General features: G+C 44.9%; 2 protein-coding genes across 5 annotated transcripts; one reads left to right on the forward strand and one right to left on the reverse strand.

Annotated features, from left to right (window-relative positions):
* Positions 1-2974: 2974 nt before the first annotated feature.
* Positions 2975-19983, forward strand: POLD2 (DNA polymerase delta 2, accessory subunit). 3 transcript variants are annotated; one of them, XM_088443344.1, is made up of 11 exons: positions 2975-3108; positions 3455-3683; positions 5156-5277; positions 8440-8563; positions 9123-9237; positions 11335-11533; positions 11867-11947; positions 12057-12214; positions 12288-12415; positions 18689-18790; positions 19058-19983. In XM_088443344.1, the coding sequence occupies exons 1-11, from the start codon at positions 3016-3018 to the stop codon at positions 19198-19200; spliced, it is 1494 nt and encodes a 497-aa protein (XP_088299470.1). In that variant the 5' UTR covers positions 2975-3015; the 3' UTR covers positions 19201-19983. The 3 variants fall into 3 exon arrangements, with proteins under 3 accessions (XP_088299470.1, XP_088299471.1, XP_088299472.1); XM_088443345.1 differs by having other exon boundaries at positions 3078-3151; XM_088443346.1 differs by lacking the exon at positions 2975-3108 and adding an exon at positions 3113-3185.
* A 97-nt stretch (positions 19984-20080) lies between these two features.
* AEBP1 (AE binding protein 1) lies at positions 20081-59506 on the reverse strand. Of its 2 annotated transcripts, none has more exons than XM_088443343.1 (22): positions 59199-59506; positions 56394-56719; positions 53337-54005; positions 47368-47433; positions 46642-46707; positions 46098-46184; positions 36734-36808; positions 34431-34508; positions 32054-32125; positions 31494-31559; positions 31216-31325; positions 30431-30570; positions 30259-30343; positions 29748-29892; positions 29217-29305; positions 28980-29103; positions 27988-28184; positions 27634-27813; positions 27126-27510; positions 21658-21797; positions 21284-21383; positions 20081-21050 (listed from the first exon to the last, which is right to left on the reverse strand). In XM_088443343.1, the coding sequence occupies exons 2-22, from the start codon at positions 56671-56673 to the stop codon at positions 20482-20484; spliced, it is 3723 nt and encodes a 1240-aa protein (XP_088299469.1). In that variant the 5' UTR covers positions 56674-56719; positions 59199-59506; the 3' UTR covers positions 20081-20481. The 2 variants fall into 2 exon arrangements, with proteins under 2 accessions (XP_088299469.1, XP_088299467.1); XM_088443341.1 differs by having other exon boundaries at positions 59174-59506.
* Positions 59507-72089: the final 12583 nt, after the last annotated feature.

Consider the following 72089-nt stretch of genomic DNA (forward strand, 5'->3'; position numbering starts at 1 on the left):
GTGGCACTACGGACAAGACGGGTCACGTGAGAATCCACCTGTGGAGGGGATTCACACTTAGCAAAATAATTATCCGCGAACGGATAAGCCACCGCCAGGCGTCTCTGCGGCTGGTATCTTTTGCCAGGTTGTTTCCACGCCTCCTCTAAATGGTCCACCAACTGACCCGAAAGAGGAAAGACTGTGGCATCGCCCTTCACATCTTTGAAAAAGGCATACTTAGATTTAGCCGCTGGGGGAACTTCGTCCTCAATCACCAAGGCTGTGCGGACCGCCCGAATAAGTCCAGGAATATATACTTTGGACTTAGCATCAGCGTCCTTAGTATGGAAAGGTTCCTGATCGTAAGGATCCAGAATCTCCCCATCATCAGACGTCCCTTCGTCATCCTCATAAGGAGCGGACAGAGACGCCACCGGCCTTTTATGAGGCCGCATCACAGACTCCCCTTGCAATACATCCGACAAGTGCTGTAAAGAACTCGTCAGGGAGTTAACCCACGCTGGCTCCTGAGAACCCGGGAGCGGGGAAATAGGGAGACTGTGGGGTACCACCAATTGTCGTGGGAACCCCTGCATGGGTGACGACACCACAGACTGCTGGGACAAACCCATCGGAGTAAACGCGGGCTGCGGAGCTAACTGGCCCACTAAAGCTGTTAACGCCTGAGCGAAACAAGCCCAGGGCGGCTCCTGTACCGGTGCTGTAACCGTAATAGGCCGCGCCATGGACAACACTGCCGGCAAAGGCCCTCCGCGCTACCCTCCCCCTCCGCTAACGGTACTTTGCACGTGGTACACTGTAGCCGGAGGGGAAAATCACTTTCAGACATGATGGCACCACGTATGTGACCTCTCTCACCAATTAAGTATTAAATAGGCGAGAGACCACCCTGCAGCACCGCACCGCAAGGGCTTTAGCAGAAAGAACAGGGACAGTAATAAAGCTGACAGTTTAGTGAAGAATAGTTACAGGCAGCGCTAGCACAGTCACATACAATGCAGAGAAAAAACAATTCCTGCACTAACAGCGCTGATCACTCAACTACACAGACACAGGGCCTGGTAGGACACAGCGCTGCATACACAGACCTGAGCCACAGCGGAGGAGAGGTATGCGGGGGGACCCAGACCACGATGCTTCCTTCCAGACTTCCAGCAGCGTTCACCATGCGTTGCAGAGAAGATGGCCGCCGAGGAGCAGAGAGAAGCTGGCCTGGGGGAGGAGCGCTGACACAGGACCAGTCAGCACAGTGCAGAGAGGGCTGTGTGCAGCGGGGGAGGCGCCGGCTGTGAGACAGGGAAGGCGCGCTCCCCTGGCATGCATTTAACCCCTGGGACGCCGCAGCGCTACCGCTCTGCTGCGGTCCGCTGTCCCAGGGGGTAGTGGAAGCGCAGGTTGGTCGCCTGGCTCCACGCTGCAGCCAGTCCCCAGGGAGCCCCCTGCCTGGGGACTTAGGACCATGTGATCAGCGGGGACCCACCGCGGGACCCCGCTGCTTACCTCTGTCCCCCTTGAATCCGGCCATGGTCCGGAGCATCTGGGGTCACCGCTAGCTGTGACCCCAGACGCCCACCAGCATCCCCGGATCAGTACCGGCGTTCTGGTACCGGCGGGGTGTAGGGAAGACAGCATGGACGTCAGGACTGACTGTCCATGCTGTTCATCCAGATGTGCAGCCACAGCTGCATGAAGAAAAAGCTTCAGGGGCTCTTCTAGCCCCCACTCCAACAGGTGCACCCGACTCCGGCCGGGCACCAAACTAAACTGAGGTGCCTTGGCCTGGGGGCGGGGTATAGGAGGGGGACCTAGTGCATCCTGGGAGGCTGAAAGCTTAACTCTTTGGTGCCCTGCGACTGACGTCACACCTATACCCAAGGTATCCTGTGGATACCCTATGGACCCTGAAGTAGAAAAGCCTTTATCGGCGATACTGTATTGCCGATAACGTCATTTCCGCATTTCTCACTTATCCCCATATTCAATTTTCCCGACTTTTCGCTGGTGCGGAAAGACAGTGGTTTGAACTCAGCGATAAAGTATCACCTATGAATAGGTGTCAAAGAAAAGTGCAGAATTGGGGTTTTGGGGTACAAACTTCTAAAAACCACCCTACACTCCTTGGACAGTCCCCAAAAGGTAATGTGTCACAAATTTTTTTAAAAAGTTACACTGGGCACCTCAAAAATAGTACTCTCAGTTTGGGGGGGGGTGACAAAAATAATTTAGGGGACAAACTTTAAAACTAGCTAAATAGACTCAGGGGGGGGCCCCAAGTATGCCCCATGTATTTTTTTGTTTGCAGGTGGATTTTTCACTTTTTTAAACTTTTCACATTAGTAAGTTTAAAATATGCTAGTACCCATTTTCATGTACCCCAAATTTGATGGGACTACTTTTTTTTTTTTTTTTTTTTAAAGTTGCTAAATGCCCTTCTTCACCACTTTCCCAAAGTCGCTAAATAGCACCTATTGCGACCATTTAAAGACCCCAAATATATAGCTTTTCCAATTTGCCAAGCAGTTGTCTCAGCACAGGGACATTGATAAATAGCGGCGATAAGGAATATCAGTGTTAGATCTAGGGTCATTTATCTCATTTTTAAATTGTAATAAACAGGACCCTACATCCCATGTCTGCTTCCAGTATTATCATTATTATTATTATTACTATTATTATTAATAATAATAATTTGCACATTTACATTTTGAATGAATATCTTCAATAGTGTAAAAATATGTTTTGCCCAACAAAACACAGTTTGCACTTCTGTCTCAGGTAAATACAACAGAGCAGCCTCAGTTCCAAAACATACATTTTTAACCAGATTGTTGCGGTAATAAAGATATGGAATGAAAGCAGGTTAGCTCAGAAGCAAAGAATGATCCTTATTTCAGATAGTCACCCATGTGAAGAAAAAGATCAGTTACTTCTTGCAGACTGCACGTTCCCAGCCCATGTTCTACAGTTCTTTCTATTACATGATTAGTTTCACCGCGTAATGACCTTCCCAACATGGCTGCTTCCCCAGCACGTCGCTTGGTGATTACGTCACGCAGAGACGCCGAAAGAGCTGTGGCGGCGGCGGGAGCTGGCTGCTGGAGTAGGGTGAGAATGAAATGTCGGGATCTTAATAAGAAGAAAGCGGGCGGTAGTTATAACTTTCTACGTGATATTAATGCAGTGTCAGTATATGCTATATATATATATTTTATATATATATATATATATATATATATATATATATATGATCTTGGCAATGTGTGACTCACCAGGTGCTGTGGAACTATAAGTCCCAGCATGTTCTACCAATAACTAGCATGGTATCCTGCTAGTTCCACATTAGCTGGAGAAGCCAACGTCATAGGCCCCCTCCTCTGGCCACAGGTCACCCACCCCCTTTAGCACTGTCTCATGTCTGTATTTTTGCTTTATCTATCACCTTATTTTCTAGGCTGGCATCATGTTCTCAGACTTAGCTGTTGGCCAGGGGCCTGGCCTCCTGACGCCCCCCTCTGAGGTCCCCACCACCTTCTCCAGAGTATCCAGTGCCCGCTATGCCAACTGCTCCAAGAACTTTTCCCTGGGAGAACGCAACTTCACTCGCCAGTATGCCCACATCTATGCCACCCGGCTGCTGCAGATGAGGCCACTCCTAGCAGAGCGCGCAAAGAAGAAATGGGGTAATAATGCTGTGGGCAGGTTATGGCAGGAGAATGGGCCCGACCTAAAATCAGCCCAAATTATGTATATAGTATATGTAGTGAGATGTGGGATCAGAACATCATTATTGTTGTCAGGGTGACGTATAGATGTGAGGCCATCTGCCCCATGATTGTGACCTTATGTGTATACAAAACATAATATTTTTTCTATAGTCAAGCATTTTGCATTGGATTTAATAATTACTAGAGCCTGATTGTGACTGACTATAGTTTGATCCTCTGAATACTTCATGATCACTTAAAAAACAAAACCCTAGTGTGAGCCAGGTGTGCCAATACCGTGGTTTTCATGTGGCACCCGTCTCATTTTACCTCCTTGGGTATTTTGGTCTATAAATATTCCACTGTATCCTACATTGATATTATGTGTTCATGGAAATATTGAAAAATAATGGGATATTTCCCTTTTAAATAAGTATTCAGCTGAAAATGGAGTTTCCATAAGCAAGCCTAATCATAATGATCACTCTATGAGAAGCAGGACCTTCTTGTGGTTGGAGAGGTTCAGATTCTAGACAAGATGTCACTAGTTGCTGCCGCGGTGTGTCCCCTGATGGAGGCACCTGATTGGACATATGCTGTGGCATTTCCCCAGGGGATGCTTGTAATGCGTAAATTCTCTGGGCTATTTTACATTTTATCTTGTGGTGCCACCTCTCCTGCCATTTAGGTACTGTAAGATGGCAGCTCATGGTACAGTTCATAGTAAAATAATGAGGAGCCGTAATTGTTATCTAAATTAATTTCTTCTGTTCTCTAACAAAAATGGCTCCCTGTAATGGCAGGACAGTTCTGTTAATATACAGAATTATGCAACAGGTGCTCATTTAACACTTTGAAAGTTGATCTCACATTGACTTTAATCAACTAGACTGGCCTCTGATTGCGGCTGCATACTTGTTTATTTTATCTCCTTTAATGTGGACCTGATTTAAGTCAAGGGAAAAATCATTATTTCCTATATGTACATCTATGTCTTAATTGTGTGAACATTTGGGAAGTAAGGATATAAATAACACTTTGATTAGTTGTTAATCAGGTCTGAGCAAAAATTCACTACTGGTTAATGTGTACAGTCATTGGCCAATTTTGCTTATGGTTCCAAAAAGGATCCAACTGTTCATCCTGAGGATCCTCAGCTCTATCACTGATACAAAAAAAAGTTTTAAAATGAAAAATAAGATTATAAAAAAAAAACCACAAAAAAACCAGGTTCCTCAGAAACTAAGAAAACATGATTTTGTGTATTTTCGGAAAAACAGCCACAACAGATTAAAATAATTCAATAATGTCAACAGTGACCTATGCAGGGGGTAGGCTACTTTATTATTATTTTTAATCATTTTTTTTACACCGCTCAATTTAACTCCCAATAATCACTGGCATTAATTAGGCAAGGGTTGGAGTTACCTGCTGTTTATTATTGGCAGGTGAAGACATCGCTGTGCGGAAATTATGTGAGCTTCAGGGCGCGGAGAGGTGCTGTGTGGTGGGAACTCTGTTTAAGTCCATGGAGCTGCAGCCTTCCATTTTGCGTGAGATAAGTGAAGAGGTAATTTCCTTGTGTTCCCTGATGATACAGCTCTTATATTTAGGTCACTTGTTTGTACAATTACTGCCCTCATTGTATCGCTGAATATCCTATTGCAAACTGCAGATTCATAGGTGGTTGTTGAATATCGACTGTTACTATAAAGTTGTACTAAGGTGAAAGAATAGTGTTCCAGTAATAGGTAAATGCCACTTTCTTATATTATCCATACACATGTAGTCTTCATTCTAGCACCCTGCACCTGTCACAACTCCTGCAGTACCTCTATCCTGCCTGGGGTGTCGCTCTCTTCTCTGGTGCTTATAGCACACTCAGCTGATGCAACAAATTGCTAAAATACAGCCGTTTGTGTGCTAGAAGCACCAGAACAGAGAGCGACATCCCAGGCAGGAAAGAGGACCTGCACGGGTTGTAACAGGTGCAGGGTGCTAGAGTGAACACTACACGTCCAATAACAACAACACATATGTAAATGCCTATATAAAAAGCAATTAACAGGTTCTGCAATCAGGGTGCTACTCTTCTCTATGAATTATTGCAATGGTGCAGAAAAAGTGCTAAATATATACAAAGCAACAACCTACATGCAAATTGCTTTAATACAGCTGTCAACATAGTTATCATATTAGGGAGGGTACTATCCACTTTAGGATAACTGTTCCCAGTTACTAATAAGGGTGCACCCAGCATATACACACATTTATTTTTATGTTGGTATTCATTGATTCACTGTTTATATATGCTATATGATGATTGTATGTTTGTCTGTTGCCAATAAGGGGTTCATTGGGAGTGTCTAATACCCCTTTTACACTGGAGCTAAAACCCGGGTTTTTGAAGGGTTAACCCGGGCAGCTCCCTGGTGTAAAAGGGGAGAGAGTTGGATCGCCGGGTCGAGTGACCCGGCAATCCAACCCAGGTAACCAGCAGGGTTTAAAACGGGCGTAGCCCGTGAAACCCTGCTGTGAGAACAGCGCACTCCGGGTCACGATGACCTGGAGTGTGCTGCTAGCCGGCCGATTGGTCCGGCTTCAGTGGTGCTTGGAGATGACGTCATCTCCAAGCGACCACTTTCACTCCGCAAAAGCCGGGTCTATGCAGACCCGACTGCGGTGTGAGCGGCGCTGACTCAGGAATATCCCGAGTCGGCGCCGGCAAAATTCCGGATCTGATCCGGATAGGAACTTTGTTCCAATTCCGGGTCAGACCCGGAATTTAGGTGGAAAAGGGGTATAACACATATTGGCTATACTGCATTTTTTGCAAATATCAACCTGTTATGTTATACATGGAACCATTATACTTACACCGACCTACTGTTAAGTAATAGCACCGCTGATGATTGGTGATTATATTTGTGATGATTGGTGTGAATAGTATGCCCACTTTTCAACTATATCGATTGGAATAATATTAAGTTGGCATACACATAGTGATATTTTTTTGTAGGAGCATACCTTATTGTTCAACTAAGTGTTACACAGCGGATCGAGTGGGAGGTTTTACTCATTAAGGAATTATTTTCTTGAATAATTACGATTCATTAGAGAGTGTTGTCTATAACCAGCAGATTAATTGCAGTATTATACTGCTTGATGATTTGATTTAGTTAATATTTTGCATTTGTGCAGCAGTAATTTATTTTAGTTGTAGTTTATACTAACTCCTTTTATTTTATTAGTATTATATATATAAAGTTAAGTTTTAACTATATTTTCTCCCTATAAGTGTGCCCCCACACAGAGTCCTTTTTCTTCTTTTTCTTTACCATCATGGTTACCTGTGAGCCTTGTGGTTCGGGCTCTCGCTGGTGCCTAGTGAATCTCCCGAGCACTGGTCCAGCTGCCCTCTTCCACTGTTTTTGCCCCTTCAGCTAGCGACGAGCGAAACTACTGCAACATTTTGGGTGAATTATTATGGTCTTTTATTTATTAGATGCCGCTAAGTGTCCAGAGCACTGTATCAGGCATAGACATAAAAGTATAGCAGAATTACAAAGTAAATATATAAAGTACAAGATATTACTATGTAAGCCTGTGCTAGGTGAGTAATAGGATTGTACAAGACAACAAAATGACAAACAGATGTGTCCTTACACATTATTGCAGTCACGCCAAGTCCCACGAGACTCTGCTAGCGCCAGGCATAATTTTTGCGTCTTTTTATTCTTCTTTTTTGGGTGGCGACTAAGTTGCAATACCCTGCGACTAGGATGCACCAGCAGACTGCTGGTTAATTTGATATGCGAGACTTGTAGTCCTGTGTGCGACTAAAGAGTCTGAATCTGTATAGGAAGTGCTACAATGTAGCGGCCGCAGCTATTTGCATTCCAAGTTCCGTGCTGCATTTACAGACTCAGGTGCACACAGATATACAAGTGTCGCATATCAAATGAATCAGAACAGTCTGCTGGTGCGTCCTAGTTGCAGCGCATTGTGACAGACTCATTTTCAGGGGGAAAAAAGTAGCGTATTGAGGCTAGATGTATGAGGACACATCTGTACATGACCATTATAAATAGTATATAAATGAATGAATGTGCTCGCCATCAAATCGCACGGCAGACAGAAGGATACGGCATAAGATGTTGGAGACTTTGACATAACCGTTATGCAGAATAACATGAAAGGATGCACCTTGACCACAACGCATAGAGAACCAATTCAGCATAAGACATTACAGGGAGAGGAAGACTGAGAGAGGGCAGATGTCAGATATAGGATGCTGCCCCTTGGAACTTGCATTTTAAATCACTAGGTAATGAGAGACAGCAGGAGGCTGTGGGACAATAGAGGGGGCAAAGCTTTGGGGAGGGGTGGATGTCTGGAGTCCACTGTGTGAATGCAGTTTTGTGTGGAACAGGATAGAACGGCAACAGTCAGTTAGTTAGCTACAGCTACTGCATATTATTTTCTGATTGTCATGTAGTTCCACAGTGCTCCAGCAGGTGTCAGCCAAAATATTGTAAAGTATTTTGGGAGAACATGGTGGGGACATATCATGGTGTTCTTCATTGCTGCTTCTAGCAGCACTAGTGTATTCCTCCGGAGGTATATGGCAGTAATTGTGTACAGGAAAGATGTAAGTCACCCTCATGTAATAACTTTGCTGAAGACCAGTCATTGTGTTTGATGTCAGTGTCTTTTTCTCCTACCTATCTAGCACAATCTCCTACCCCAGCCACCGAGGCAAAAATATATCAGTGACTCTGATGAGCTTATACTGGAGGATGAGCTGCAGAGGATTAAGCTAGAGGGGTCTATAGATGTGCAGAAGTGTGTAACAGGTGAGTGTGGCCAGTACGTGATGCTGAGGTGGATCACTACAACAAAGCAGGACAAAATAGTACAACCCCAACTCTGTCCCAATTTTGGCAATCATTCCTGATTTGCTGACCTCAAAAGGAGTGTAGCTTCATCCAATAGTGGGCATTTCTGGGAGGGTCAGGGTGGCGTTTGAGTGATTGTGAGGGGGGAGAGGTTTTGTGTTTCTTTTTGTGGTGTTTTTTGTATTTTTCCTTCTCACCGCCCCCTGTCTGCATCTCTCTACCTATACCGCTGCCTCTTTCTCTCTGTACTGATGTCCGGGTGTCAGGGTACACGCCTCCTCCCGTAACACAATCCTCCTGCCACAGTGTGATCACCAGCTAGCACACACATTGTATATTAGTGCTGGGCTCAACCATGATGACTTATTTTGTGTCCTCAAGGGAAAAGAGGAAAAATGTTATATATAAAAAACAAAAATGGTGTATTTGTGTTATATGAAAGTGACTTGTGTTCCTCTCTTGTGGTGTAATGTTAGAAGCCCGTCACACACTCACATTCCTCTCTGTGCCCTCCTAGGTGCTGTTATAGCCGTCCTTGGCTCCGAGGAAGACGCTGGGAAGTTCATGGTGGAAGATTTCTGCCTGGCTTCTCTTCCTGAACAATCACCTCTTCCAGATTTGCTTGAGGACAGGTGAGTCCCCCTTTTTATCATGTGAAGACTTTACCCAGCGTGATCCACATGACTGTCTAGCAGCCTGTTCTCGTCTTCTGCTGACAGATGCATTTATTCTCATGAAATGTACTTTTAAGTCATAAAAGAAAAATGTGTTTTCCTTGTAACTAGACCACGTGAAACCACAATAGTTCCGCAGCCAGCTCCAGGCACTTGGAATGTGTTGTATAAAAACACTGAGCTCCGGCTTCCTCCTTATTTCTGTATTTCTTAGCCGCGATGATCTCGCCGGCTCGAGTCATCGCGGCAGTGGACGCACTTTACGGCAGCCCGAATGCGCAGAATTTTGTTCGCAGCCTCATAGAGCTGCGAGCAAAATTTCGCGAATTTGGGCTCAGAACGGGCCACGAAGGGTGCGAGATGCCGGTCCGTTGCCGGCGTTTTAACGCCGTTGCAACGGCAACTCGCACCCTTTGCGGCTAATTGGATCAGCCCCATAGGTTGTGTCCATCATTGGATTACAGTGCAAACATAACCTTTTCCTCTGTCTATTGTAATTAACATTGTACTAGAGAAGGTAAACACAAAGCACTCGGATCTTTAGTGTTGTAATATTTGGACCGCTTAACCCTACAAAGAAGAATTTCAGTTGTGAAGATCAAATAGATTGAGGCCTTAATAAGCAATCCTGTAGCAAATATTATCAGTGACTATATGAACCGAAGCAAAATCTGCTTCTTAGAACTCCAAGTGCTTTGATCTATGTTATGTTCTCCTAAGTAGGCCATGCATCATAGACTCTCAGTTCTTAGTATTTGGTGATAGTGGTTTTGTCATAAGTTGTGTTTTTTTTTTAGTTTCTAATAAGATACAGACGAGCTCCGGCATTAACTCACTGAAGACTCCAACTAAAAGATCGTTTCAACAAATAAATAGTCACAGAGTTAATAAAATACAATCGCAACAAAAAAACATTCAGGCTGAAGCAAATTGGCTGGTTTTAGTTCTTGTGAATTATATCTATTGATCACATGCGAGCAGGCATTGTGTGGGGTGAACTGACAAAATTCTATCTGGGGTATATTTACTAAAGTGAGAGTTTTTAGAAGTGGAGATGTTTCCCATAGCAACCAATCAGATTCTACTTAACATTTAGCTAGCACCTTCTAGAATATAATAGCTAGAATCTGATTGGTTGCTATGGGCAACATCTTCACTTCTAAACACTCTCACTTTAGTAAATATATCCCTCTGTTCACTATGATTTCGACCTCAATGAGACATGAGGCACAAAGTGCCTCTGTAAAGTCACCAGCCCCTAATAGATTGATAGGCCGCTGTCTCATGAATATAGCTATCTACACTGCACAGGTGACTTTATTAGCAAATAGAGAGTGATTTTGTTGAACTCTCTCTCGGGGATAAATGAGGGCATTGGTGTCTGGAAAGATTTGGGTTTCTGTCTTATTTCATGGGACAGCGGCCTTGTGAGGATCTCAGTTTGGGTTAGCACAGGGGAAAGCTGTCAGATGAGCAGCCAGGTAATTGATCACACATGAAGAGTGCTCCCTGATCTGCTGTCAGGAGAAGGATCTCTGTGCTGTGATCATTCAGGCTACGTACAGCAAGAGCATTCTACCTTATACTCTGCACACACTGGATGCAGCTAGAACAGCTGTCACTAGAGAGACCAGTGATCGGATCTCATACTTGATGCTTGTTTCTTGGATCTTCGTCTGCTTAGAAATCCTTTATTTTTACATGAAGACCTTTAAAGCCATTGAGGCTCATAGACCACCCAGCATCCTCCAGTACTGTCTGCAAGCTTTTTCTTAATTGATCTCTAGTTACATAGAGATCAATTCTATTCTATGGGTGAAAAATTAAATTGTTTGTAATCGCTGTGAGTTGCCGACGATCTCACCAATTCCCTGGCAACTCATGTCCACCATCATCACCCATAGAAGTGCGAGGTTCCACTGCCGTAATTCTTTGTGATTCGTGTATTTGCACAGGTTGAATTGCCCTGTGTGAGTCTTACTGTCATGTCTCTCTTCTGCATCATGCTCAGTCTTCAGTCGCTAACCCAACACTGTTTTGCCTGGTTTGCTATAGGTATGTGCTGCTGACGTCCGGTTTGGGCCTAGGAGGAGGCAACGCAGACAGTTTGCTGGGCCTGCAGCTGCTTCTAGACTTGGTGACGGGGCAGGCTGGGGCAGAACAGGAACAAGGCTGCGCAGCTCGGATATCTCGCGTCATACTAGCTGGGAACCTGCTCAGCGAGAACACACAGAGCAGAGACTCTTTAAATAAGGTACCAAATGGCATGGATTGCTGCAGGGACCGGTAGAGTTTATTTTCATATATAATTTTGCTACCTTATCGGGAACTGTAGAGTCATCTAACAGATGCAGCAAAATGTTCATCAAAGGGTTTAGACTTCCTCATTCAGTCACATAACTAAACTCCCATCAGTTGAGAGACATGGAAGCAGTGACTATTCTTGTCTGAAGCGGCGTCGAGCTATTGGATGTGGGTTGATCCCGTGTCTCCTGCTTCACACTGATGGGGTTACATGATGATCCGCTTGGGGCATAATACGGCGAGATGGCACAATCTGATTTATTAATCTTGCTATCCTGTTCAGGCTAAATACCTCAGTAAGAAGACTCAGGCTGCCAGTGTGGAGGCTGTGAAGATGCTCGATGAGATCCTCCTCCAGCTCAGTGTAAGTGTCCTATGGCCGAGTGATGAGCACAACAGCCCAGGTCCCTAGTGGAGATAGAGCAGCACTATGATAGAGTTTTTGGCGTGCTGTAACCCTTTCCTGTCCACAGGCCTCTGTGTTTGTGGATGTCATGCCCGGCGCCTTTGACCCGACAAATTACATCCTGCCTCAGCAGCCCCTGCACCGCTGCATGTTCCCTCAGTCCGCACCCTACGCCACCCTTCAGCTGGTGACAAACCCGTATGAAGCAGAGATAGATGGCATCAGGTACCCACCTTACCACTACTTGCTCTAATAATAAACTAGTTCAGCAAGGTTTAACTCTCCGCTCTCTCCACAGGTTTCTGGGCACGGCTGGTCAAAACATCAGTGATATATATAAGTACAGCACAATGCAGGATTACCTGGAGATACTGGAATGGACGCTGCAAGTGGGACACTTGTGTCCTACTGCTCCAGATACCTTGGGTAAGCTTTGCTTTGCACACAGGAGCAAAGTCCACTTACAACGATGGAACTAAATGTTTTAAACTGACAAATGAATTGATAATTAGATGCAACCTCTAAAGATCATAGTGTTGCTCGTTATACGTGTTCTATCCTTAGCTCTAAGTTTCCGCACTCTCCAATGAGTTTGATACGTTTTCTGTAATGCATTGAGACAAAACTAGTTATTGTAGCTGTTTATATGGGACTCGTGCAGAGAACGTAATCAGCCCATGTACTGCCCATGTACTGTCACGCTTAATTATTGGACTTTAAATATTTAAATTTTGCCTCATTGAAGTTAAATGAATAATTCTAAGCAAAGTGTTAATTATTATACTTGTTCTATAATTGCAGAACAAGTTCTAGGGACCATGCCCACCCATGAGCTTGTGCACTACATTCTTACAACCAGTAGGTGGTGCTGTCTGTGGACAGAGTATAGCGGGCAGCTTTGCGTCTCCAGCAGTTACAATTATCTAGAGTTTGCACACAACCTTATTTTAACACTGATATAGTACTAACATATTCCACAGCGCTTTACAATACTATACCCACTATTGTGCTGGTGAGCCGCTCTGTACCAATCCCATAGACAGCGGCATTAGCATAAAGGCACAGTCGCAGCTACATTAGGGTCCACCTCTGAATCGGGCCCTATGACTGTTTGGATGAAAGTTTTTGTAGTGTGAGGTGTGTGTATTGTGGAAATCTTAGGTGTATGTGGTAGGATTGCTATACAGATTGGATATGGGTGATAAAGGCCTGTTCTGAGTGACTCCTAGACAGCGGGCTTTCAGGGAAGGGCTTATTATTGTGTTGTCAACAGAAATAGATAGTAGGTGGGTGACTTCTGTTTGCTGGTGGGAATGTTATTAATTCAGTTTTTGAAAGATTGAGTTTGAGGTGGCGAGATGGCATCCGGGATGTAATGGCAGAAGTATTCAGTAAGTACGGGTGGTGAGAGATCTGTACAGGATAGGTAACTTTGGGTATCATCTGCTTAGAGATGATTCTGATCGCCAAAGGAGCATATTCGTTTTCCAAGGGAAGTGGTAGAAGTAGAGAAGAGCCGAGCACCTAGTACTGAGCCTTGTGGAACTCCTACTGATAGATGATTTAAGAGAGATGAAAACATTGACAGAACAATTTAATATTTAAGATGAGAACTGGAATGGTACTGAGGACCTAGGGAATGCAGCGTTTGTATGAGTAGAGGGTGGTCCACAGTGTCAAGTGCAGCAGAGAGGTCCAGCACAATTAGAAGGGAGCCATGGCCTTTAGACTTGGCAGTGATCAAACCACTGACCACCTTATGTCAGTGCAGTCTCAGAGTGTTGGTATCGTAAGACTGACTGAAGAGGTGAGCTTTCTCTGGGAAACTTATAGAGACTGTAATCTGAGAGTAAAGGTGCGTACACACTAGACGATATTTTGCACAATTTGAGAGATTCTGACACATCGGAACGGCAAATCCTGCAGTGTCTGCTAAGGATGCGAGTACCCGCTTGTCGTGTTTTCAGATCTTATCTACATGCAGTAAAATCTGGCAATCTCGTACACGATCTGAGGCATATCGTTCAGTGTTTAGGCACGAACGATGTCATTCTGACCCGAACGATGCCGACGTCACTTGACAGGCATTTCCCTATTCACACGGATGCATGCACAGATCAGTGAGATCCGTGCATGCATCTGTGTATTAAAAAATGCATGTCAAATGTAACATAAATAAAAAACAACGTGGCCCCCCTCCCTAAAGTACAACCCGCCCCGGACTTTTCAGAGCTGGTCCTGGTTGTAAAAATACAGGGTGACAAAAGACGTAGGGGTCCCCTGTATTTTGCACAACCATGACTGGGCTCAGCAAGCCGGTCCTGGTTTTGGAAATACTGGTGACAAAAAGAGTAGGGGTCCCATGTATTTTCCATAACTAGCACCGGACTCTTTCTAGTGGAGTGGTAGTGCTATAGCCAGGGGAACACTTTCCCTGGGTCCCCTAGCCAAAGCATTACGCCAGACCGCTAGTCAGCCCAAGCCTGGGGAGGTGGGGAACCCCCCAATAAAGGGGTTCCCCTCTCCATGGCATCCCACGCCTGGACTGATAGCCTGGGGCTATCCCCGGCACCCCTAGGCCTGGGGGTCCCCACCTCCCCAGGGATCCGCAGCCTGGGGATGGAAAATACTACTCTTTGTCCCCTGTATATCCAAAATCAGGACTGGTTCACTGAGCCCAGTGCTAATTGTGCAAGATACAGGGGACCCCTACGTATTTTGTCCCTTGTATTTTGACAACCAGGACTGGCACTGAAAAGTCAGCCGCTGGTTGTGCTTCAGGGGGGCCACGTAGTTTTTTTTATTTATTTCTTTATTTTACACTTGACATGCATTTTTTTTTTTTTTTAATTAAATCTATTTATAAGATAATTTTTTCCATAACAAGAGCGAAATACAATAAAAGACCAGAAATAAACCCCCCACCCCTCTCATTAAATCCCCCCCCCCAAATAAAACATAAAAATATATTACAGCCAATGCCAAATAAAAACAACAGTATCAAAAATAGTCAATTGACGTGCATTTTTTAATACACAGATGCATATACGGATCTCACTGATCTGTGTATGCATCTGTGTCTCATAGTACAGCCCATTATGTAAATTTGGTCTGAAATCTTCAAGATGATCGTGAGGTGTTCGGCAAGCAAACGATCGATTTGCAAATATATCGATTTGCAAAACGTTAACGACGCACGATATACCGTTAGATCGTCGGTCGGATTGTACAGTTTTATGCACCATATCGTGTCCTGGAGTGCCGGGAATAGTTCAAGGGAAATCACTGACGACATTGCATCGTTTGCGAGCTGTATATTGTGTAGGCTCCTTATGTTTGTGTCTGAATTTTTTTTTAACTACATGAATTATAATGATGGAAAGATACCAGTACAGCGAGAGATTACAGATGGTTATGAGCATGGGAGACCGTGATAAGCTGATATGTAAGGCGCTAGGGGCAAGTGGGGAAGAAGAAGAGTGGTAGAAGAATAGCCTAAATAATAAAGAATAGCCTAAATAATAAAGAATAGCCTTGTCATTTGTAGAAGCAGAAGGTAAGTGATGATTTAAAATGTCTTTTGTGGCTACAGTTTAAGGATATTACAGTAAGGGAATGTATTGTGATTAGAGGGGACTGGAGTACAGCAGGACAGTATGGAGAAAGGGGTGTGATTGCAGGACCTGATAGGGATTACCAAATGAGTGACAAGGGACAAAGGCCCTCATTCAGAGCCACTCGCTAGCGGCAGTACGCTCATTCCGAGCGATGTTCGCACATCTGCGCATGCGCGAACCAGTCAGTGCGGCCGAAATTCATGTGCTCGCAATATAGCGAATGCCTGCTATTTTGAGTGACAGAATGAGGCGTATGTGGGTGGTAACAGGGGAAGGTGCTTGAAAACGGGGAGTGGAGATCAGAACGCAGGCGTGCTTAAAGGTCAAAACGGGCGTTTTATGGGTGTGCATAATTAATACAGCAGCGTCATTGACCACGTCACTGGGTTATTTTATAGCCAGAACTGCTCGCAAGATTGTGGTAGCAAAAACCAACCACAAGAATAGCGAGCAGTTCATACGCTGGTCGATGTACTCGATTAATCTAATAAATAGCGGACATGACGTATGGTGCGAGCGGCCAGGGGGCGTTTTTAACAAATAAACGAGCGTATGTTTTGCTCGCTCGTTCAGACTTAGAGGTGTGAACAGACTGCAATTTGCGAACGGATCATTTGAATAGCCACCCCTTGTTTTTGAACGAACGACCGCAAATAGCGAACGGCTCTGAATCAGGCCCAAAGACCATAAAGAACTGACAGATGTGGATCTTTTGGATGTTGCTGCTTGTCCTCAGATGGTTTCCACTCTTATAGTTATACTGTGTTGTGGGACTGTGATTTTCCGTCACTGTGTAATGAAATCGCAGACACACCTGCCCCACAGCAAGCAGATCATTCCCCCCTAGACAGACTGTATATATTTAGCTATATACATATATATATATACTAAGATATATTTATGCTCCCACACAAAACAAGCCACATGTGTGCAGATTGATCAGCTCATCAAAGGTGTACACGTGCTGTGACCAAAGCGACGATCACTTTGGTATTATTGTTCAAGACCTTAACAGAGGTAATAATAATAGTTACAAATTGTGTATACATGTAATGTAGGCCCAGATTTCAGGGAGATGTGGTTCCAGCAGGGGTAGCAGAAGTTGGTGCTAGTTGCAATCATGGCTCCATACCTGGGGTGATACAGGGGAGGAGGCGGATTCTCAGTACATCCTATAGCTGTGTTGTACATGCCTATCTGCCTTGCTCATGCATTTTAGCCACATCTCATAGAAATAGTCATTACTTTCTCTGTCCCTATCTTTAAAACAAAGCTGCTTTCTGGGTACAAATGTATCCAAAGCAGAGCATCATGGGCAATGAAAACAGACACGTCTGCCTGGTGTATGTATACATGGCTGAGAAGCATGAGATATAAGACCGATATTGCAGAGTGATTGATAAACGTTGCAGGAAAACGTGTACACACCCATTAATTAGTCACCTGAGAGGGGTGTAAAACCCCTTTAATTTTGCATCTTAGATTTAATGGCCCCTCCATATATGTGTACATTGTGTGTACAATGACCTAGTAATTACTTATAAATAATATTTGATATAACCATCAAAGTGGGGGTGCGGTCATAATCCCGACCGCGGGCATTGCCAGCACCGGAATCCTGACACCTGTCAGAAACTAGCGCCGGCATCTTGACCGCTGGAATCCCGAAGGTAAGTAATGGGATTAGTGGGAGGGTTAGGTTTAAGGTGTGGGGAGGGAGAGGGTTAGGATACCGAACGACAAGTGTCGGTAGCCTTAACCTTGTTTGGGATGCTGACGTTGGGATTCTGACTGCCGGCATTCCGTACCCAACCATTCAAAGACTATCAGCTTTCCTCACATTAACTCCCTAAGTCCCTGCCCACCCTCCTCATTTCCTCCCAGTTATACCCTGACTCTATGTACTCTATGTCTATGTACTAAGCAGTGTTAGGAGACAGAGTGAAAGGAGATAAGGTGCCAGACAATCAGCTCCCAACTGTCAGTTTTCAAACACAGCCTGTGATATGGCAGTTAGTAGCGGATTGGCTGGCACCTTATCACTTTCTTAGCACTTTTCACTCTGTCTCCTAACACTGCTTAGTAAATAGACCCCTTAGTCTCTAAGCTGTCACATGCAGGACCTTCCACCCTCCATTTTTTTTTTCCCCGGTCTCCATCAAGCAGCTTCCAATTCTATCCTGCTAAACTTCAAATTCTGCAGGAGGCTTCTAAGTGAGGAGACGTGGCCTCGGCACTCCCAAATAACGAGAGTGACGCCACCAAGTGTTTCCGGGAACGCAGACCACCCCACAAACGCCTTTGCCTGTCTATCAGGCAGAGGCATAGGTGGTACTGCGTGCAATCTTGTGCATGCGCAGGTTACTGATTTATCGGGATCTGCGTTAGTATCATCCTCTGCTGAATCAGCCTCCTAGTCATCATCTCTGATCCTTTCTTTCCATCCCAGGACACTGGGTCATTGAGTCATAATAGGGGTATATTTACTAAAGGTTGATTTTAGTCTATTTTTTTCTATTTCAAATCTATGAAAATTGATCAACATCAATGTTGTGTTTCTGGGGCTAAATCGCATATTTACTAACTCTTAAAAAAACAAGTAAAAAATTGTCCGTTAGTAAATGTGTAATTTAACCCCAGATACACAACATCGAAGTTGATCAATTTTAAATTGATCAACTTCGATCTTTAGAAATTATACCCCATAGTCTTTTTACCGGTAACTCACTTTGATATCTTATTTTTTTCATTTATCCCCTTGTACAGTCTGTGTGTGCATTAATGTTTCCCTGTAAAGCGCCACGTACACTTGGTGGCTATATATATATATATATATATATATATATATATATATATATATATATATATAGTATTAGTCTCAGTGAGGGGTATACACCCCCTATGTGTATCGACTCGGAACGCTTATTTCCAATATACAGATTGTGATGACGCTATTAAAGTCTTCCATTAGTTTGTTTCTTTGTAAGGTCCTAAACTAAAGGATTGCATACACTTACGTGCAGTGTGTCCCTGTGATGTGTTGAGGATTATTTATGGAATAGCCATTATGTAATCTTTGCAGGCTGTTACCCGTACTACCAATCTGACCCTTTCATCCTGGATACCTGCCCGCATGTCTACTTCTGTGGAAGTGCCCCCAAGTTCAGTTGCAAAGAAGTCACAGGTAAGTGATTTGTGTTTGTTCTGCTGCAAATGTTATGGCAATCTGCATTTCTGTAGTGTCCTACTGTACAGGGGATTGTAGTGACAGCTATGACACAGTAAAGGTTGCAGTATGATTTATTTACCACTCCTCTCTGTTCTGCATTTTAAGATGTATCAGGTGTGGAACATTTTGTTTACCGTCTGCTCACTGGAACGTTACTGAATGTGTTTTGCGTTAATGAGTATGTCCTGCAGAGCGTGCTAACGCGATCTGTGTTCACAATAGGAGCCAAGGGCCAACGCGTTCTACTCCTGACTGTGCCAGACTTCAGCAGCACACAGACAGCCTGTCTGGTAAACCTGCATACCCTGCAGTGCCAACCCATCAGCTTCGCCGGATTCAGTGCAGATGATGAGCCAAGTGACTGACCCAGGACCCTCATCTCCTAAGGAGGCCGAGATTAGCGAAAATCGTCTGTGATCACCAGCATCATATACAGTGATGAGATGCAGAAGAGACAGAGTGCACTCTGCAAGTCCCCACTAATTAGTGTTTAACGGAGATCACTGTCCAAACACCATTTGTTTTTGTTAACAAGACACACAAAGTACCGTGATGGTAATCATTAGCTCTGTTCTCTGTAGGATAGACTAAAGCAGTGTCTTGCTATAGGTAACTTTGCCCACATGTGCATGATGTCTCACAGGTATTTGTATATCAGTCATTTCATTTCATTGGCTGGTGAAACAGAGAACATGCTTGGATTAGTCCTATATATCTTACGTTTTACTGTACATCCCTTTTCCATTGGGGCACAGGGGGTTCCCTGATATATACACACACACACACACACACACACACTCACATGCGTGTCCACGCGTTTTATAATAAAAGCAAAATTGTACAGTTCTCTTACTTTTTATGGCCAATCACTATGTATTAATGGTGATCTGACAGCTGAATTTGAACCGGTCACATCAACGGGAACTCCAGGAGAAAACCTAAATGTATTTGTTATGGAGCCTTAAAGGAAATCTGTGATCTGAAGACATTGCAGATTCAGTGACATAAGCTTTGACGTTACATGATAGGTGCACTGTAGCATAGAGCACGTCTCTAGGTGAATTACTTGTTTACTTTCTATGCTTATTTTGTATTTTTTTTATATATATGAAATGGAGCGAGATAATAAAAGGTTCTCACCCAGCTCAGATATGCTTTGGATTATTGTTACCAACTAGTAATAATGATAATAACGTCTCATCTGTCTGTGAGAGTCTATAGAGTATTACTGAGCACAGGCGCCAGAGGGATTTCTAGAAACTTTATTGGTAACTGATGAAACTTTACATACTTGGAGAGCAAAGCACTAAGAGGCTAGTGCCAGAATGGCCTGCAGTGTGTTCAAGCCTGAGCTAACACCAGTATATTTTCATATGCAATATTTCATTCCCGTGCCAGAGTGGTTATTATATGCCCTGATGTATAGAAACTCCAGCAGTACAAGGGTAAAACAAAGGCGTTAATATGGAAACATCAGGACTTTATTGAACGCCTGCTTTGCTTTATTACGGTGGACCTTGCCTCCTGGCTTATAGATGACGATCAGACTATATATACATGTAGAGTTGACCCCTCTGGGGCAGAGTCTTTAACACTTTTACGATGCTCACACATCAATTTGTAACCCATCTCCAATGAGTTCCCTCTCAGAAGTCCCCAAAGTTTACGGTGTAAGTCTCTGCAGTGGTGAACGGGGCTGGCGCAGTAGTGCCGTCCTCTTCCCAGATCTCTGTCTCCACTTCCGTGACGATTTCTGTGTAGGTCTCAGTCTCTGTGTCCCACAGAGATTCTGAGGGAGTGGGGGGCTCCAGCCTGTGGGGAAGCATGGTGGTGGGGGTATGGATGGGAATTACAGTGGTATCGGTGGGAACTGCAGTGGCATCAGTGGGAACGACAGGACTGGTTGTAGGCGGTAGGGTGGTGGTAAGATTGCGCTGGCGGTTCAGCAACATACGACGTCGCTGCATGCGTTGCCTTGCGGCAGGAGAGAGCTTGCGGCCACCAGGTGGGACCAGGCGGAGAGGACCTTTCCCTTTCATTGCTAAAATTTCCTTGATTCTTTTCCAGTTGGAATGGGCCAAAACAAAGTTGCAGTAGGTTGCCCCCATGTCAAATCCAACGCTGCATGACTTGGTGCTCTGAGTATAGCCATCGGCCCGTGCGGTCACTCGATATTCCCCAGGGTTCAGGATACGCCAGTAGTCGCCACCGCTGGCTGTCGGGAGAAGAGAGATTTCAGAGGATGTCACCTTATTAAACACTAGCGTTGTACACTGAATCCTTTTCGTAATTGTCACAAATAAGAGCTAGCAACATGGAAGTGACAAAAACAATAGTTCTAAGTACTTACAGGCCTATCAACATGAGAGTACTCCCGATAATGGTCACCTATTTGGGATATTTCACAATGATGTTTTATTTCTTGACCCATTTGTGTGTATCACTGACCTGTTGTGACATCGTGGTTTATTTCACCTATAGTGATGGTTGCATTTGGTATAGGTTCTCCTTGGCGATCTGTCACAATGCCTTTAATCCCGCGGTGTACCTGTCAGAGAAATAGACCAATGGTATACACTAGGAGGCGCTAGAACACAGTATGTCACATATACCTGGGGGGGTACTGTAGATAATAATAGTAAGCAAGGTGTTCTATCCATATTAAGTCATATATAGCTTTAGGCATCTACATTTTTCAGAGGTTCGTGGTATAGAACCCATTTTCTGCTGTAATACTAACATTTTTCTAAAAAAAACTACAGATGGTTTAAAGAGCTTTGTGACATCTGGTAAATGGCTTTTACTGGCAAGAAGTCACTGACCTGCTCCATGAAGGTTAGCAGAGACTCCTTGTTGTTCTCCCACTCCTCAGCCAGCTCACTCTCGTGTGGGAACTTGTCACAGCCCAGGTATATGGAGAGCTCCAGGCAGTTACTGTGCAGGTAACTGAAATCATTCATACCTGGCAAGGAGAACCCGACAATATTATTCCATGTCTTTTACATAAACTGCTATATGCATACTAGACAATGCAGGCTCTGGCAAGACAAGGCTTCTGGTGTAAACACAGTGTATATGTGTGTGTATATATATATATATATATACACACACACACACATATACGGGATGCGGTCAATATCCCGACTGTCAGAATCCCGCAGTTAAGAAGTGAGGTTGAGGGGAGAGTTAGGTTTAGGGTGCAGGAAAAGGGAGGTTAGCATCTCACTGACACTGGTTACATAGCCCCCAGTATGTAAGGTCCTGCTGGCTATATAGTCCCCAGTATGTAAGGTCCTGCTGGTTACACAGCCCCCAGTATGTAAGGTCCTGCTGGTTATATAGTCCCCAATATGTAAGGTCCTGCTGGTTACATAGCCCCCAATATGTAAGGTCCTGCTGGTACATAGCCCCCCATATGTAAGGTTCTGCTGGTTACATAGCCCCCAGTATGTAAGGTCCTGCTGGTTACATAGCCCCCAGTATGTAAGGTCCTGCTGGTTACATAGCCCTCAATATGTAAGGTCCTGCTGGTACATAGCCCCCAATATGTAAGGTCCTGCTGGTTACATAGCCCCCAATATGTAAGGTAAAGCTGGTCACATAGTACCCAATATGTAAGGTCCTGCTGGTACATAGCCCCCAATATGCAAGGTCCTGCTGGTACATAGCCCCCAGTATGTAAGGTAAAGCTGGTCACATAGCCCCCACTCTAGCGTCTCACTGACACTTTGTTCTGCACTGTTTTCAATTTGATGGTCACAAATGCAGGTACTCGGTGGCTTTGAATAGCTGCTATTTAGTAAATAATGCCCCTAATCACTATGCTGTGCTGCCCTTATTGTGAGATCATTTGGTATCTGAGTAACATGAAGCAGAGGTCCGTCTTCAGTCTCCCCTGTTTTTATCACTTAGCCTGGATGTAACAGGGCCTGATGCAGAGATGGAGGCTAATGCTGCCGACGCGGCTGTGCAACTATATGCAAATGTCGCAGCCGCGGGGATTTGTTTCAAGGCGCCCACCAGCGGTTTTGCAAATCCAAAACGACTGCATACAAAGATGAAAATCGGCCGTAAAGCAGTCGATTATCGAAGTTCTGAATAATCCACTGGTCGCACAGAATGGCTGCAGGAACTGACACGGCGGAGCCATTGTGACTCTGCATGGGATCACAGTACCAGACAGAGACGCCGCAAAAATGATCGCGTCACGCCTGCGTTTGATTCGCCACCTCTCCATTGCTGCCCACAATCTGTCCCTGCCTGTCAATAATCCTCTGTGAGAGAGTCAATGAAAATGAAAGTTGATGCGTGCGCAGTCTGACTCAGCCTCATGCGCAGATTACCGATAATCGCTCCGCTGCATAAGACAAACTGCGAAAGGCTAAAAAAAAATAATAAGAGGACACATATACATAAGTACAAAATAAAATGTATTTTGGTTTGTTGGCTTTAAAATTGTTACAGATCTCATATTGGGTACAGATGTTTACTATCTGTTTAGTCTGGAGACCTAAAGATAAATGTTTGGGGTAATGGGGTTGTACTAGTTAGGTAAAAGAAATGAGTAATTATGAGCAAAATTGTGAAGGTAAGAAATGGACACCTACAGGAAGAACCTCCCAGCTCCAAGGGATCGAAATGTGGATGCAGAATGTGACCACCAGGTGAGATCCCAAGGAGGTATAGGGGGAATGAATGCAGAGTATAAATGACATGTATAAATCTGCACTCCCGTTACAAGTGCCAGTTTTCTCTAAAAGAAAACCAAGATGAAACTGAACCATCTGGGAGCGAGAGTCAAAACACAATCCTAGACCACTGGAGGCCACTGGATAGCCAAGACAGTCTGTTCCACCCATTACAGAATTTTGCAGACTTCTCTCATGGCAAGGGAGTTCTTAATGCCTCCCTGGTGGCTGAGCTATGCCACTGCAGAGGCATTGCCAGTCTGGATCCTTATAGCCCTCCCTTATGCAATTACCTGCGAAATGCAGGCACGGGCGCAATTCCATCGAATTTGCCAGTTTTTTAAACTGCCAATTATTTCAATGATTGCCACTTTAAAAATATAGGTTAACTTGCCGGAATAGGTCCGATCTGTTTTTTCGAGGCGATTACAAAAGGCCAATGGTGTTGTCTAGCTACAGCTTTTAATACTGCTAACAAACTTGAACAGCAATTGGGAGTTTGGCCAATGACACCAAAGTGGTACTGAAGTGTGATCACCTCCCAGTCCTGAAGCCTGGCATTTGTTTTCACAATTGTTACCCCAAATGATTTATAAGATGACCCTTGTTGAGGCTTTTCCCCCTCTTCCATCAGAGGAGTGATTGACACACCTTGGGTGACCGTCAGATGATGGTGAGACTTATTCTATTTTGAAATTAGCTTGATCTGAAACTCCTTCTAATGGAACTGTGCATTGGAAGGTAGAAACCATTGTATCTAGTAGTACTTTTAAGCAGAAGTTAACAGACACTTGTCAGCCCACACAGACTTTACAGGTCCCTGAAGAAAGAAATGTGTCCTCTGGCAAGAACGCCCTCTACTGATGGTACTGAACACAAGATCCAGTAAGCCCAACCGCTGTAAAGATTAGATTTGTCATAGATGATGATCCAACTGTGACATTCTACGTTCTGGGCCATCTCCAGACTGGTAGATCACAGCAAAGTCACAGAGCCTGGCTTTATCAGAAGATTGTCTAGGGGACAGTCATCCCCTTGGATCTCGGAAGGGCAACCAGCACTGCCATAATCTTTATGAACACTCTTGGAGCTGTAGCCAGGCTGAAAAGCAGAGACTGAACTTAAAACTTTAAAAGGTACTAATGTTTCACCTCTACTGGAATGTGCAAGTACGCATCCTTGATATTCATGGATACTTGATGCTTAAGCACTTCAGACTGGAATGATCCACCAAGCTACTGGACCAAGGAAAGCAATTTCTTCTTTTCTTACAGCACTAGACAACTTCCTCGGAGGAGAGGACAGAATGGTTTCCCGTATAGCAGGACGGTTGTCATTACTACAGAAAAGTCAGCGATAAAAACTATCTGGGTGGGACATCAGGAGTTCTGAGTTGCATCCCTGATCTATCGCATTTTTCAACCAGTCATCTTAGGTGGAAAAGTCCTGGAAGAGAAGCAGACAGGCTCCCACCACACGAGAACCTGGATGTGCACAGACGCTGTGTACCAGACCGGGTACTCCGGTTTCCTCCCACACTCTAAAAATATACTGGTAGGTTGATTGGCTCCCAACAGTATTGAATGTAAGCTCCACTGGGGCAGGGACTGATGTGAATGGCAAAACATTCTCTGTAAAGCGCTGCGGAATATATGTGCGTTATATAAATAACTGATAATAAATAATGTGCAGATCCTTCAAGTCAACTATTGTCTAAAGGCTGGGCAGTTGGACTTTTAGCTGACCAACCTGGTTTTTAACTCTAGTCCTTCTTGTTGGACAAAGGACTGTTATCTAGATGTTTGGCTACTTGCTTTCCCTGTGGATCGAAATGAGACCCTGCATGGCTTCACCAGGTCACCTGGCCAGATGGCTTTTTCCCCAGTGGAGTTGCTACAAGGTCCAAGGACCTTTCACCTAGTTCACTGGAGTGAATTCTATTCATTACCTGAAGATTCTGAACCTTACCTGTTGGAGTTATACAGTTAGCTGAGATAATGTCAACTACAGTATTGACTAGGGGCCTGATTCAGCAAGGACTGCAATTGCAAAGCAGCACGAAGGCAGCTTTGCAATTGGATCCTTGCAATCATACAAATGCAGGAGGTGTATGACACCCGCTGCTGCATTTGCCATCCCAGCACTGCGACGGAGGTCGCAGGCTGGGATCACCATCGCAACCATCGCGGTCCAAAGCCGGACGGTAACCTTTTACATGCAACGGCTTTAAGCTGTTTTTAATGTTGTGGTTGTTTTTTTAATGCAGTAGGCATGCGCAGCAGCAGATCGAGTTGCAGACTGTGCTTGACTGCCATGCAGGGACGGCACGGACACGGCAGCCGTCCTTCTCGGTGGATTTTCCTCGCTATAATACGGCTGCCGTGCCCAATTATTACCTCTCTGTCAGAGATGTATAGAAGAGGAGGACTGGAGATTCCATAATGGCTTTCAGCTTTGCAGGACTTTCCACTGGGAATGAGATCCTGCCAGTGAGGAGGAGCTGGCTGTGAAGTGATTACCCCACCTGAAAGGCCCAGCACAGACTTGACTACTGTCCCTAAGGCGTGCCCAAAGAGCCAAGACTATACCTAGCTGGAGAGTTTACTATTACTAGTCATTGTACCCACCGCCATTGTGCAGACCCCAGAAAGGAGCCGATTTCGGAAGCACTGGTGCTGCAGCACAGGATCACTAGTTACCACATGCAGCGGTAGTGACCGGCCATATCTCATAGGAAGCGCAAGGGTGTGGCCAGAGGAAGACAAGACCCTCACTTCATGCATCTCACAGCCACTGGCACTATGGAAGTTAAATGTTATAAAGTGCAGAAAAATACAAATGAATGAAAAATACAGCATAGAGAGAAGCCTCCCCACATCTGGGGCACCTTCAAAAATTGATTTTCTTCTGGCAGTGGTACAGAGGGGGGTTTAATCCCTAGTGTAGAAATGTAAAGTGCCTGTACGCCTGCTGAGCATCTATTACGCAAAATCCTCATTCCCCCCCCCCCCCCCCCTCCTCTCATTGCATGGAGGAGAAAATATATTTATTTTTAAAATATTAACAAAAGAGAAACCCAATCTGCCACAATGAAATGTGGTCTGGCCATGCCCCGATTATAATGTTACGTTAATGGCCGTATGGTCTTGGATAATATTCTAGCTCCATTTGGGACCAAGTTTGTTGCTTCATTTCACTTTAGCCAAGCAAGTAATAAGCACCAACCCCACTAGTAGAGGTAAATATAAGATTAGTTTTTTATGCTGACAAACTTCTGTCCATGTCTCCCCTGAATAGAGAAATATAGTACAAAGAAGTCCTATATGGGTATATTCCTCTTTACATTTCTAGAACAATTTCCCTTGCTACTAATCCTTTTGACAGCTATTGGCAGATTGTTTGAAAAGACGGGGAGGGGGAGATTAAACACTGCTGTAGCAGCCGACATATTTACATTAGTTCACTGCAAATCATGTCCATCAATGGCTGTGAAAACATTTCCTATTGGTTGACCCATTTCTAGTGTTGATTTTTGTGACCCTTTAGGGACCAGATGCCATTGTCTGTCTATAGCAGCTGCAACATAATTTCCCAATACTTACTGCCAGACTCGGGCCTCCATTTTGCTCCATTAACTATTCCCATGCCCTTGGTGTAGTCATCTGCATGACAACTTCCACGGATTGTCTCTCCCATAGTTAAATGGGCAGAGGCATAGGAGATAGCAAGCCACCGGAAAATGGCATGATCAGCGGTTTTGGAAACACCTTCATCATCCTCTCCTGGAACTTCAATGACGTCCTCTTCTTCCTCTTCCTCCTCCTGGTAAAACGGATGACGAAACTGAGGTGGTTGTTCTTCTTCTTTTGCAGCCCGTGCCATATCATATGGATAGGAGACCAGTTTTTCCCCGCCTTGCAAGTTGGCTCCCAACACGAAAGGGATTTTATCCATCCAGGCCATAATAGCTCTAGTCTCTATCGCCACCTAAACAAGAAATAAGATTGTCTTTCCTCCATGCTATTTTCTCTATTCTGGTTATAAACAAATTTACCATAACATGACTGGCAGGTCATTCTGTATACCTCTTATCAGCCCCACAAGACTTACCGTTGCATCTTCTGCCAGGAAGCCATCTGGAATAGGTAGATTATTGTTGGGCACACGATGAGGTACAAACTTCTTGTCCTCTGCAGCCCAAAATCCTGTGTTGAGGTCTGGAAAGTTGGTGAAAATATCATAGCCCTCTTCTGTCCAGTGGCCTAGGGCCCAGTTACCCAATTCTGAGCCCTGGAATAGATTAGAAATATTAGAGCTGAAGAAATGTACCTGAAGGTCTTAACTGCTCTCTGCCCCATTTGTCTTTTTTATTTGCCAATTCCTGTTTTAGTAACCTCCATGCAGACCATTTGAAAGCATTTTCTTGGAAGAGATTTTTATAAAACGCATATGCTGTGTTCTCACCAGTGGACTTGCAATCTCGTAGCCATCAGGGTTCAATGAGGGTACGAGGTGAATCCTAGTTTCATGGACGAGGGTTGTAATTCGTGGATTGCCATCTCGAAATTCTCTACACATAAACTGCATGAGGAAAAGCAGCAACTCTCGTCCTAGAACCTCATTGCCATGAAGCCCAGCCGTGTACCGAAACTCCGGCTCTCCTGTGGAGAGAGACAAAAAAGCGATCCGAAGGGGTTATGGAGAGAGAGAACGTATGGGAAGAACTAATTAGTTTATTTCTCTGGCTTTCAAAAATTGGTTCATAAATTGAAAATGTCTTGTGTCCACAGAACAAAAACTACAGATATATCCTCTCATACACCTCTCCTCAAGTTTGCCACTTTTTCCTCAAGTTTGCCTCTTAGTACTATAGTGTGCTAGGATTAGTTTTTTTTTGTCCCAAATTGGTATAAAATAACGGTGCATATCACGTCTATCAGATCTGTCTTTTTGTCTTTGTTTACCATAGATTAATTTTTCCTCCATTTTGCTACTTTTTGCTCAGTTTTGCATCTTAGTTTGCTTATAGGCTACTAGGTACTTCGGATTAGTGTTTTGGTGCAGCTAAGTCACAAAGTACGTGGTGCGCTAAACAAGGCTATCTGACGTGATATGAGGATAGTATGTGATTTGAGTACATGGACACATCTGTACATTTGATGAATAAAAGGTTCATATGAGACTGTCTGGGCCTGTAGTAATGCCAACTTATAAGCTGCTTCCCATAATGTGTAGGCTTTATTTATGTGTTTCAGGGCTCTTTGATATAACGTTATGGGGCGCCAAGGGCGACAGTGAGAACCCTCCCACCCCCCACAAAAGAATAATGTTGCCCACCGCTGAGACTACCACTTTACTTCTACGTTTTCTCTGCATTACAATTTCTGACTCTTCATTGCTCAGATAATCCTGTTGAGCATCCTATTACACCGTGACTGGCAGAGCAGCCTCCTCACCTATCTCGTGCTCCCCTGGGTTATCGGAGATCTCCATGGCGTATATCTTCAGTCCTTTAGCTGTTTTCCCCACGTTATAGATCCGAGTGATGGTTGGACATTCATCGTTCACAACCTTCATGAGCTGCAGGGAAAATGTGGCCAGCGACATAATGGAAGAAAAACAAATATTTACAGGTGAGGGGAAGTATTAATGTTAGGGCCACTGACTTCACAATCACACGGAGAGCAGCTCACCTGTCTCATGTCTTTGTAGTTGTGATGCCGGAAATCCAGATTATCTGTAGAGGTTAAGACTTCGTTCTGGCTGTAATAACTGACCACATCTAGAAGGAGACATCGCAGACTGGTGACTGTTAACATTGTGGAGGTTTCTGCACTACCTTTGTACATTTATCATGCAGGTCAGATTCACACCACAAATTGTACTGTTATATATATTAGCAAGCTGCTACAGTAGCATTTGTTCAGTGCTCAGCTTCTGGCTTTACATATAGGGATATGCTGTTTGTGTATCACACCACTGCGTGATAAAATAGTTATGCCTTCCATCAGAGGCGGCGGCCTCTATAATCCAGGATCTTATCAAGGCACTTTCTGGGTCACCCTTTACTCATTGCACAATGAATGTAATCTACAAATGTGGAAACGTGCAAATGTCATTTTGTGACACCATATAGGTCATATGTAGCTTGTATGCAGGACACACACACGGTTTTTATTTTGCTTGGGTTGTATGCATGTTCATTGTATGGTGAGTTTTCTTACTAGAGACTGGACATCCTAAGACTTCCATGCGCAAGCAAAGGCTCCCATTCCAGGTCTGCGGATATATGCGGATAAATCTGGCTACCACAGGTTCTGGGAAATCTGTCTGTACCGGCGTGTCCTTATCCACGTTACCAAAGAACATCTGCAAAGAGGGAGGAGGCAACTTTCTTATTAAATCTTCAAAGCTAAGCTAAGATCAGTCATGTACGTTTACTGTAGGGAGCTGTGGAGGCAGCCAGTTTGTGTCTTACCAGTCGGCAAGGAGCTAGTGCTATCACCGAGGCAATTTCTGTCCTTGGTTCCCAGGTTTTGCAGAATGAACCAATACAAAACCAACTTACTATGAACTAGTGACATTACTGAGCATGCCTACTGGACTATACAGTAATTATCACAATGACCATACACACCAGGTAGTAGACACCTATTACCTATCAAATGATTACATATACAATATATGTGGCACAGTCTTATGATAAAATTCAATATGCAAAATGCACATACTAACCATCTCCTCGTACCCATTGCTGTACAATACCCAGTTCTGACTGTCGTTACTGAAGCCCACATAGAATGTGGTGACAAAGTCATCACTATGGGAAAGAAGGAAATGATACATAAAGTTCTGTCCATATAGAGTCTATTCTGTAAATGTATATAGTGCAGAAGGATGTACTTACTGCATGACAGAGTCCCGTCCTTGGGTTATAACTCCAGTGAACAGAGTGCTTCTCCGTGTGTCCACTTCTAACCACTGTGTCTGGCTTTCATCCTCCGCACACCAGGCGCCATCAAAGAAATCGTCTTCATTAGAACCAGCCTAGTGGTGGGACAGGGAACTGCAGTGTAAATTGCTATGGACATGATTATCTCTGGATCGGCTGAAGAAATACTGGTTGCTAAGCCAGCACTACTGGATACCTGACCACTGTACAGTTTGATGACTTGTTCTATTGCTAGAACATTGTCTTTTATTAACGTTAAATAATAATTTCATTAACAAAATGTTAAATGTTAATTTAGATAGATATTTCTTATTTATACAGGAAGTTATCTCCCATCTCCAACCTCTCCGCACCCAGCCTCCTTCAGGTAGGAAGAGGAACAAGATAGCCAGCCTACTTAGGTCAAACTGGTGGGTTCTTGATCAGTCAACTGTTCTACAGGTATACTAAGAAGAATACTGTATTTCATCACTGAATTACAGCTTTTCTTTTGGTAGTGAAATTATAATTAAATATGTTAACCAAGTCCTAAGTAGATTCCATATGTCTTTATTTAAATTGTAACAAGTGTAAAGTTTATGTTTTACATAAACATATTTTGCTATTTTACTCATGAAAAAGAATGATGACTGATTCTTTGATGGAAGAGCGGGTGAGCTTGTACTAACAGTGGCAGAAGCTTGTTAGGAGATACCACTATATCAGTTATGACCTCAGATGGAGCCGTGCCCACACCGTACCTGCATATTGAGCCGGCCTCTCTGAGCGTGGAGACCATGGCGGAGCATGGAGGAGGCCAGCATCTGGTCATCATCTATCCGATGGGACTCCACACCAATGGGCGGGCACTCTGTGAGGAAGGAAAGACAGTTATGGCTTGGACTTCCAGAAGACATCTGACTGTGTATCTGATAACCATGTGCTTCATATTTAACTCATGGAGATGATGTTTCTCTCATCCAGAGATCCCTAACTGAGCAATATTTTAAGATAGTGAAGTGACGGAGGTTCTACTCACTCTTCCTCTCTTTTGGGGGCTCTACCACTTCCTCTGAATCCCATGTGTCAGGTGGCTTCTTCTTGTCTGCATAGGACATAGAGCATAATGTAAGCCAGTGGTTCTCTAACTTGGTCTTTAGGACTCCACACAGGTCACTTTTTCCAGGTCACCCAGCAGGTGCACAGGTGTAGTCATTACTCACTGACACATTTTAAAAGACCCACAGGTGGAGATAATAATTTCACTTGTGATTCTGTGAGGAGACCTGGAAAACATGCACTGAGGACCGAATTTGAGAACCTGTGATGCAAAATAATATAAGATGGTACAATACTACATAGGGTATGCCCATACAGACAGGGCTTGTGCTACTTTACACCAAGCTGATTTGCAGATTTGGAACTTTAGGATACTGGGAGCTGCTCACTTTTTGGCATCATTGTAAAAAGCTGCCAATCAGATTCTAGCTATCTTTTTACAGAATGTGCTAGATAAATGAAAGCTAGGATCCGATTGGATGTTATGGGCCACTTGTCCTCTTTATAAGGTTTGATAAATCTCCCCCTTAGTCTTCTCACCTTTACGATTTTTCTCCTCCTCCTCCTCCCTCTCTCGTTCCTCTTTGCTGCTAGTTGGCTTCTGTGGTTTCTCTGTGTACAGAAAAAGAATCATTGGAGATGTCGCTAATTTTATATATATATATAGATATATATATATATCTATATATATATATCAAATTAGTAATTTTTCATAGGTGTAAGCAAGGTGCAAGGCTGGGTCCTCAGCTGCTGGGCCCAGGGTGGTGTTGCTTCAGAATTTGCGCAGAGGTGGACAAATGAGGACATTTATAATAGCCTCTAGGATACATTTTGCAAAACATATTTATTTTAACTGTTGTGTATATAGTTGTCAAACAATCAAGCACTATGTAGACCCCGGAACGCAGGCGCAGTGAGATCACCACTTGTGAAATGTTTAAAGTAGCATTTAACACTGATCGATCTCACGATGCCTGCGTTCCGGGTCCTCATACTGCTTTTCTACCTTCTGATTGTCACCAAGAAGTATGTGTCCCTTGTAGGGTAAGTATAAAGACAGAATATGATATTCGGTCCCCTGTTATGATGAATGAGAGACATAGAATAAGAAAATGTGATAACTGCTAAATTTGGATTCCAATTGTTAAAATGTAGCGGTTGTACAGTATCCTTCTATGGAGATGTGGTAAAAATGCTATATAACCTGTAACCATACAAAAGTAGCTAAGTTGAGATATATATTTAAGTAGTCCAACATATTGGATACATACATGTGTATATATACAGCAAACACTGCATACACATCTTTTTGTGGAATAATCTACAAATCAGAAAATTCTGCAACAGGAGTCAATAGAAATGTTTATGAAAAATAGCATAATAAAAGCTTGTTTGACATATAAAAAATAAGTACGAGGGGGACACGCAGGATTTCTGTTACAGAGTTTGTGCAGAGCTATCTGACTACTACCTAGGCCTCCTGCAGTGTGAATTGTAATGTAACTAGGGTACAGCAGTAGCTGAGACACCCCCTCAATTCTCTTTTCTTGTGTCTGTGGCAGGTATTCTGGGAACACTTATTTTATCATGTGTGTCCCTTTTCTTTGACCCTTGTGTTTATTTGTTTATTGATTTTTTTCTTTGGTCTCTTCCTTTTGTAGAAACTGGAACACATTCCTTAAATAAAGGCTTTAATAAACAATAAATAGGGTCTTTAAACGGTACGCGGGCACCTGTGCTCACCTACCAGGTATTTATGGGGAAGACCAACAGCTTCCCTGCGTTCCTGAAGTCTCAGAGATCACAGCTGTTAGTGGGCAGCTCTAAACCTATTGACCAAGTTCAGTGACCAGCTAGGTTGTCAGTCTTTGGAGGAAACTGGTAGTGTGGGAAAGTCCTATCATGGCTAGGGAAGTTACCAATCAACGTTCTTAATGCACCCATGTGCCCATTCTCACACAAATATCGGGCAATGCATGTCGTTGGGCATGGAGAAGCCTTATAACTGACTTGTGCAATATCGCTGGCTGCCGGGCTTTGCAATTGGGCCACGCAGTTTGGAAATAATAAGTTGTACTGAGTCTATTGTACTGATTCCTACTCAGGGCCCCACTTTGTCTAAAACTAGTCCTATCAAGTGAGGGGAGTGGGATCCTAAGGAAGTGTAATGCAAACATAGGGACAAATTTATCAATTAATTTTATCATAAGCAAGAAGTTTTAAAACTTGTTACGTATAATAATGGTGCTCCCAGGGTCGTAACTAGGATAGTGCAACCAGTGCCATAGCGCAGGGCACCGCAGGGCCCAGACTAGAGTCAAGCTCAACAGGGTCTTCTTTCCCCGCTGATTCCGCCAAGCCCATTCCCTTGGCTGTGGTTTCGCTAGATAGTAGGTAGGGACAGTGGGAATCTTAGTTTGGGCCTGTCAATTTTTCTGTTTATTATCATTCCCACTTGTAGCTTCCTCTTCTTTTATCCCTGGCATCTCCTGGCCCGCCCCTATCTCCTCCCTGGACCTTCCCCATGTGGCCACGGTCCTTTTTCAGGTACACTATCTTATGTCCCTATTAAAAAAATGGGGGGATGCTCTCTCTGGCACAGGGCACCAAAAAGTCTAGTTACGGCTCTGGGTGTTCCAGCCAATCAGCTTCTGTCATCTGTTTGAGTTATGACAGTTGGGAGCTGACTGGCTGGAGCACCATTTATCATGTGCAACGAGTTTTATCATTCTTTGCATATAATAAAACTCGTTGATAAATTGGCCCCTTAGTGGTTCTCTTATGATGTCAGATCTGAGAGTGAATTGAGGTTGGGGGAACTGGAAAAACTGTTTATACTGCTAAAACATCTATATGAGTATTAATAAATGGTATCCGTGTCCCTATATAAATACAAATGTATGTATTAGATAGTTACTTGATGAATATTTCTCTTCGTCTGTCCACTTCTCTTCCTCCTTCGTGTCCGGGGGTTTGGGGAGCGTCCTGTAGTCATCTGCACAGATAAACAGAAGCTGCATGTTTCTCATAGGCTTTGGTTTGTTGGAGGTCCACGTTTAGTAAGGGGTATGGCCTGAGCATTTCTCACGGTTACTCTGTAATCAGGCACTGCTTTATGTATTCTGGCCACATGTACTGTGTGTTTGTAGCACTTCCCAAGCCTAAATACAACTCTGAACACCCCTGGGCTCACTCACTCACACTACTCACACAATGCTTTTGTCTCTTAACTTATATCCAGGGCAAAACAATGTCGTAAACTAAATAATAGCCTAAACGTCTCTACATGAACCAGGAGAAGTCAGCTGAAGGTGATTACACAGATGAAAGGACCTTAATGCTGTTACAGCTTGCAGGGACTTCCTGTGTACTCTAAATCATATCACCTTAAAATGACTTCTTATTTTTCCTGATTATTGTACCTTATTTATTTCTTCTACAAATCTCACATTAAATTGTCTATATTCTTCGCCGTAACTAAGCTGTACTTGGCAGATTTAGGTTTAACACATTTGTAATTTCTAACTATTTTTAGAAGAAGTTATGTCAGCGATTCTCTTCTCCAGCTAGCTCAGCTACACTCCCTTTTATCCTGCAAGTTATAAAACTTCAGCAACGCCTTATATAATATATTTGTAGTAGCGTGACTGCCACCCCACCTAGCCAAAGACTAGCGGGAACCTCCCTGCAGCCGTTTTTCCTGGGTCTCCTATTACAGAACCAGCCAAAAACTGCAGTTTGGTGGGGCCTGAGGGAGACCAATCACATGCTGCAACAAAGTGGTTGTGACTTCTGATTGGTCATCCCGCTCACACCCCTCTCTGCATAATTTCAAAGTGAATTACAGAACCAGCAGAACCCAGAGAAGTAACAGATGCAGACAGCAGCGTCAGGGATCCAGGATTTGATTCAAATCTTTTACCAAGGTGGTAATGTCATTATAAGCACAGCACTTCTTCTACTAATACAAATATTGCCAACAAATACAACATACGACGGTGGAAATCTATAAAAGACAGGAATATACATTTTATCTTAAACTGTCCGTAGGATTGTGTTTTTTTGTACTACCTATTCTCTAATGTTATATCACAATTGTTTCCCAACATTATTTTTATGTCAATAAGTAAAACATGAGTATCATTTAGTTTATACATCAATAAAATGTCACTTTTATAGGATGCACGTACTGTGAACGTCTGGAAGTTATTTCTTCAATCTGAATCAACTATCAATACTTGAAGCAGAGGTGTCCAAACTTGGTCCTCAAGGCACCCTAACAGTTCAGGTTTTAAGGATAACCATGTTTGGGCACAGGTGACTTAATTAGTACCCCAGTCAATTTGATTTAATCATCTGTGCTCAACCATAGATATCCTTAAAACCTGGACCGTTAGGTTGCTTTGAGAACTGATTTTGGGAACCACTGACTTAAAGTACAGATGTGGCCACGTGCATCTATCCTCCGTGCACAGAAGGTCACATTACAGATAACACGAGAGCGCCGTGTGACTCGGTAGCGCCAAGCATCTTTACATGTGACTTTTTCTCTTAAAACGCGTCTTATTCACAAATGCAAATAAGATGCACTAGCAGGTTCTGCTGATTAAAGTGATATGTGACATGCCTATATTCTGTGTGCGACTGTGGTTATATGTGCATGCAGAATGCTACGTTACAGTGTCAGAGGCTGTGACACTGTAACGTAGCATTTTGCATGCAGATACAGCTGCAGCCACAGACAGAATATAGGTATGCCGTATATAATTTTAATCAGCATAAGCTCTTGCATCGAATAAGACGCATTTAAGGTAAAAAGTTGCATGAAAAGATGCTTGGCGCTACCGGTCCACGCCAAGGTGCGACTAGAAGGGCTGTTTAATGCGCATGAAGGGACCACCGGGGGAATGCAGGGTGTGGGCAATTACCAGAGGGGGTGAGACCAGCCCCCAGAGAGCTTGGACATACATTAGAGATCATGTAACTGACCCTCAAATAGAGTAACAATGTAAAATTCAAGTGCACAGTCTGGAACCTGACATTAGAGCAAGTGGTGGGGCCCTCAGGCAGTGGGGCCCACTGGGGATTTCCCCTGTACCCCTGTGGGCCAGTCCAACTCTGTTTATATATAAATAATCACGCCATCAAATTACTTTTTTTAAAAAAAATTCAGGCCCCCCTCTCCCTCTCATTTATAGAATATCACCATACGGTACTTACAGTCATCATAATCAAATCCTGGTATAGGTCCCGGATACTCGGGAGCCGGAGGGGGCGTTATAACATCTGGCTTCTCTAAAGAGACAAAAGCAGAGAGGTTCAAGGAAATATTCATTGTTATGTTCTATTACATCTATATTATATATGTTCTCCAGATGTTAATAGGATATAAATTACTCTTCTTCATTCTTCTGTTGCCTTTAGTCTTGCAAAAAAAACAAAATGAAATCAGTATTTTTGTAGAATGAAATATAATTGTTTTGTTGCAAAATTCTTGCAATAACGTAAAAACATGAAAAATAATTGTGGCTGTGTCCAAGTTCTGGAGAATAGGAACAATGGGGGTGTATGAGCGCAGACCACTCTCTTTTCCAACACAGATGATATATGTCTGCCAAAATCTGAAGCACACACAGAGAATAGGTTGAAACTACAGATGCCCATACACGCTGCAATTTGCAGGCTCAATTAACGGTTCTAGATTTAACTGCCAGTAAGTAGCAGTATAAATGGGTCCAAAAACCTACCACATTCCTCAATAGAAGGGAAGCCCTGCAAGATGGTGTGTGGCCCATGTATGCTATAATCGTCCAACTGCTCTAACAATGCCCCGTCACATCCATTGTATGGGAGCGTTACTTATTCTCCACCAGAATCCAGTGGAAAACTTAAAAGATGTTCTAATTAATGACTAGGATTGATCAAGTGTATGGTCTTCCTATGTAAGAATGTTGTTTTATAGAGAAGTTGGAAGGAGCATAAACAGATGCATTTGGGTGAGGCCACTGAGGTCCTACACATTAAACCAGAACTAGGGGTACATTTACTGAGATTAATGTTTGGTCGAGATTGCAATCTCGGGTGAGTTTTGCCATTTTGACCAACTCAGAAATTTACTAAAGGCAAAGTCGAGAGAGATCTTTCGATCGAGTTTCAAAATCTCGGATGAGGCTGCAAACTCGACTGAAAACACCATCGACCAAAAGTACTTTCAGTGAAAAAGATACAACTCGGGAACTTACCAAGAATCGTGATTACAATCACGGCTGTAACTGTAGTAAACTTGGACCTAAATTGAAGTTTCAAATAGACCACCCTCCTGAGCTGCGAGTTTGGCAGAAACATACACAGATCAGTGTGATTTCTGTATATTTTTGCATGTAAACTACCTAAAGTGCTAATTAATAAAAAAAAATAATCAGCCCAGGGCACCTCAGCCAGGCCTGGTTCCTAAAAATCTGGGGAAAAAACGAGTAGGGTTCCCTTGTATTTTAGGAACCAGCACTGGGCTGCTGAGCCAGTCCTGGTTTTAAAAATAGGGGGGAAAAATTGCGTAGGGTTCCCCCTATTTTTAAAGCCAGCACTGGACTCAAATCCAGCCGGGGTGTAATGCCACAGCCAGGGGCCCTTTCACCAGGGCTCACCGGCCAAAGCATTATCACCTAAGCCGGTCAGCCCAAGCCGGGGTTCACAGGGGAGGTGGGGATCTGCCTCTTCCAAGCTTAAGCTGTAGCCCCGGGGCTCTTCCCCACACCCCTGGGCAGTGGGTGCAGGGTAATAGTGTTGAAAATAGAATTAAACTATTGTTTTTTACAGTTGTGCCAACATGCCAGCCCTTTGGCACAGGTGGAACTACCAGCAGGTGGCCGGCATCTGTACCCCCGCTGTAAAAAAATATTTAAAAAACCACAAGACACACACTCTATAGTATGTCAAATTTTATAACATACCTACCACACTCACACATACTGTACTTACCTACTGCCAGATGTTCGGTCCCCTTCTAAAAGGAGTAATCCAATGGGTTACCTGTAAAATAAAATTCTATACTCACCTAAGTCCTTGCGCTGGTCTCCGTAGCATCCAGGGGTATTTTCAAAATAACAAAATTACACCTGGACCAGTTCGTACTGTAGTAATGTATATGTGACCACATACATCGCTACCTGGCTAAAGACTGGAGACCCCACGTGGAAACTGTCAGTACCCAGAGCTGCCAGCCAATGAGCAGCCGCTATACAGTTAGCTGATCATGCTATTTGGGGCAGGCCCGCCGAGAGCCGCGGCGGGCCCAGGTAAAGGGTTGTGTGGCCTAATCGCGGGAGGCGTGGCCACGCCGCCTTCCAGTAAAAAAAAAAGTTTTGCAGCGTCACGAAGCTGCACTGCGCGCTGGCGAGGTGGGCACTCTGAGCCCCCTCAGCCCAGCGCATAACCAGTGGGGGATGCGATCAGCTTGATCGCTCCCCCCACAGGCATAGGAGACTGCTGTGGCTGCTTCATAGCAGGCGCGAGCAGTCTCCCAGTGCAGTCCAGCACACAGAAACGTGTGCTGGGCTGCAGTGATGAAAGAGGGGGAGGGGAGCAGTACCAGACCCGGGTCCCTGCCAGGCCCCTCCAGCAAGCCCGGGCCTGTGTAATTTGTACCCGTCCCCCCCCTCTCGGCACCCCTGATTTCGTGGGGGGACCCTATGTCATTTTTTTTCACATTTAACCCTTTTTTTACATTAAAAACACACAAGCAGCCTTCACATATCTCACTGATATGTGCAGGCTTTTTGTTCGGGAGAGTTTGGCTGCGGTCAGACACTTGCAAGTCGGGGGGGGGAGAAATCTCGGTCACATCTGAAAACACGTTCTCAGCTAAACACGGCTCTTGGTAAATCTGAGTGTTTCAGAAGCCTAAAATCATCTCAGACTTAGCGATGCAAATCGAGTTTCTAATCGGCAAAACTAGATCAGACACGATTCTTAGTAAATTTACCTAGTGTCAACATAAAATAAACATGTTTCCTATACTCCCTGCACAAATGTAACATTTCTGTTTGTGAATTTAAGCCAAGACTGGCTTGTGTTACATTCTTAAAATGTATAAATAGTAATGAAAGCCTTAAAACAACAACCGATGAGCCCCCCCAAAAAACGTTTAATAAATTTACGTTGGATATGAAACAAGAATGCTCCATGATTGTGTATGACTGTGTACAGTATGTAAACTCACAGAAGATAGGACATTAATCCTACATTAATCCTACAACAAACTACCCCCACATATTCTCCTGTCAATGAGTTTTACAGTCACCAGACCATCTCGGTTCACCTTTCAAGGGCTAGTAACTTGTAATATGTTAATCTCTGGTGGTTTTATCTCTCCCTCAGATATCGGTGTCGTCGGTCTGCTAGAGCAACAGTGCAACATAGATCCAATGGGGCAAATTTCACAGAAGTAAATTTTTTATCGTAAAAAAAAAAGTGCAAAATTATTTAATCCAGAGTTTTTCTTGTAAATTTTGCTTTTATTAAACAATGATGACAATATTTTTTTCTTTAAATCAGTGTCCACATGGAACCGTAACAGTGCATGTTTTCCAGAGCACAGGTATGCTTATTGACCAATACAATAGATCTACAGTTTGTGCTAATTATTCCTGAGGATACCTTGAAAACATGCACTGTCAGTGTTTCACTTACTTGCCTACTCTCCCGGATCGTCCAGGAGGCTCCAGAAAATCGGGCAGCACGTCTGCCTGGTAGAGTGGGCAAGTCTCCCAAAGCGACCCGACACCCATTTCCAGAGTACAGTGGGCGGTACAAGTGGCCGATGACACAATTAGCATTGAATTGAGTCCTCGAGGCTCAGTCCTCCGCTCCACAATGCCAGTAATTGAGGCATTGTACAGCGGGGGCAGGGCCACAATGACACATTCACGTCATCATGCCCCTAGCACTACCCACTTCTGGGGCACCCCACTGTGCCAACCTTCTCCGAGGGGGCAGCCCAAAGGTTGGCCAGTATAGGGGTCCATGAGGACTGAGTTTAAGAAACACTGGGCCTGATTCATTTCAGACCCGCTCGCAACCGCATTGCGCTCACAAGCGGGTCGATTGTGGGACAGTGCGCGAGCCCCGGAGCGAGCACAAAAAGCACTCGCTCCGGTGCTCGCATCCAGAAGGGGCAGTTGTCAAAGTTGATCGACAGCTCGCCCCATTTTGGAGGCGGGCAGGGGGGAGTGGCTGGCCAAACGGAGGCGTTCCCGAAGGAACGCCTGCCATTTGGGGGCGGCCCCACTGACATCACGAGTGATGTCTGTGGGTGAGCTTCCAGCTCTATTAGAGCTGAAAGCTCACTGGGGCTTTGGTCACCCACAGCTATGCGAGCGGCCATCCTGATTCAGAGCGAGCGCACGCTTTTTGCGTGCAGCTCTGAATCAGGCCCACTGCTCTAAGTCATGTATCATCATAACAAAGTGTGGAAACCTTAATACTTATTCGTTTTTAGCCCCTTCATTATATGCGTCATTGTTAAAAAAGTTTCATTTCTCATGTTAAATGCTAATGCTGGGCATACACTGCCAAATAAAATGCCTGTCAGACCGACAGACATTTTATCTGGCAGCCTGACACCCTGCACATATTGCGGGCATACACTGTGAGATGTCTCACAGTATACTGGCCATGATATCTGCGCTCTGCCCCCAGGAAGGAGACATTTCCTTGCTCTTTCCTTTTGAACAGGGGGAAATGTCTGTCAGATGGCCGCGGCTGGGCATACACTGTCCGTGGCAGCTGAACTTAATTTACAAAATATCGCATCAGATGGGCATGCTGGACAATCCGGCATGCCCGACCGATCGATATTTTACCCTCAGTCGCCTGCACACACAGGGGCGGTCCGCTGATATCAGGCAGATCGATAATTGTATAGAGTACGCCCAGTATAACATTTAAAGGTACGATTCAATAAGAAAAAAAAAACACAATTATTTTGCAGCATATTAAGCCACACCCATTTTTAAAGATAAATTATAAAAACTTGTGATCAAGGCAGAAAAATATCCCTAAATCATATCAGGAGGATTTTATTTTTTAAACAAAAATTTCTGGTGGAAGAGGACTCGTTTAAGAAAACATCAGCTCCTGGCATAATTTATGAGATGCACCGTGTAGGATGACTGCTGATCTGTCGGCAGACAGATCGTGCTGTCCCCGCTGACCGCATGATATACTGGCTCCCCCTCCACAATTTGAATGGGATCGTACATCGTATCCCAGATCAGATGAACATGCGGGAAGATCTGGGGATGCGATTTACGATATCGTGCCCATACACGGCACAATATAGCACCTATATCGTGCCGATCCGTCAGATCAGCACGTATATCGTGCCGTGTATGGCCACCTTAAGTATTCTCTGCTCCATGCTTTATGACCTGGGTGTCTTATTTGAGAACAGAAAACAAGAATCAGATATATACAGTAGTACAGCAGGAACAGCCCACTCATTGCGGAGACTGATTCTCATCACTTTATATGACGCAAGTAAAGACCGTGACATATTGAATCTGTTCTCGTGTTTTCTAAACATTCCACAAATTCTTTAAAAAAATGTTATCTGTATCTTGCCACATAGGAATAACAAGCCAACATCACTATTTTTCTTGGCATGCTTGAATCCCAGAAAGAGATGTCAAGTGGAAAGTCCCTATATTCATATTCCTCACAGCTGCTACCGAGTGTTAGGAGTATATTTACTAAAGTTCGGGTTTTTAGAAGTGGAGATGTTGCCCATAGCAATTAATTAGATTCTAGCAATTATCTTCTAGAAGGTGCTAGATAAATGTTAAGTAGAATCTGATTGGTTGCTATTGGCATAATCTCCACTTCTAAAAACTTGCATTTTAGTAAATATACCCCTTAGAGAAGGCATCAGCTATTTTAATTATTCCTTTTTATATACGACTTTTGGTGCTATTTTAAATGAGAGTAGCCCCTTAAAGAAAGAAGTTTCACTGTAGTGCACGGCTTCCTAATAACCTTTAGATGTTGCTTTGTTATCTAAGAAAATCATTAAAGAATCGATAATAATTAGTGTATATTTAATTTCATGTAACATACAATATAAATCAGTCAAGAGACTCGGGGCCTGATTCAGCAAGGATCACAATTGCTAAGCTCCATGCAGGCTATAGATATGATGTATGCACGCAGGCTATAGATATATGATGTATGCATGCAGGCTATAGATATGATGTATGCATGCAGGATATAGATTTGATGTATGTACGCAGGCTATAGATATGACGTAGGCACGCAGGCTATAGATATAATGTATGCTTGCAGGCTATAGATATGATGTATGCACGCAGGATATAGATATATGATGTATGTATGCAGGCAGTGTTGTATTTACCCGGGCCCGGGCTTGCTAGAGGGGCCCGGTGGGGGCCCCGGTCTGGCGACGCTCTCCCCCACCCTCCCTCACTTCTCCACCCACACAGCAGCCTAGCACATGCAGTGGGAGTCTGCTTACGGCTTCTGAGCAGCAGCCGCAGAAGTCTCCTATGCCTGTGGGGGGGAGCGATAACACTGAACGCGCCCCCCTCTGGCTTTGCGCCAGGCTGAGGGGCTCACAGCGCCCCCCTCCCCAGCGCATAGGGCCGCTACGTGGCACTGCAAAAGATTTGTTTTTAGCTCAGGGGGCGTGGCCACGCCTCCCGCACTTGGCCATGCCCCTTCATCTGGGCTCTGCCGGGCTCTCTACGCCCCTGGATATGGTAATGCAGCAGGAGGCATTACTTACCCGAGCGATAATCTGCATTACATCGGCTGGCTAAGGTCATGGGGTCATGAAGCCGGCCGGCCGCAGTTGAGAGGAAAAGGCCAGGAAATCTCCATCAGCCGACGGAGATCCTGGCCTCTTCCCTCCCTCCCAAAGGCGGTGACACACCTCCATTTCAGAAAATGGAGGCCACGCCACCTCCTCCCCGCCCACAAACAGCAGCAGATGGTCAATCACTGCCAGTCTGCTGCCAGTTTGTGAGCGGAATGGCTTACTCGTTCTGCACATGCGCAGAACGGGTCATGCATCTGCGCAGATTCCCGAACATTGGGAATATGCGTTCAGCAGGGCACTAGCATGTATTGCTGAATCAGAAATCAGAAATAGGTTTTGGGGTTACTCTGGTGGCTACAATGATGATTGTATAGCACTATGGAATATGCTGGTGATATATAAATAAATGTTAAATAATTTTAGTAATAAGATTGGCAATTACCAGGATTTCCATAGTTTAAGCTTTTAATACATGGGCTCCCCCAATGTAATGGAAGAGGAATTACACAATGAGACTTCTAAGGTTACTAAAAGGTTAGTCTGTGTGAGAGGAAAATGCAAAGTGACAATCTATGCACTATATGTGTTTATGAAGCAAATGCTAATATTGTGTATAACCAATGGGGTAGATGCTGAGAGATTGGTTCTCCTCTGTGTCTTGTGTTAGTGCCATTAGTGATTCTCCTCAGTGTGGCAGTATACGTCCTGAGAGGGGTTCTCTGAGGACTAAGTCTGGTCTAGCACAGCATGATGTTTTAGCATTAGGAGCTGTTCTCCTCGGTGTGGAGTTTGAGGATAGAAAGTGGTTCTCTTTTGTGTGGTGTGTGAGGACTGCGAGACCTTCTTCATTGTGGCATATGATGACTGGAAGTGGTTCTCCTCAGTGTGTTATGTGGGGACTCAGATTGGTCAGAATGGTTCTCCACTGTGGGACTGTGGATTTTCCTCAGTGTTGTGTGAGAGGATAAAGAATGATCAGAATGGATCTCCTCAATGTGGAGTGTGGGATCTGAGACTGCTTCTCCTCAGTGTGATGTGATGTGAGAGGACTGCTAGTGGTTCTCCTCAGTATGGTGTGTGAGGCCTGAGACTACAGTAGTTCTGCTCATTGTGATAAGCGATGAATGAAACTCGATTTCCTCAGTGTGATTTGGGAGGGCTGAGACTGGTTACCCTCATCATGATGTGTGAGGCCTGAGACTGGTTCTCCTCATCATGGTGTGTGAGGGCTGAGACTGTTTCTCCTTATCATGGTGTGGGAGGGCTGAGACTGGTTCTCCTCATCATGGTGTGTGAGGGCTGACACTGGTTCTCCTCATCATGGTGTGTGAGGGCTGAGACTGTTTCTCCTTATCATGGTGTGTGAGGGCTGACACTGGTTCTCCTCATCATGGTGTGTGAGGGCTGAGACTGGTTCTTCTCAGTGTGATGTGTGAGGACTGAGGGCCTGATTCAGCAAGAAACGCAGTTGCTAATATGAATGCAATCGGCTGATTGTTGCGTACAGCGCATGCGTATGCATCACAGTGCGCATGTGCGAACCAGCCATTGCGTTTGGGACAGCGCTCGCAGTGACTACACAGACCTATCGCAGAGTGATTGACAGAAAGTGCCGTTTTTGGGTGGTGATGGGGGGTGGTTGGCGAAACGTAGGCGTGCCAGTGTGTTTGAACGCCGTTGCAGGGGCGTGTATAAATTAGCCACTGCAATGCCGTACGCAGCCTGAGGTCTCATAGCGTGCGTGGTTGTTAGCAATTCATGAGTAAGGTCAGAGCTTGTACAAGTGTGCGTGAGGCGGCGATGGTACTTGATTGTACCTATATTTTCTCAGTTTTGTTAAGTATTACAGATGTGTGTAAGGTAAAGTGGGCGTCCTTATGTAGTCCTGCGGCAGCATTGCAATCACAATGAATTAGCATACAACCGCAGTTGAACTTCGTGCGTAATCACTATAGCATATGCAGTTGCATTCTGTAGTGAATCAGGCCCTGAGATCAGTTCTCCTTATCACGATGTGTGAGGGCTGAGACTGGTTCTCCTCAGTGTGATGTGTAATGACAGAGACTGGTTCTCCGTATCATGGTGTGTGAGGGCTTAGACTAGTTCTCCTCAGTGTGATGTGTGAGGGCTGAGACTGGTTCTCCTCATCATGGTGTGTGAGGGCTGAGACTGGTTCTCCTCATCATGGTGTGTGAGGGCTGAGACAGGTTCTCCTCATCATGGTGTGTGAGGGCTGAGACAGGTTCTCCTCATCATGGTGTGTGAGGGCTGAGACTGGTTCTCCTCATCATGGTGTGTGAGGGCTGAGACTGGTTCTCCTCAGTGTGATGTGTGATGACAGAGACTGGTTCTCTTCATCCTGGTGTGTGAGGGCTGACACATTGTTCTCCTCTGTGTGATGTGTGATGACAGATACTGGTTCTCTTCATCATGGTGTGTGAGGGCTGACACATTGTTCTCCTCAGTGTGATGTGTGATGACAGAGATTGGTTCTCTGCATCATGGTGTGTGAGGGCTGACACTGGATCTCCGCATCATGGTTGTGAGGATTGAGACTGGTTCTTCTCAGTGTGATGTGTGATCACAGAGACTGGTTCTCTGCATCATAGTGTATGAGGGCTGAGACGGGTTTTCTTCCTGTGCATTGTTATTTGTTTAGGTATGTGAGAGTCTAATATAATTCTGTTTGAAGTTTTAAAGCGACTCTTTTCTGTTTGGAAGAACATAAGGAGGACATAAATGAAAAGCTCTCACTGGGTGCAGGTTTCTCATATATGACGGGACGATCTGGTCTACGTTCCGGAGCACTTGGAGGCTTCTTATTACGCTTGGAGAAGCCATCTGCATAGGAATAAGAAAACAGATAAAAGGATAAGTCTGTGATACTGGGTTAGCCTCTATTAGTTTGCGATGACAGAAGGGGAGAGACTTACAGATATATAAAGTAGGGATGTGCAGGCTCGGATTAGTTCGAATTTTCCCGCCAAGTTCAGATTTTTCCCGCCAAAAATCGGGACTCAGAAAGATGCAAAACGTCATCTTTCATGGACAAACATCATCTTTCATTTTCATGGACTTTTGTCGAGGAATGATGATGTTTGTCCAGGAAAGATTAAGTTTTGCCTCTATCTGAGACCCGATTTTTGGCGGGAAAAATCCGAACTTGGTGGGAAAATTGGAACTAATTCGAGCCTGTACATCCCTAATATAAAGACAGATCTAAAAATAGTATAATAATAAGAGAGCAGAGAGCGAGAGAACAACAGAGAAATGTAGAATTAATCAGCAGTGTTCATACAGTCATCATAATCCTCTCTCTCCAGATGTTCATTGTAATCTTCAGTTGGGGGCTCCACGTCCACACCTGATGGGAAGAGTAGAGTCAGTAAGTCCATGTGATGGGTAAGACAGATAGACGTGCAATAATTTATAGTATCAGTTGCTGATTGGTTGGAGCAACATTTAAGATTAGTAACGATTGATAACAAGAATATCACTCGTTGATAAATCTGTGCCTAGGAGCCTTATTTACAGTCCGAACATATCAGTATTTCCATATCAGAAGTAAGTCAAGTGTACAGATTGTAATTTAATACAAACACACAAACACGCCAACATTCTGCGTTAAGCGCTTTTTTAATTAAACGGTGTCCGGTGTCCACCTGTCCTGCAGTTGTCTAAATGGAAATGACAAATAATCAGTTGAAACACACGGCCGCAACTTCACAATATATAGCCTTGACATAATGAATAAAGGAATTAATTTCGCGCCTATGTACAGTACATCGACACCCCCTCCCCGCTCCCTCAAACTAGAAGCACAACTAGGTTGAGAAGAGACGAAGAAAAGTCCAACCTCCTACCACTTTCTATATCCCATTTCATTTAATTACATTTTTCTGTTTTATGGCCTCAAAGAACATTGGGGCAGTCTTTATTGCATGTAGCAATGTTGTGTGCTGAAAGATCTTCTTTTGAGGAGCAGCTGTATGAATGCAGGACAGGGGGGAAAGATTCCACTCACCAGGCCGAGGTACTCGTTCCTCTCTATCAGGTTCCTCTGGTTCAAGAAGCGGCTCCACATATCCTCCTGTAACACAAAGTGATCGGCCCCCTTAGTGTGATGTAGACATGATGCCTTCACTTCTTCACTACTGCTACTTACAGTATATTGCTATGTTGTATGCATCCTACGGAAACTTTCAAAGAATTTCCCTGAGTCTTTCAGAAAACAATTCCAATGCCAAGACACATGCTGCACACCATACATACATTCTCCACATACTGTGTTCTTTTTAGTCCCTTGAGTCCATCACATTTCCTGTCTGCCCAGTCAAACCGCGGCTGCAACAAATATTGTCTTCTGAGTGATTGGACAAAGGTTTATCAGGTACTGCCTCATCAGCTGGGGACGTCCTGATTTATAGTTAACATATGGGATGTAGATTACAATAACAGGGCCTCTACCTGTAGTCTTTATGACTGCTTGTTATAATAGCCACAAACTGCTCTTGCGCTTAACAAACTACATTGCATTGATGGCAAGGAAAGTAGACCATGAACTCCTGTGGTCAGATATACTGTAGATACAGGACGTGTCCCCATAACCTATGCACAGTGGAGGTGTCCATTTTGTGAGTGACCCAAAGTTCAGCCTATCGAGTCACTAGGAGCTAGTGACATCACTGAGACATGTGACACTCTGCATTTCATCTTATGACACATAATAATCTCGGCAATGGCTGAAACAACATACCAGCATCCCTATCCCTGTTATGTTTCTGTTCTATGAATAACATTGACGAAGAGTCTCATTATTACTGGACAGACCAGTAAGATATTAACCTGGTGGCAGCCCCATTGGGAATCACCAAATATAATACCCAGCAATTTGGTGGTTGAAAACCTAAACTGCCAGATTATGCTAAGCAAGCTTAAAACCCACACATCACCGGCACTTTGGGCTTTCTTGTGTGTTTTGTTTAAAAGAACACACCTGTGGTTTTCAGAGTTGGGTCTGTACCTCTGTGGGGGGAGGCACGGTGAATGGATGAGTGGTCCCCCCAACCTAGCGGTGACTGGCACAACTAAATTCTAACACATTTATAAGTGATAATATTGCTATATAATTACCCTGATACCCACAGCCCAGGGGTACCAGGATGAGCACAATGCTAATCAGTATTTGTTCAACCATATACCTAGAACAGAGGTTCTCAAACTCGGTCCTCTGGACCCCACACAGGTCACATTTTCCAGGTCACCGAGCAGGTGCACAGGTGTAGTCATTACTCACTAACACATTTTAAAAGTTCCACTGGTGAAGTTAATTATTTCACTTGTGATTCTGTAAGGAGACCTGGAAAACATGCACTGTTTGGGGTCCTGAGGACCGAGTTTGGGAACCTGTGCCCTAGAAGACTGGACCCAATGATGATTAACACTGGCCTATTAGGGAAGGGGGTAACTACACCTTTTTTCCCCTTCAATATTACAGACTAGATAGTTGCAGTAACAGCTATTTTGCCCGTCACAGCCACCTCTATTTTTCGGTGCGTTTAAGTAATGTTTGTACTCAACACTTATAACATCTGGCTACTTATATTGCTGACATTTAAAAATTAGGCATGGTGACTTGCAGCAATTTGTTTATTAAAATCATAGTTTTCTAGATATTTTTCTGTGATTTAGCCTCTATTACATACAGCAGTTTGCAACTCACCAGAAAACTGCAGATTTTACAAAATCGGAGACTATTACATTCTCCCTTAAGTTATACTCAAAAAGTTGTTTGCAAGCTACATAAGTGTCGTGTGTGAGCTACATAAGTGTCGTGTGTTCAGAAGACAGCTGATGTTCCTAAAAGGAAGTGTTTCCATTTTTCCTTATCTCATCACCTTTTATATACTTTGTGGACTGATAGGCTTTCTAATAAATTGTTAATGGCACTAGTACAACCTAATTTCATCTTAAAAGTACAAAGTCTTCTTAATAGTGAAGTCTGCAGGTTAAGAAGAACCATGCGAGTCTCAGCTCCAGCATTTGTATCAGTGAAGAGCATGACAAAGGTAACACATCCCTGTGACTAAGGGGCACATTTACCAAAGTATGAAAAGTGCTATTGTTTGTGGTGTGTGTGCCTGTCTGTCTGTTAGGGACCTTAGGTTCTAAACGCCAATGGATCAGGAACTGATGAGGATAACTGCATGTTCATACTATGATTGGTGCTAAAGTATATAAAAAACAATAATAATACAAATGTTGTATCTTAACCTTCCTAAATTCCTCTCAAATCCTCATCACTAGACTCTTCCTATGTTCTCACCTCACCTGACCCCTCACGTATTCCTGCCTTATGTGCCCTCCAGTTCACTCAAATCCTCATGTGTTCTCTACTTCATCAGTCTCCCTATGTGTCTTTGCCTTAAAAAAACTATTCATGTGTCCTGACCTTCACCTACCTCCTAATCTACCATGTCCATCACCTGACTTCCCATATGTAATCATATTTATCAGATCCCTCATGCATCCTTGCGTTCAATTACTCATCATGTACAGTACACTCACCTACGTCCAACATCTCAATTATTGCCTTCACCTTACTTACCAGATTTCTAATGCATCCTCATCTTCATATAACTCCTCATACATCTTCACCATCACCCAAACCCTCATCTATACTGGCCTTCAACTTTCTTATCCTTATCCACACCTTCATCCAACCCCTCATCTATATAGGCCTTCACCCTACTTACCCTGTATCATAACCATCACCCAACCCCTTATCTATACTCGCCTTCAGCCTTCTTATGCTTATCCACACCTTCATCCAACTCCTCATCTTTTCTGGACTTCACCCTACTTATCCTGTATCCTTACTTTCATCCAACCCCTCATCTATACTCGTCTAGAACCTTCTTATACTTATCCACACCTTCATCCAACTCCTCATCTATACTGGCCTTCACCCTACTTATCCTATATCATAACCATCACCCAACCCCTCATCTATACTTGGCTTCAACCTTCTTATCCTTATCCATACCTTCATCCAACTGCTCATCTATACCGGTCTTCACCCTACTTATCCTGTATCCTCACTTTCATCCAAATCCTCATCTATACTCGCCTTCACCTTACCCATGATGTGTCCTCACCTTCACCACATTCCTCATGCATCCTCACCATCATATTACACCTCATGTATCCTCACTTTCACCTGTTGTTCAATCAACTCCTCATCTAACCTTATCTTCCCCACTCTCAAGTGTTCTCACGTACAATTGATGCTTCATTCATCTCCTCATGTATTTTAACCTTTACTACATGTATACTATCCTATATACTCTCCTTCACCAGTATGCTCCAACACTTTTACCAAACACAACCTATAATCTTATCCTTGTCAAATTCCTCAGGGAGACCAAGAATTCTTTCATGTGTGACTGTTCATGCCCAACCACACACTGTCTATATTTTCTCATGGTTCACTGAGGCCTCATATTACCTCAACTATATGGATGAATGGTACATGGGAAATCCACAAAGTGCTTAGAGTAGAGAAGAGACAGATGTCATATGGTAGAACTATTCAAACATATAAAACAAATTCATTAGGGCAGTATTTTTAAACATACAATGGTTTCTAGAACCAGTTAAACTTTATATGGGGGTCAGAAGGCAGAATGTGACATCAGGAAGTCCTTTTTCACAGAAAGGTTGACAGATCAATGAAATAGTTTCCCAGTATCTATGATGGGGACTAAAATAGTAAAATAATTCAGCAAAGCCCTGGAAGAGTCAGCCGGAAGCGCATCAGAGAGTCTGCCACAAGTCCTATTGGTTGGATGGAGAGATGCATGGTGGGAGGGTTAATCAGTAAAGGCAGGCATGCAGGTACCACTAGATTAGGGCCGTGCATGTGACTGGGGACAGGTGGGAAGGGAGGAGGTGAGCAGTGAATGTCCGGCAGTGAGCTGTGGTTATCTATAAACCGTTTGCATAATCATCTTTTCCTCTTTGCGGAAAATTCCCCAGGAAGCAACCCCATCCAGCCCACCCTGTGTTGGTTTGCTGAGGGCAGCAGTAGGGCTTTAGTTGGATTATATTTTCATGTGTGCACTATAACGTTATGTATCATGTTTGGGTAAAGCTTTTGTTTTATTTAAAAAATAAGCAAAAATTAAAAAGAAATAAAAAGAAAAGAGAATACGCATATCGAGAATATGAATAAAAGACTTGGCAAATCACATTATGTTATAATAAGTGAAGGAGTGTGAGTTGTCTGTCACTGCAGGGGCGTTTTAAGAGAGGAGGGGGCCCGTGTACAGACTTAGTGCGGGCCCCCTCCTCGATCGTGCGGTGCTGCGAAGTCACAGTGCAGTAGATTCTGTTTTAGTGTAAGAATCTACTGTGCATGCGCGGGTCTCCGGGAAAATGGCGCCTGTGCCAGTTCCCGGGGGCAGCAGTACTGCGCATGCGCGAGTATTTTTGCTGCTTGCAGTGCAGAGCAACACTCTGGTGACTTTGAGTGGGTAAGTATAAAACTATATGGGTGCAGGGTGTGCGGTGTGGGCCCTCCTGGACCCAGGGGCCTGTGTGCACCGCACACCCTGCACCCATTATAGATATGCCCCTGTGTCACTGCCTGTGTTGCAGTCCAGGGAAGTTGAGATGGTGCTGGATGGTGACACTCACACACACACACATTATAAAGTATTCAAGGTCACACATAAGACAAACATACGACTATTAGTAACACTTAGATCTCTCAAGAAAATATAAAACATCACGCCTCCCACACACACAAAGGCAAACTAGATGAGCCTGTAGTTTCTTATCTGCTATTAAACTCAATGTCAGGGGAGTTGCAAGTTGGGAGTGGGGTTAGAAGAGGTGGGGTAGGGGGAGAGACCCCCCAGTGTTTGGTATAGAATTCAGGGGTTGGGAAATTTGAGTTAATAGTTGGGAAAATCCAAATGGTCGCCTTATGCCAAAATAGGCTCAAAACAAAAGACAACAGACCTGATTCATTATGGATTGCAACTGCGATTACAATAGCGATTACGCACGCAGTCTAACTGCGACAGTATGCTAATCCACTGAGATCGCTATGCCATCGCAGCACAACATAAGGACGCCCACTTTACCTTGCGCACATCCGTAATCCTTAGCAAGACTGCGAAACCATCAGTAACACTGAGTACCATCACAGCCTCACGCACACTTGCACAAGCTCTGACCTTACTCAGGAATTGCTATCCTCGTTGCACGCTATGGGTACTCAGGCTGCGTATGGCATCACAGTGGATAATTTATGCACGCCCCTGTAATGGAGTTCAAATGCACTGGCACGCCCGCGTTTCGCCGACCACCCTTCCCTGTCACCTCCCAAAAACTGTACTTCCTATCAATCACTCTGCGATGGGTCTGCGTAGTCACCGCGATCGCAGCCCCGAGCGCAGTGGCTGATTCACACACTGCGATGCATAGGCATGCAAAGAACGCAAAACACACCTTTTGAGTTGGAAATTTGAGGAATCAGCGTTGGGAATTCCTCATATCCCCCCTCCCACCCACCCACCAAAAAAAATTGTCTCTAGCTACAGTACTGCTCTATGTTTCTATATATGTTTAACATCCCACTCATTGCATCATTGGTTCACACATCTCAGCTATAAATTTTAATAGCAATAGCTTAATGTTGGCCCCATTCATGTTTGGCTAAATTAATTGTAGCCCCTACCACCTCTCTGAGAGATTGTTCAATTGATCTTTCAACTTTTCTATAATCCATTGCCAGGCCTGCAGAGGATGTCAAATTAACACAAACAAATATATTTTACCGTCATTATTCATATCTGAAAAGGTAAACTTAGTAATCATTTAATAGAGTCTTAATTTTCTATGTTTAAATTACAGAACCTTGCTTCCAATAATTGCAGCAATTCTCATCTAAAACCATGCTTTCACATCCCATGGATGCAGACTTACCTGTCCCCCATATATCTTCTTCAGTTTGTGACTTTGTGTCGGTAAATGGTGGTCTTCCGTACCTGTCATCCTCCTCTTTGATGTGGGGTCGCCTGTATTTTTCCTCTTCTGGTCTCCTATATCTGTCCTCCACTTCTTTATTCACTTGTGGTTTCCTATACCTATCCTCCTCTTTCGTAATTTCGGGTCTTACGTAACTCTCTTCATCATAATCCTCTGGGATGTGGGGTCTTCTGTATCTGTCCTCTTCTTCTGTAATTTGTGGTCTCCTGTATTTTTCCACCTCCTCCCTCGCTGTGACTTGGGGTTTTCTATTCCTATCCTCATCTTCTTCCGGAGTATGGGGTCTTCTATATCGTTCTTCCTCCTCATTTTCACGGATTTTGGGTCTTGTGTCCCTCTCTTCCTCTTCCGTGATTCTGGTCTTCTCGTACTTGTCCACTTCTCCCTCTAACTCTGGAAGTTGCTCCTGTTTCTTCGCTGCTGACTTTTTGGTAGGTTTTGGTGGCTTTTCCTTGGGTTTCTTTGTCGGTTTTGGCTTCTTTTCCTTGGGTTTCTTGGTAGGTTTTGGAGGCTTTTCTTTTTTGGGTGCCTTTTCTTTCGGCTTTTTAGTGGGTTTAGGTGGTTTTTCCTTTTTTTCTTTCTTGGGTTTTTCTTTAGCCTTTGATTCTATTTGTAGGACAAAAAACAACGTCAAAATCTGCAAAGATCATGGTGAACAATAGCAATTCTCGGAGCCATAGCGTACGGCTCCTTATACACACAAAAGATTGGATTCCACGTAATAGTGAAAACTAAAATTCTACACAAATTCACTATTAAATACAAGTGATGTGCGGGTCTGGATTTCTGAAATTCAAACACACACTATTTAAGGGGTTCTGAGTAGAACTGGGTCAAGGTTTGTATTATCTTTGAGTCCCGATTTGGACCTGTTGCCAGTTCAGAACTCGGATTTAAAAACCAAACAGGTTTTGGATTCTGACAATTTAGCTGTTTTTATCGATTTTTATTGATTTTTAATAGATTTGAATAAATTTTTATCCGAATCCAAAACCAAAACACTTGAGGGTGGTTTTGCAAAACCAAAACACGAAGATGAATCCGGAACCAAAACTAAAACACGGGGGTCCGCGCACATCTCAAATACTGCTTTATCAATGCTCATGAGGAGCCAACACTCGGGTTCATTTATGAAAAAAAAGGGATATGGCAGAAAGAGGTGCAAATGGATCTTATACAAATAATAAACAACTTCTATATATGGGTCTCATTTTCCTGTCCAATTAGAGGTTATGTATAATTATTGGACCTCAAAAATTTCTGGTCAACTTTTTGAGGCCCAAGAGAAGCCGGGTCTACAGAAAACAAACAAACAAAAAAAGGTAAATTTTTCGTAAAGATGGGTAAAACATGTGGCTGAAATCATACACCTGATATAACAAAATGGCTTCTGTCATAGAAGCGTTTTAGCCCCACCTGAGATGTGCTCCGCTCCGGACAGGGTGGATTTACTGTAGCATAAACTGAACTTTTTGTTCCAAACAAATAGACGCGGATGCGGCACATACTGCTCTGCCCTGTCTATGAGCTTTCTATATGAATTCCCCACTTATAAAAATAACCTAAAGTTCCAGTGTGAAGCTCAGATAACATGCAGGTACAGCTAAGAAAATGCTAGAGACTTTATGATTCCAGTCCTGTGATCCCTCATGCCCATGATTAATGTCAGACTGTCACATCACAGGAAAACAAGTAACGGGCCAGGAATGCTTATGTGATCACACAGGGAAACAGACACACTTTCCAGACCATTGGTTTATGTGCAACACAGGGATACGCTACAGGGAAGTAAAGTTAAGATGTAACGTTCAGAGCCAGCCCTAGCCAAATTAGTGCCCTAGGCAAGATTTTGGTTGCCCATGTGGGATCATGAAAAAGGGTGTGGCCTCACAGAAGGGGTGTGGTCTCACTGTACTCCCAGCACCCCACTCCCAGCACAGATCACCTCACCCCTCTCCCAACAGAGAACCCCTCTCCCAGCACAGATCACAGCACAGCACAGATCACAACACCCATCACCTAGCACATCTTTCCCAGCACAGCATAGATCACAGCACCTATCACCCCTCACCCAGCACAGTTTCCTTTACCCAGTACATCAGCCTTCACCCCTCTCCCAGTAATGCACAGATCACGGCACTCATCACCCAACATAGTACACCACCCATCACCCCTCTCCCAGCACAGTACAGATCACAGCACCCATCCCCTTAGCCCTCACCCAACACAGCACCCCCTCTCCCAGCACAACACTGTGTCAGCACCCCTCACCTGACCCATCACCCCTATCCCAGCACAGCTCCCACCCAGCACCCTGGCCCTTAACCAGCACAGCACTCCCCTATCCCAGCACAGCACGTGAGGTATGACTCACTACTCTGAGTTCTGCAAAGGCCCATGGGATGAGCTGTTGCGGGTGCAGCTGAATGAGCCTCTGCCTATGCGCAGAAGCTTATTCTGATCATTGTAGTGGAAACCGTCCTGGTGTGTGCCAGCTCAGAGCAGGCCCGGCGCTAATCACTAGCCACCATCCAGGTGACCCGCCCCCGCAAACCACCGCCGGCACCGGCCGTGCCTGCCCCAAACCTCTGGCTTGGTTGCCCCTAGACTTTCCAAATGCCCAAGGCATTTGCTTAGTTTGTCAATGCCTAGGGCCGGCTCTGGTAACGTTACTGTATACTCGTATTAAGAGTTCTTAGTAACTTTCATAAGTTAATGCATGTTAAAGTGCCAGGAACTTGTCATAAATAAAGACGAAGAACTAGTATTTATGTTGACGTTATTAATTTTTTTTTTTTTAGATATCTATTGTCCCCAGTATTATAATGGAATATGCAGGACTACTAACTTAGGGCGTGTTCACTCTCAAAGTTTAATTCAGTGGTAATTATGGCCCCTAAAAGATTGAGCAACAAGGTGCATGGCATCGTGTTTCCCATAATCCCCCCTCCAGTATTATCCCATATAGCTCTGTTACCCACACTTAACACTCACCTTCACTCTCGCCTTTAGGTGCTTTTGTCTTTTTTCCTATTTGAGTCTCTTCTCGCTCCTCATAACCTCCAGTCCTGGTGATTACTTCTCCACCGTCATCTTCCTCCCTCTTTGGTTCCCCCTTATCATCTTCATCTTCCTCAGGGTCCAACTCCTTCAGAAATCCTTCCAGGAACTCTTCAATCTCATCATCGGTAAGAACATTCTGTGCCCGGCCTGTGGGGGGCAGCAGTGGCAGGAGTAGAGAGAGTACAACTAAGGAAGCTCCACCTCTCCACATCCCTCACATCAGGGAGAGCCAGAGATAAGGAGAAGGAAACCTAAAACTAGGGATAGAAGAGCTCATTAAAGTTATGTACAGCTTTTAAACAGCGCCAACAGCAGTGTTAACCTTATTCATGGTCGTTAGTGCCTTTAAGGGATTACAACCTAATTTTCCTACCCCAGGCACAAAAACATGCACACCAGAGCCAATTTAGTCAGAAGCCAATTAACCTTACAATGCCTCTTTGGATTGTGGGAGGAAAGCAGAGCATCTGGAGGAAACCCATGTGATCACAGGGATAAGATACTATATAAATTCCACACAAATAGCCTCCTAGTTAGGAATGCAAACCTCTGCCCCAATGCAGTGGCAGTAAAATACTTAGGGGCATATTTATCATCCTTTGCAGCCAGCCCCTTAAAATAAAGTTTCCTTATCACTGCAATTTGCAGCAATAAGGAATCGTTAATCGTCCAGATGTACCATTAGTGAGTCCCTGCGATCACATTAGCTCCTGCTTTGCCCCTCAGCGCCGCTACTGCGCGTGCGCTGACAGACGGAACCACCGGGGAGGGACTCTTGGGATCTCACTTGAAAAAAAAAACAGTGACAGGTAGCCCACAGCAACTATAGGGCAACGCCGTCTGAAGATGGCATTAGCAGCCGGGGCCAAGCTTCGTAAAGCTGACAACTTCACAACCTCCATAGAAACCTATGGGAGTTGCTGTTGGGAATGGAGGGACCGCGACAGATGTCGGCGATATCTGCTGCAGTCCCTCCTTCATACATCCTAGAGATGCTTACATCCTTGGGATACATAATATTTGTGGGTATTCCCATAATGTGAATATTACAAGTCCCAGCAAGCCCTAAGCTCTACTTTTCTCGGTTCTGCCCCGGTAGTGTTCCTGCGTACTTGCACAAAAGAAGTCATTAGAAGCGGCTAGGATCTGAAGAGTCTCCAATAGCTCTTTTTGGGAAGAACTGCTGGCGCTACCTAAAGATGGCCGGTACCTATCGGAGACAAGCACCCAAAAACTAAGCTTTTTGGATCTTGATAAATTGGAGAAGACAACCGTTCCTAAACAGGGTGGAAGTTTTCAGTGGCACAGTATATGGGTTTGATACAGGATTTCAGACATTTTAGGCTGTGAAATTCCCTTCACTAGCTTACTAACAGGAAGTCTGGTTTGCATAGTCAAATGCTTCCCCATGTTCATAACCTTATCCTGACATTTTATCAGTTCCTAAAATTTTTACATATATATACGGGATCGGTATGAAATACCGCCGGACACACGGTTCAAATCCTGACGCTGGAAGACCGGCAGTGAAGATCCCGACAGGTAAGTATTTCGACTATTGCTAACCTAACCCCCCCCCCTAACCCTAATCCTGCCTTAGGGGTGCCTAACTCTAACCTCCCCCCAAGTGCCTACCCCTAATCCCCCCCTGTAAGTGCCTAAACCTAGCCCCCCTTCCCAGCAGCCTAAACCTAAGTCTCCCGGGGGGGGTGCCTAACCCTAACCTCCTCCCGGGGGTGCCTAACACTACCCCCCCCTTTCCCTAGCCTAACCCTAGCCCTCCCGGGGGGTGCCTAACCCTGTCCCCCCGGGAGCCCTAATCTAACCCTCCCCCCCACGGCTGTCCGCGTCCGGCTTACCTTCGATCGGTATGCCGGGCATCGGTCTTCCGGCCCAGGTAAAATGCCAGGTGTCGGTATTTCGACACCTGTCATTAGACCCTTGCCGGCATTAGACAGTCGGGCTTCCTGACTGCATCCCATAAATACAATATATAGGGGCAAGTAGCATAAAGCAGATTTACATGATGGACTTTTTAAAATGAACATATCCTAAATCCGTGTATAGAATTTCTTTATGCATTTAAAGAAACACAGAGGTTATTGTTTGGCTCCTCCATACGTTTAAGTGAGAGGAAGCCTGTCTGTTTCCCTCTCCAGGTCAATGTAAGCTTGATTATTCTACATAGACTGCAAAAGCAAAATGTCTCCATTAAACACACATCCTAAATAAATACACTTTGTGTAGTAATAACTCTTATTTAAACAGCTCTCACTATAATGAGATGACATTTATTTCACTATGAAATGCAAATTCCACTAACAAGGAATAGCTGTCACAGATCCTGATGAATAAACCTGAGGATCAGTTTAGGACATTAGTGTACACATCTCTGTAACACAATAAAGTTTCCTCAATACCAATGTTGCAGTTTGAATTGCATGGTAATATATAGGCAATCCTATCAGTACTTTGCACAGAGCTGCAGAATCTTAGCAATATATTACAGAACAATAAGAAATAATAACATCTGTATACTTAGAAATGTGCTACACAGCATAATAGCTACTTATTAGTGTGATCCTCAGACACCTTCCCAGACTATATAATGGAAAACAGCTATATACAGTAATTATGTTATCTGATAACAATATTGTACAAAGGATTAGATACTCCAGTATCTCCCTGCAGCACTTCAGTAGTAAGGTTACCTGCAGGACTGTATCCTCCACCAACCTTGTATGAGGGTGACTTGATCCCTTGGGATGTGGAATAGGAAATGCCCACAGGTACCACCACTACACACAGTCAGGAGCAGTCTGCTGGCCCCTCTTCACCAGGGTGCTCAGTGTGCCAGGTTCAGGAGTGAGATGATGAGGGGGAGAGGAACCCAGAGATTATCCAGAATCATTGATGTTCGAGATATAGTGGAATTTACTGGTGAGATTATGAAATAAGTGGCCAGAGATTGTACTTTATATCCAAATTCTGTGTGTGCTGTTATCCCCTCTGAGCCTGTACCTGACATCTGCAGAAAGGAAATTGAATCCAGCCCCTCTCCTCCCTGCTCCCCCTCTAAAGTCCTTAACCCTCCCAGCACCACAAATCAATGTTTTTGCAGCAGACTCGCAGAGGGGGGAGAGAACTAGGAGACGGGTGAGGTGTGAGGGGGACATCATGGAGAGAGAACTACGTAAGAGCAGGAGAAATAGAGATATACACTGGGCAATGCGGGTTTATGTGGTGCACTATCGTTCTGGGAATGTACTCTATATAGCTTCACACTAATTGGAATTATTGAAGCAACTTTATAGGACTAGAAGTACAAAAGTAACTTTTTAACACCCCCTTTCCCTTCCCACCAACATTCCCATCACCACCACATCCCAATCACTACAGGGAAAATGCACTTTTCTTTGGCAACAGAGCTTGCAGTCTTGCTGTCCATCTGATGTAGAAGTACAGTTCTGCCCCAGCCTGCTGGGATCTGTCTGTCTGTCCCCGGTTTGGGGAAACACTGAGAGGGCAGTAAGAGGACAGCACCATTAGATAAGCGGCATTGATCATAGTGCAGGTGTGTAGTGTTGTACTGCAGTGCAGGGCAACATGTGATATTACAGGGATTATACTGCCAGTGCCATGTGCCCACCTTTCCTGTATGGTAACTACAGCCCTGGGTGTATGACATATAACAGCACATAGGAGTTCAGAGCTGGCTTTCACATCCATTTCTATTCATAGTAAGTTTTCCCGTGTGTTGTATATTTTCTCCAATGTGTCTACATGATTACCAATCAGCACCTACAAATGTTCCAAATTTACTCCATGTAATTGATATGAAAAATGTTTTAGTCATACATAAAACTGCTATTTTGAGTTGAACTTAGGTGGATGTCACATTTGAATCTGCCTGATACTCATCTTAGGTAACATCTGTAAAGCTGCCCACACACATAGCGATATTTTACACGATCTGGCCGATTCTGACGCATTGGAACGACAGATCATGTAAAATATGGCCAAATCGCAAGAAAATTGCGAGTCCCTGATCACAATGTGATGTGCGTCCCCGCTGGTCATACATCGCATCGACAGATCTGCCATGCTGTAGGGCAGATCTGCCAATCTGGGATAAATATGCACTGGAAAAAGTCTGGATGAACGATAGATCGTTTGAAGATTGGACGCTGCAAACACCAAATCGTGTGCAGAGCTGGCGAGGAGAGGGAAATCGTGCACGATGTCGGATCATGAGCACATCGCTATGTGTGTGGGCACCTTCGCAGTTTGAAGCATGTTGTTATATATCACAGCGCAGTGCAGCGACCACAGTACCATGTACTGCAGTGCAAAATAATCACAGTATCGTGTATTACCGTGCAGTGCAGAGTAACCACAGTGCCATGTATTACAGTGCAGTGCAGAGTAACCACAGTACCTTGTATTACAGTGCAGTGCAATGATCACAGTACATGTATCACAATGCAGTGCAGAGTAACCACAGTACCGTGTATTACGGTGCAGTGCTATGATCACAGGGCCTGATTCTGACCCGCTCGCGAGCTCTCGCAAGCGGGTCGATGGTACTACCCAAGTGCGCATGCGCACGACGAAGGCGCCTCCGTCGTGCGCATGCGCGAGACGTGGCGAGCGATGGAGAAGCCGTTGCTCGGGGTCTCGCACCAAAGGGGGCGTGCTGTCGATGGTGAGTGACAGCACGCCCCCTTTGGTGGGCGTGCCAGGGGCGTGGCTGCCCAGACGGAGGCGTTCCAATGGGTCTGGCCCCACTGACATCACTAGTGATGTCAGTGGGAGTGTTTTTGGCTCTGATAGAGCCAAAAGCACTCGGGGCTTGTGGCAGACGAGACCCTACCACAAGGGTCTCGTCGCAAGCCCGATGGTCGCGATGGTCTTGACCATCGCGACCATCATTGTGGACGCTCGCATAAGCTGTGGGTGGTAACCAGCTATGAGAGCGTCCAGGAGGACGCACAAAAAAAAATGACCTGATTCAGAGCGGGCGCTCGTTCAGAGCGTCCGGCTCTGAATCAGGCCCACAGTACCATGTATCACAGTGCAGTGCAAAGTAATCACAGTACCATGCAGGGGCAGAACTATGGGAGAAAATGGAGGCGCCTGCCGCCGGGCGCCAGCACTGAAGGGGCATCACCTCCATTGCCCACAATATATTTATCCCACTTAGGGATGTAAATATGTACCCAGAGTGTACCGTCCCGGCCACACAATACATGGCACCTCTTACCGGCACCTAAGAAGCTACCATAGCTATATACTAGTGGAGAGCTCTGTGTCAGACAATCAGCTGCTGCTTCCGTCTAACTATTGCCTGTCCCGCTCATTGGTTTCGCTGCTCCTCAGCAGCTTCTTATGCCAGTGTGACTCTGGCACCCCCTTCACCCACCACTCCCCATCCCACTCCTCCCTGGTGGCAGCTCTAGCAGCGGACCTGTGTGGCTGTCCCGAGCATAAGCGCGGCTGCAGATCTTCCAGGAACTGGATGTCAACAAGGATGCACCAGACGGAGCTTCAGGTAAGAGGGCATGGGAGGGCGGGGGGCCTGGGGCACCAGCGACTGAGTCTGGGGGAAGATCCTTGGTGGAGAAACTTCCCGGCATGTGAAGCAGTTGGCAGTAGACTGGGCATTTTGTGATTTGTAGTTCCACCACAGTAGCAGTGGGAGCAAATTACAGATGATCACATGGTTTTAAACACTTAAAAAAGTACAAAAAAATTGTTCAAATTGGTTACATATGTGTGTTTTAACCAATTTGTCTGAACAACCATTTTTGGCTATTTTCCAGTGTTTGTGAGCAAATGGACGATTGTTATTTGCTCCCATACATTACCAGGTTTTCATTCCAACCAGCCAGATTGGACAGATATCTGACAGATAATTGGATAGTGGATGCCTAGCTTCACAGTATCTTGACTCAAACTCAGTCCTCAAAGACCCCACATCAGGTGGTTTTCCCCTCTATCCAGGGGTGCCGAGTGGGGGGGGGGAGCGTGTACTAATTATCCGGGCCCGGGCTTGTTGCAAGGGGCCTGGCGGGGGCCCGGGTCCAGCACCGCTCCCCTCCCATCTTACATCACAGCTGCTGTGTGCTGGGCTGCACTGGGAGACTGCTCGCGGCTGCTAAGAAGCAGCTATATCAGTCTCCTATGCCTGTGGGGGAAGCGATCAAGCTGATCGCGCCCCCCACTGGGTATGCACCGGGCTGAGGGGGCTCACTGCGCAGCACCGCATAACTTTTCTTTCTCTTTTTTACCTAAGGGAGCATGGCCACGCCTCTCGCAATTAGACCACGCCCCTTTTACTGAGGCCCGGTGCCTGCCTCTATCTGGGGTATCAAGAGGGCTCCCAACCCACATCAGTTGGTTTTCCCCTCCATTAGAAGTACTCTGAGGCCCCCATACACAGGGCGATATAGCAGGCGATCCGACTGATTGGTGCGATTTGCCTGCTATATCGCACCGTGTATGGCCCTAATATCAGGCCGAGCACGCTCCCGCGGGGTCGTACATCGCACCCCCTGATCTCTCTGCAGGACCATAGGATCAGGGGATGCAATGTGCTATCCCATTCATTGCTATGCAGGTGAGACAAGGGGGAGCCGGCATATCGGGTGGTCGGCCACCCGATAGCACTGTGTGTGCGGCCCACCCGATATGTTGGATGACGGACCCCCCGTTGCCTCGCACGGTGCCATCGCACCATGTATGGGGGCCTTGAGCCTCATGCTAATTGCTCTATACCAGTGGTTCTCAAACTCGGTCCTCAGGACACCACATAGTTTACTTTTTCCAGGTCACCCAGCAGCAGCACAGGTGTAGTCATTACTCACTGACACATTTTAAAAGATCCACAAGTGAAGCTAATTATTTCACTTGCGATTCTGTAAGGTGAACTGCCTGTGTGGGCTCCTGAGGACCGAGTTTGAGAACCTGTGCTCTATACAGATCTATTATCTGTGACTAACACCATATTTTTTCCCCTTTTTTTTACAGTGCAGAGTAACCACAGTACCAAGTATTGCAGTGCAGAGTGACCACAGTCAGTACCATGTATCACAGTGCAGTGCAGAGTCCCCACAGTGCCAGGTAACAGTTCAGTGCAGAGTAACCACAGTACCAAGTAACACAGGGTCTCATTCAGACCCGCTCGCGAGCGCTGTACGCTCGCAAGCGGGTCGATGGTGCCCAAGTGCGCATGCGCACGATGGAGGGAGCTCCGTCGTGCGCATGCGCGAGACCCGGCGAGCAAGGGTCTCGTCGCAAGCCCGATGGTCGCGATGGTCTTGACCCACAGCTATGTGAGCGGCCAGGGGGCCGCACCATTTTCAGCTAGGCCGGCCCTGATTCAGAGCGAGCGCTCTGGTCAGAGCGTCCGGCTCTGAATCAGGCCCACAGTGCAGTGCAGAGTAACCACAGTACCAGGTAACACAATGCAGTGCAGAGAGACTACAGTACTTGGTAATAGTGCATTGCAGAGTAAGCACAGTACCAGGTAAGAGTGCAGTGCAGAGTAACCACAGTACCAGATAACACAATGCAGTGCAGAGTGACCACAGTGCCAGGTAACAGTGCAGTGCAGAGTAACCACAGTACAAGTTAACACAGTGCAGTGCAGAGTAACCACAGCAGGGCCGTAACTAGGGTGGTGCGACCTGTGCCATGGCACAGGGCACCGCAGGGCAGGGGGTGTTATTCAGGCTTTTAAATTTTTTGTTTATTATCATTCTCACTTTTATCTTCCTCTTCTTTTATCCCCAGCATATCCTGGCCTCTCCTATCTCTTCCCTGGTCCTTCCTCATGAGGTCATGCCCCTTTTTTTATGTCCTAATTAAAAAAGTGGGGGGCGCCAATGATCTTTCTGCCACAGGGCACCAAAAAGTCTACTTACTGCTCTGAACCACAGTACCAGGTAACACAATGCAGTGCAGAATGACCACAGTACTAGGTAACAGTGCAGTGCAGAGTAACCACAGTACCAGGTAATGCTGTGCAGCGCAGAGTAACCACAGTACCAGGTGACAGTGCATTGCAGAGTAACGACAGTACCAGGTAACGCAGTGCAGTGCAGAGTAACCACAGTACCAGGTAATGCTGTGCAGTGCAGAGTAACCACAGTACCAGGTAATGCAGTGCAGTGCAGAGTAACCACAGTACCAGGTAATGCTGTGCAGTGCAGAGTAACTACAGTACCAGGTAACAGTGCAGTGCAGAGTAACGACAGTACCAGGTAACAGTGCAGTGCAGAGTAACCACAGTACCAGGTAACACAGTGCAGTGCAGAGTAACCACAGTACCAGGTAACACAGTGCAGTGCAGAGTAACCACAGTACCAGGTAACGCAGTGCAGTGCAGAGTAACCACAGTACCAGGTAACACAGTGCAGTGCAGAGTAACCACAGTACCAGGTAACGCAGTGCAGTGCAGAGTAACCACAGTACCAGGTAACAGTGCAGTGCAGAGTAACTACAGTACCAGGTAACAGTGCAGTGCAGAGTAACCACTGTACCAGGTAACGCAGTGCAGTGCAGAGTAACCACAGTACCAGGTAACAGTGCAGTGCAGAGTAACTACAGTACCAGGTAACAGTGCAGTGCAGAGTAACCACAGTACCAGGTAACACAGTGCAGTGCAGAGTAACCACAGTACCAGGTAATGCTGTGCAGTGCAGAGTAACCACAGTACCAGGTAACGCAGTGCAGTGCAGAGTAACCACAGTACCAGGTAATACAGTGCGGTGGGAGGAATTGTATAAACCTTGTAAATAGTGGGGAAGTGGACAGATGGAGTTGACTAAAACCACCAATCAGTTTCTAGCTGGAATTTATCGAGTACAGATAGGCATATTTATAATAGATGCAGGGTGTGCAGTGCACACAGGCCCCTGGGATCAGGGGACCCTGCACCACACACCCTGCACAGAGCCTTTGCTCTCTTGTGCACATGCACCATCTTTCCAAATATCACTTAGAAGATGTTGCCGTGAAGGAGGAAGGTTCCGCTTGGCGGCACAAATACGATGCGGGGCTTTGGGAAGGGGGAGCGTTGCTCAGAGGAGGGCACTGCCACGTGCCCCCTCAGTCACAGTACGCCCCTGCAAGTACATTCTATAAAATTATTGGTACAAGTTGATTAGTTGCTATGGGCAACTTCTCCACGTGTCCATTTCTCCATTCCTTAGAAGGATTTATGCATTTTCCCATGTATCAGAGTGCAATTCAGGACCAGGTATCACAGAACCATATATCACACAGTGCCATACCTGCTGCTGCTGTCATGACTCTTAGCAGGGCCTCTTCCCTCCTGTTCTTACTCTTTCCTCACTTATGTCATCTTCTCTTTACACCTCCACATACCTGTCCCACATCATTTACACCTCCATATACCTGTCCCACATCCTTTACACTTCCACATACCTGTCCCACATAATTTACACAACCACATACGTGTCCCACATAACTTACACCTCTACATACCTGTCCCACATAATTTACACCACCACATACGTGTCCCACGTCATTACACCTCCACATACCTGTCCCACATAATTTACACCACCACATATGTGTCCCACATCATAACACCTCCAGATACCTGTCCCACATAATTTACACCTCCACATACCTGTCCCACATCATTTACACCACCACATACATGTCCCACATCATAACATCTCCACATACCTGTCCCACATCATTTACACCTCCACATACCTGTCCCACATCACTTACACCTCCATATACCTGTCCCACATCATTTACACCACCACATACATGTCCCACATCATAACAGCTCCACATACCTGTCCCACATCACTTACACCTCCATGTACCTGTCCCACATCATTTACACCACCACATACCTGTCTCACATAATTTACACCACCACATACCTGTCCCCCATCATTTATACATTCCACATACCTGTCCCACATCCTTTACACTTCCACATACCTGTCCCCCATCATTTATACATTCCACATACCTGTCCCACATCCTTTACACTTCCACATACCTGTCCCACATAATTTACACAACCACATACGTGTCCCACATAACTTACACCTCTACATACCTGTCCCACCTAATTTACACCACCACATACATGACCCACATCATAAGATCTCCACATACCTGTCCCACATCATTTACACCTCCACATACCTGTCCCACATCACTTACACCTCCATATACCTGTCCCACATCATTTACACCACCACATACATGTCCCACATCACTTACACCTCCATGTACCTGTCCCACATCATTTACACCACCACATACCTGTCCCACATCATTTACACCACCACATACCTGTCCCCCATCATTTATACATTCCACATACCTGTCCCACATCCTTTACACTTCCACATACCTGTCCCACATCCTTTACACTTCCACATACCTGTCCCCCATCATTTATACATTCCACATACCTGTCCCACATCCTTTACACTTCCACATACCTGTCCCACATAATTTACACAACCACATACGTGTCCCACATAACTTACACCTCTACATACCTGTCCCACATAATTTACACCACCACATACGTGTCCCACGTCATTACACCTCCACATACCTGTCCCACATAATTTACACCACCACATATGTGTCCCACATCATAACACCTCCAGATACCTGTCCCACATAATTTACACCTCCACATACCTGTCCCACATCATTTACACCACCACATACATGTCCCACATCATAACATCTCCACATACCTGTCCCACATCATTTACACCTCCACATACCTGTCCCACATCACTTACACCTCCATGTACCTGTCCCACATCATTTACACCACCACATACCTGTCCCACATAATTTACACCACCACATTCCTGTCCCCCATCATTTATACATTCCACATACCTGTCCCACATCCTTTACACTTCCACATACCTGTCCCACATAATTTACACCACCACATACGTGTCCCACGTCATTACACCTCCACATACCTGTCCCACATAATTTACACCTCCACATACCTGTCCCACATAATTTACACCTCCACATACCTGTCCCACATCATTTAGACCCCCACATACCTGACACACATCATTTACATCTCCACATACCTGTCCCACATAATTTACACCACCACATACCTGTCCCACATAATTTACACCACCACATACGTGTCCCACATCATAACACTTCCACATACCTGTACCACATCATTTACACCTCCACATACCTGTCCCACATCATTTACACCTCCACATACCTGTCCCACATTATTTACACCACCACATACATGTCCCACATCATAACATCTCCACATACCTGTCCAACATCATTTACACCTCCACATACCTGTCCCCCATCATTTATACATTCCACATACCTGTCCCACATCCTTTACACTTCCACATACCTGTCCCACATAATTTACACCTCCACATACCTGTCCCACATTACTTACACCTCCATGTACCTGTCCCACATCATTTACACCACCACATACCTGTCCCACATCATTTACACCTCCATATACCTGTCCCACATCATTTACACCACCACATACATGTCCCACATCATAACAGCTCCACATACCTGTCCCACATCATTTACACCTCCACATACCTGTCCCACATCACTTACACCTCCATGTACCTGTCCCACATCATTTACACCACCACATACCTGTCCCCCATCATTTATACATTCCACATACCTGTCCCACATCCTTTACACTTCCACATACCTGTCCCACATAATTTACACAACCACATACGTGTCCCACATAACTTACACCTCTACATACCTGTCCCACCTAATTTACACCACCACATACATGACCCACATCATAACATCTCCACATACCTGTCCCACATCATTTACACCTCCACATACCTGTCCCACATCACTTACACCTCCATATACCTGTCCCACATCATTTACACCACCACATACATGTCCCACATCATAACAGCTCCACATACCTGTCCCACATCACTTACACCTCCATGTACCTGTCCCACATCATTTACACCACCACATACCTGTCTCACATAATTTACACCACCACATACCTGTCCCCCATCATTTATACATTCCACATACCTGTCCCACATCCTTTACACTTCCACATACCTGTCCCCCATCATTTATACATTCCACATACCTGTCCCACATCCTTTACACTTCCACATACCTGTCCCACATAATTTACACAACCACATACGTGTCCCACATAACTTACACCTCTACATACCTGTCCCACCTAATTTACACCACCACATACATGACCCACATCATAAGATCTCCACATACCTGTCCCACATCATTTACACCTCCACATACCTGTCCCACATCACTTACACCTCCATATACCTGTCCCACATCATTTACACCACCACATACATGTCCCACATCACTTACACCTCCATGTACCTGTCCCACATCATTTACACCACCACATACCTGTCCCACATCATTTACACCACCACATACCTGTCCCCCATCATTTATACATTCCACATACCTGTCCCACATCCTTTACACTTCCACATACCTGTCCCACATCCTTTACACTTCCACATACCTGTCCCCCATCATTTATACATTCCACATACCTGTCCCACATCCTTTACACTTCCACATACCTGTCCCACATAATTTACACAACCACATACGTGTCCCACATAACTTACACCTCTACATACCTGTCCCACATAATTTACACCACCACATACGTGTCCCACGTCATTACACCTCCACATACCTGTCCCACATAATTTACACCACCACATATGTGTCCCACATCATAACACCTCCAGATACCTGTCCCACATAATTTACACCTCCACATACCTGTCCCACATCATTTACACCACCACATACATGTCCCACATCATAACATCTCCACATACCTGTCCCACATCATTTACACCTCCACATACCTGTCCCACATCACTTACACCTCCATGTACCTGTCCCACATCATTTACACCACCACATACCTGTCCCACATAATTTACACCACCACATTCCTGTCCCCCATCATTTATACATTCCACATACCTGTCCCACATCCTTTACACTTCCACATACCTGTCCCACATAATTTACACCACCACATACGTGTCCCACGTCATTACACCTCCACATACCTGTCCCACATAATTTACACCTCCACATACCTGTCCCACATAATTTACACCTCCACATACCTGTCCCACATCATTTAGACCCCCACATACCTGACACACATCATTTACATCTCCACATACCTGTCCCACATAATTTACACCACCACATACCTGTCCCACATAATTTACACCACCACATACGTGTCCCACATCATAACACTTCCACATACCTGTACCACATCATTTACACCTCCACATACCTGTCCCACATCATTTACACCTCCACATACCTGTCCCACATTATTTACACCACCACATACATGTCCCACATCATAACATCTCCACATACCTGTCCAACATCATTTACACCTCCACATACCTGTCCCCCATCATTTATACATTCCACATACCTGTCCCACATCCTTTACACTTCCACATACCTGTCCCACATAATTTACACAACCACATACGTGTCCCACATAACATACATCTCTACATACCTGTCCCACATAATTTACACAACCACATACGTGTCCCACATCATTTACACCTCCACATACCCGTCCCACATAATTTACACCACCACATATGTGTCCCACACCATAACACCTCCACATACCTGTCCAACATCATTCACACCTCCACGTACTTGTCACACATCATTTACACCTCCACATACCTGTCCCACATGATTTACACCACCACATACATGTCCCACATCATTTACACTTCCACATACCTGTCCCACATCATTTATACCACCACATATGTGTCCCACATCATTTACACCTCCACATACCTGTCCCACATAATTTACTCCACCACATACGTCTCCCACATCATAACACCTCCACATACCTGTCCCGAATAATTTACACCTCCACATACCTGTCCCTCATCATTTACACCTCCACATACGTGTCCCACATCATAACACCTCCACATACCTGTCCTACATCATTTACACCTCCACATATATGTCCCATATGATTTACACCACCACATACCTGTCCTACATAATTTACACCTTCACATACCTGTCCCACGTCACTTACACCTCCATGTACCTCCATTTACACCTCCATGTACCTTTCCCACATCATTTACACCTCCACATACCTGTTCCACATCATTTACACCTCCCCGTGCCTGTCCCCACATCATTTACACCTCCACATACCGTCCCACATCATTTACACCTCCACATACATGTCCCACATCATTTAAACCTCCACATACCTGTCCCTCATCATTTACACCCCCACATACGTGTCCCACATTATAACACCTCCACATACCTGTCCTACATCATTTACACCTCCACATATATGTGCTATATGATTTACACCACCACCTACCTGTCCTACATCATTTACACCTCCACGTACCTGACCCACATCATTTACACCTTCACGTACCTGTCCCACATCACTTACACCTCCACATACCTGTCCCACGTCACTTACACCTCCACGTACCTGTCCCACCTAATTTACACTTGCCCTTGCCTGTCCCTCATCATTTACACCTCCACGTACCTGTCCCACAGCATTTATACCTCCTCGTACTTGTCCCATATCATTTACACCTCCATGTACCTTTCCCACATCATTTACACCTCCACATACCTGTTCCACGTCATTTACACCTCCACGTACCTGTCCCACATCATTTAGGGGTCTATTTACTAAGCAGTGTTAGGAGACAGAGTGAAAAGTGATAAGTCTGTGATAAGGTGCCAGCCAGTCAGCTCCCAACTGTCATTTTTCAAACACAACCTGTGAGATGGTAGTTGGGAGCTGATTGGCTGGCACCTTATCACTGACTTATCACTTTTCACTCTGTCTCTTATTACTGCTTAGTACATAGACCCCTCAATCTTTTATTGAGCTTTTTATAGAAATTTACCTGAAAACTAACATATGCTAATTAAAGCCCTCCAAGTGCATGGTTATTCATTGGAAGCAGGGGCGTATCTATAATGGGTGCAAGGTGTAATTATACTTACCTCTCCGCCGATTCCCGAAATGCTGCTCCACAGCACCGGACTGGCACTGTAGAGCTGCAAATACACACTGGGAAAATGGCGGCAGCCATTCTCCCAGTGATCTGCGCATGCGCAGAAAAGATGTCCCCGGAAAAGTATGCGTGGGCGCCATTTTACCGGAGACCCGCGCATGCGCTGTACATTCTGGCATGAAGCCAGAATCTACAGTGCTCAGTGCCGCAGTCAGAGAGGAGGGGGTCCAAACGGAGGCTGCACACGGGCCCCCTCCTCTCTTAAAACGGCCCTGATTGGAAGGAGTGTACCAGAGGTTCTGCACCGTGGGCGTGATTCAGAGCCGCTCATAAGCGGCCGCTCGTTTGCTCCGAGCGATGTTCGCACATCTGCAAATGCGTATGGGTTGTAATGCGCATGCGCCAACCAGTCAGTGCGGTCGGAAATCGTGTGCTCGCAAAATACCGAATGCCTGCTAATTTGAGT

The sequence above is a fragment of the Taudactylus pleione genome, unplaced genomic scaffold, assembly GCF_031769625.1.
Source record: "Taudactylus pleione unplaced genomic scaffold, aTauple2 ptg000329l, whole genome shotgun sequence".
Classification (NCBI taxonomy): Eukaryota; Metazoa; Chordata; class Amphibia; order Anura; family Myobatrachidae; genus Taudactylus; species Taudactylus pleione.

Excerpts from the sequence above, each read along its gene's own strand:
- AEBP1 (XM_088443343.1), bottom strand. The coding sequence starts at position 56,673 with ATGTGGAGAGGTGGAGCTTCCTTAGTTGTACTCTCTCTACTCCTGCCA. Across the intron at positions 29,306-29,747 it reads CTTAGGATGTCCAGTCTCTA|ATGTGGTCAGTTATTACAGC; the intron begins GTAAGAAAACTC and ends GTCTCCTTCTAG. Across the intron at positions 28,185-28,979 it reads CCCAGGGGAGCACGAGATAG|GAGAGCCGGAGTTTCGGTAC; the intron begins GTGAGGAGGCTG and ends CTCTCTCCACAG.
- POLD2 (XM_088443344.1), top strand. The coding sequence starts at position 3,016 with ATGGCTGCTTCCCCAGCACGTCGCTTGGTGATTACGTCACGCAGAGAC. Across the intron at positions 9,238-11,334 it reads CCAGATTTGCTTGAGGACAG|GTATGTGCTGCTGACGTCCG; the intron begins GTGAGTCCCCCT and ends GGTTTGCTATAG. Across the intron at positions 11,948-12,056 it reads AGATCCTCCTCCAGCTCAGT|GCCTCTGTGTTTGTGGATGT; the intron begins GTAAGTGTCCTA and ends TCCTGTCCACAG.